We start from the raw sequence: 71,448 nt of genomic DNA, 5'->3' as shown, positions 1-71,448 counted from the left end.
GATAAAAAGTGAATTTCGGGGAGATGTGCGATTCTCCGAATTGGTGAATTGGCTTATTGAACTGGCCCAGCACCAAATGTCCCTTAACCTTCTGGTGGTGGAATCCTGATCCCACCTGATGCCCTTGGCTGCTGACTGGCTTAACTGGGGTTAATCCTGTTATCTTCTAATCAGTGAGGATTAAAAAGATAGTGCTTAAAAGAGTAAACTAGCACATAATAGGTACTAAGTGAGGCAATTGGCTATTATATTAGTATTAGTTTAAAGCCTCCTGTCTTGGCTCAGGCCAGACATCTCTGATTGCCTCCCAGGTGTCATCCTCAACTACCTGTCAAGAGCTAGATTGAGCTCATAGGTGTGTGTTATGTTCACAGGCAAGTGTGTAAAGAATTCACGGACCTTCTCAACCAAGACCGAACACCCAACGGGAACAACCGGCCGGCCCCGGTCTTAGAGGCGAACATTCAGAACTGCCTGTCTCACTTCAGCCTGATTACCCACGGGTTTGGCAGCCAGGCCATCTGTGCCGCCGTGTCTGCTATGCAGAACTACATAAAAGAGGCTTTGGTCATCATAGAGAAATCCTACATGAATCCTGGGGACCAGAGTCCAGCCGATTCCAGCAAGACCTTGGAGAAGATGGAGAAGCATCGGAAATGAAACGGGTGGAAACAAAGGGAAGAAGAGTCTGCAAGCGGAACAAATCTCCAAAACCACTCTCACCGGCACAGATGGGGGAACTCCTCGGCCTGGGGGGACAAGCTGAGCTTTTACTTGCCTTCCCATTGAAAGGCCTGTTGGCCTCCGGAGTTGGACCTGCCCTCTGAGAGTCCTTAGTATTTCTCTGGCGCTGAAGCGTCTCCTTAACTCTGGACAAGTGATCAGAAGGCGACAAGTACTGGTTCTCTATTAAGCTTATGTTTTATTTTGAACCCCATTCTTCCTGTTTCTGAAAGTGGTGCTACAAGTTTTCAAACCTTTAAAATCCATCCCCTGGGCTAACAACCCCCCCCCCCCCCACACACACACACATGCTTAGCTGTTGAAATGTCAAATCTAAGTGATTCAAATCAATAATAACTTTCAGTGTTAAAGTCATTGCTGGCTTCCTGCCCACTAAATATTTATCCTTAGAAAAAAGTGTTTATCTAGCATCTTCAGATATCAAATCCTGCAGGGTTCAGTAGGAGGCAGACTCTCCACTTAGCAACTAATTAATAGGTGGTATAGAACACACTTAAAAATCCCCTTGTTCAAAAGGGGCTTTTGGGTTTTACAAAACACGTAGAAACAAAGCCTGCTGATTTTATGTTGTTCGTTTTTTTTTTTAACTGAAAATGAACTCTTCAAATGGGAGATTCTTTGAAATGACATGTTTCTTTAAGGTACTGAAGCTTTATTTGCATATTTATTTCACATCTTGGTGATTCGAGTAAACTTGAAAAGGGCAGGCATGAAGCGTTTCTTTGCTGCCTGTCACCCCCAGGTCCCAGAGGAGGCGCTGTTATTTTGAGAAACAATGTGTCTCATGTACAGATTTTATTTATGCATAATTTAATCGGGTCTGTAAATACGGGTGCACTTCTTAGTGACTTTTTGAGAAATGGGGTTCCATTTTAATAACTTTTAAAGGTGATGGGGTCATCTAAAACACATCTTTAGGTTTTATGCATATGTACACAGGGTGTTACGAATTAGGATCCTGGGCTCTGTTCTATTTAATTGAAGCTCTCTGTTCACAAAGCGATAACTTTGTGTCTCATTCCTGTTGGGCTAATCCCAAACAGGAGTGCGCGGTGCAGTGTATGGGGTGCCATGGAGATTTGGAATTGAACTCCATGCCTGTAAATGTTCACACATTAAATTGTGTATATGATACCTGTACAATAAAAAGTATTCTCTATAGAAGCTGTGACAGTCTGGTGATGACTTGATTGTTTAAAGTCTCTAAGATGAGTGGAATAGTGGCCGAGCTATTTATGGTTTGACTGGCTTAGTTCAGAGGACTGAGTAGGAAGATTGCAAGCCAAGGAAATGGAAATTTTCATTTTTCTCTGTCCTGCAAGACTGCTCAGCTGCCCCAGGTTCTGTGCTCACCAGCGGCCCTCAGCTGCGTATAGTGCCATCTCACCGCAAGGGGTGTTGGGAAGTGTGTGAGGGACAGTTTATTGACAATAGTGAGAGGTGCCAACAGTTTGGGAATAGCGTCTCTTGTGTAAGGCTGCCCTGTTGAGAAACACTAGTCTACCGGCCAAGTTGCCACCTCAAAATATACTGAGAATGGAAACGATTGTAGGCGCTCCTCGGGCAGACATTCCTTAGGAGGACTTGGCGTTCAATCAAATGCAAGCCATGGGGGTATAGGCTCATTGTTTTCAATCAACCGAAGTTCACGTTTGGGGACGCAATAATGCGAATCTCTCCATGGCATGCTGACCATTTAGTCTGCCGGGAAAATCAGAGGTCGGTTCTCTTGCCCTCCGCTCCCAGAGCAGAGGACTCTGGCAGGGCCTGCGAACTTGCTGGATGTCTTGAGGATCTTGGATGCGCACCATCGGGACTTGGTTTCAAGTTGAAGTGGCCTGGCATGTCCTCCAGGAAGTGATGTGTTTATAGTTTGGCACGAGTGGCTGGGCTTCAAAGGGAAGTGGGAGCAGAGGGTTTCCACAGTGGATAAGGCCTTTGCTTCAACTCCAATCTCATAATCCTTAATGCATAACTACCAAATGCCCAGCAATTCCTGACTTAATGTTGGCATTGGATGTTAAGTAACTTAAACTCTGCCAACCTAATACTTTGCTCTTGGCAGCCTGTACTTGGCCCTGAACGTTCTCATTTAGTTCGATTTATCTGGTTGACATGTCAAAAATCACAATTGCTTTGCTTCAGAGCAGCTAAAAGGTCTTCTGTTGGCAGTTATTTCTCAATCAAGGCGTGAGATATTAGGTGTTAAAAGGAAGTTATGGGGGCAAAGGGCCGAAGGTAAGAGGACTATTTTGTTATCAGCATCTTAACCTGCTTCTGGCTTTTAGGAGCTGTGCCGAATTGCAATGCAGACAATGTTCTGGAAACGCCCCAAAGTCCACCAAGCACTGAAGTGAGTCATAAGCAGGGCTTTTCCTGGCTCCGTGCTCAGTTCTCCTTTCTCCTCCTTCCCTCTGCAATTCCACAGACAGCTACTGACTCCTCTGGGCCCTGTGCACAATAACTACAGGTTTTTCTTCCCAACACCTGAGCTGATACCATGCCCAACAACCAAGTCCCCTCAAAAGGTCCCTCCTAAACCGCCGACAGCCTCTTGCTGATTGAGGGCTCCTGGCCCTTGGAGCACTTCCAGCTCCTGTGGTCGACACGTGACGGGATTGGTGGGCCGTTGCTTCCCATTGGCCTGGGTGATTTTTGTTTCAAGCCCTGTGTTAGTGAGATGGCACTTCTTGCTGTTGTTCAACTCTGGCTGTTTGACAAATTGGGCTTTGTATTAAGGCACCTGCACCGCTGAAGGCTGCCCTTTGGGAGAAGGCCTGACGATTCTCCCTTTTCTGCCCTGGTTGCACTGAAGGGAAACCCATCATTGTCTGAAGGCACGCTTCTAGAATTCCACTAATGACAGAGATGTCTGAGCAGGACTGCATCTGTTGACTGGAGACTTGCCCATCCAGGCACCTGGCACCTCCAAGATGCCCCTGCCCCGCAGACAGCCGCGTTCAGGTTCTCTGGGAGGTCAGAGGGTGTTTGCAATAGCACTTCACGGTGGTTTTATCTTCCATGTGCGCACAGTTTACGATGAGGGTTAGGAAAGGGGTGATGAGTCTGTTTCTCATTTTCAACGATTCCATAACAATGGCCATCATTCTTTCTTTTGGGGGGTCTGGTGTCAGGGTAAGCCCTGAGACCTGAAGTTCCTGTGTTTCAATGTTACAAAACAGAACAGGATAGGGTCATGGGTGGGTGAAAGACAGAAACTACTCACGCTCAAGGTTTGGTGGTTGGGGGCTTCTGGGACCCGTTGCCTAGTTTCCTGGGGGGAAACATTGGATACCAGGTGTTGGCAATTCCCCAAGAGGTTGCTGTCATTTCTGATGACTTCTGAGCATTTCTCCAGCTTTTCCCTTGTGCTGGGTAGAGTGGTGTCATAAGGTGGCCGTTTAATTTGTCTCTATAAGTGGGTGGAGAACCTGGAGAGTAGCCACCAGTGGTCCCAGAGGCAAGAACTGCCTGAGGCTCCTGTAAGTGTGCTTTCCAGGTGAGGAGCACTCAGCTATCCTGGCAAGGCAGCGACCCTTAGCAAATGCCTTCTCCAGTGCCTGCGCTCAGCGGGTGGTGAGGGCTTTCCCTGGAGAGAGTGGGACATAAGGTTTGCTCTGGAAATGTTGATGCTGCAATGCGTGAGTGTGCTCTTCCCAGGGGTGCTCTTGCATCCTCGATGATAAGAGAATGGTTGACTTCCCTTTCCCAGGTAGCACTATACCTTGGATTTCTCTTCTCGTGCACAGTCTGCATTTGCTTCTCTGAAACTCAAAGGCCACTGTGCTGGGAGGCTTGGTGACACTTGGAACCTTCAAAATCTAGCCCCTTCCTGGTTTTGCCAACCCAGGCTGGCATCATGCCAAGGTCCACTAATGCAAAGCCTAAGCGCCTTGAAAAGTCTTTGTCCACCAGTAACATGGAACAAGCTTGCAGATGCAAACTTGACTTCTCGACTTAAAAAAATTACTCTTACATTGGCGTTCATAGTCTCATGAAACGCTATTTTTGGCACCATCAGAAGCACTGAAATTTCCTTGCCTCTTTCGGGTAACATCTTCATGGGGGAGAGGAGAAGAAGTAAAACATGGAAAGTAAGTGAATTTGATAATTCCAGGGACCTCTCCAAGGAATAGCCTTGTTAACAATGTTTACAAGGTCAAATTTCAGTGTCTTTTCATGATACATGGGGTGTTCCTTGTGACGTCTCCACATTTTCCAAGGAAAGATCTTCAATTTAAGGAATGACAGTCCCAGGTGAGAGTTGGATGGGTTGAAGAGAGCATCTTGGCACCTGGCCCTTGATGAGACTAGAAGCCTTTGGGACTTCATGGGTGTTATGGGTTGAATTGTGTCTCCAAAGAAGCTACGCCCAAGTCCTACCTTCTCAGAATGTGACCTCATTTGGAAATAGGGTTGTTGGTAATTAAACTGAGGTCAGATTTGGAGTACAGTGGGCCTTACTCCAATATCATTTGTGTCCTTCCAAGAAGAGGAGAAGAGGCAGCATAGCCACACGAGGGGAAGCCATGTGACAGCCGAGACAGATTGGAGAGTTGCAGCCACAAGCCAAGGACTGCTGACCACCGCCAGAAGCCGGAAGACGCCAGGGATTCTCCCCTACAGAGTTCAGGGGAGGCGTGGCCCTGCATTTTGGATTCTAGCCTCCAGAATTTGTTGTCCAGTTTATAGTAGTTTGTCATGGCACCACTACGAAACTAGTCCAATGGGAAAGTGTTTTTTCCCTTTGTTATTTTCTCCCCCTCGATCTCTCTGTGGACTCTTTTCTAAACGCTGGGTATCCACAGAGAATTAGAAAGCCACCTCTGTGGTCCGATTGCCAGGTCAGGCCCATCTGACATCGCAGAGGCTCTTCACTGTTAAATGAAACCGTTCCCTGCTTCTTCCTTCTTAACAACTACATGACGCCCGCTGCTGTTTCCTGGCGGCAAGGACATTCACCAATGACCTGATCTTTCAGCTTCTGGGGAAGGAGTCACCCCAACTTCTCTGTCCAAAGCAAACCCTGAACTCTTGGAGGTCTTTTTTGCTTCTCCATTCTATTTATTTACCGTATTTCACTTAACTGGGAACCTCTGGGTATCCCAACATTGATCCCTCAGAGCAGTGGCCACTAAACCTGGCAGGTCACACCAGAGGAGCTTGGAAGGATTATATATTCATGCCTCTCTGTCTTTGATCTACTGGATCAGAAATTCTGGGATGTAGGAATCACAAAGGGATTCTTTCTGGTTCAATTGTCTGGCTCCTCCAGCTGACCCTGAAGCCCACCAGGGCAGGCAGCATGTCCGTCTTGCCCCCAGGCTCTCACCATGCATTGACAAGTCAGTGCCCAGCATGGGCATCAGTAGGCATCTGTGTTGAATCACAGGCTGAGTGGGCCAAGGGTGGGGTGTCTGGGTGGTCCTTGCAAACAGCCCTTCTCTTGAGCCTCTTCAGCGCTCAGGGCCACATGGGCACCCAGAGCTGACCCACCAGATGGGAGTCCATCCCCTGTTCTCTTAGCTAAGCTGGTACACATGGTGTGCATGTGATTGTTGGACTGAGGTCTGGCTCCCTTAATAGAGTGTGGGCTCCACAAGGCAGGCTCCGGGCAGCTTTATCCCTGGCATATCTGGACACTAACATGGTGGGTGGATGGATGGACAGTTGGATGGTTAGAAGGAAGGATGGATGGATGAATGGATGCTACTTTCATCTAGTGAGTAGGGGCCAAGGAGTCTACAATGCACAGGACAGCTCTCTGCAACAAAGAATGATCTGCCCCAAAACTTAATAGTGTGGAGGTTGAGAAATGCTGCTTGAAACGTAGGACAAAGATCTGGAAGCACTACTCACACCGTTAAGAGAATTATTTCTGTGGTGGATTATCAGTTCACTTCTTACCTGGTTTGTTTCTGTATGGTATAACATTTTTAAAGACAAATATGCATTACTCTTATAAATAAAAAAGAAATGCCATAATGTATATATACATGAGTAGATGTTAAGTGAATAAATAAATCTTAACTAAATGAATAAAGGAAGTCTGTGCAAGGTTCCCCGGAGACAGGAAAAGACCTGCCCCCTTGAGCAACTGGTTCCTAGCTTTGGATTTGGTGCTAAGGTTTCTCACCAGCAACAGTTGCCTGGAGGGGAAGAGGCCGCCCCTCCCCCCACCCATCCAACAGGGGCCTCCCTTGCTTCTGGTTCTTTTCCTCTTTGGCCTGAGAATATTTATTTTCTGTGAGCGGGAGGCGTTGTTCCACCAGCCATTTAAGAAAATCTTCAGAAAGACAGAATTTTCTCAACTCTTGTTGCTGACTAGTTCTAGCTGATGACAGGATGAATTCAAGTGTCACAAACAACTTCTATTTTTTATTGTTGACAAAAGTAATAGACATTACATGCCCGTACACACTTAGAATATCTTTGGGAGGACAGATGAGACCCCGCTGAGAAGTCCCTTTGGGCAGGGGGCCGGGGGACAGAGCTTCCACTCATTTTGTCCAGTTTGAATGTTGTTTTTTACATTTTTATTTATTGATTTTAGAGAGAGAAAGGGAGGGAGGGAGAGAGAAACATTGACTTGCTGCTCCACTTATTTATGCATGCCTTGGTTGCTTCTTATATGTGCCCTGCCTGGGGATCAAACCCACAACCTTAGTGTATGAGGATGACACTCTAACCAACTGAGCTGCCCAGCCAGAGCCAGTTTGGATGCTTTAACTTGTGTGTGTTCAAAACAAACAAAACCTGCTCTCACACCTATAAAAACACTAGGTTTAGTAAAAACACACACAAAATCTGATGCTTACTGTAAAACAAGGAACCTACAGAAAGAGAGAAAATACACCTGCATTATGTTATTTTAGCCCATTTAACAGATGAGGCGCCCGCCTGGCATGGCTCAGTGGTTGAGCATCAGCCTATGATCCAGGAGGTCACGGTTCAATTTCTGGTCAAGGCACATGCCCGAGAGCTTGATACCCAGTGTGAGGCGTGCAGGAGGCAACTGATCAATGATTCTCATCATTGATGTTTCTATATCTCTCTCCCTTCCTCTCTGAAATCAATAAAAATATATTAAAAACAACCCTAGCCAGTTTTGCTCAGTGGATAGAGCATTGGCCTGAGGACTGAAGGGTCCTGGGTTCAATTCTGGTCAAGGGCACATGCCTGGGTTGCAGGCTCCATCCCCACTAGGGCGAGTGCAGGAGGCAGCTGATCAATGATTCTCTCTCATCATTGATGATTCTACTCACTTTCCCTCTCCCTTTCTCTCTGAAATCAATAAAAATATTTAAAAAATAAAAATATATTAAAAACAAACAAACAAAAAAACATGAGACACTGGAGGCTGGGGCTGAGGCAGCCTCCAGCGTTCAGAATGTCAGCCATGGTCTAAGCAGTAGACACTCCCCGGACAATTGTAGGAGGTAGGCATTATAACCCCCATCTTACAGGTGGAGAAACCACTCCAGAGTCCTGTCCTTGGGAGGCAGGCAGCAGAGGGAAGGTTATTGGGAAGGACTCTCGAGGGTTCAGTGTCCTAGCCTGCTAGGAAGGAGCTAGATATAGACATATACTGAGAGAGAAATGCTCTACCTCCTGCCAAGTGCGTGGCTCAGTGCCTGGTACAGTAAGTGCTCAATAAAAGAGAGGGAGAAGTGAGCAGGAAAGGAAGGAAGGAAGGAAGGGAGTGAAGGGAAGAGAGGGAAGGGGAGGAACCCCTGGGTGTCTCCACGGTGCACCCTGCCCCTCCCTCCTTTTGCAGAGTAGTGGGGAGGAGGGGCCTGCTGAGCTCAAGGTCCCTGCTGTCTCTAGCTCAGTCGCATTGACTCAGCCTTCAGGGCTCCTGTTGTTGTTGCCTCCCTTTCCCTGGCTTGTCTTTCTGCCTGCAAGGTTTCTTCTACCTCTTACCGCCTCACCTGCTTGCCTTGTTCTTAGCCCCATTCTCACCTTGGGCATCGCCTCCTCCTGGAGCCTTCCCAAGCCTCTCAGTTCCCGTCACACCTCCTGTCACACTGTGTGGTAACTGGCTGTGTTGCATCTGCCTCCTCCCATTTCCTGCTGTCTAGGAAGTTCCTGTGGTCTGTTCATAGCTGTACCCCATGTGCAGCTGGGAATCTGGTTCTTGTTGATGTTCAATAAATATCCATGGATGAATGAGTAAACCCATTTATACCAAAAGGACAAGAATTGTTCAAGTGAATCTCTGTCAGACAATTTAGGTATTATTCTCTCCACCCATTCATCCATCCACCCATCCATCCACCCATTCACCCATCCACCCATTCATCTATCCCCTATCCATCCATCCATCCATCCATCCATTCATCCATCCATCCACCCATCCATCCATCCATCCATCCACCCATCCACCTGTCCACACCTATCCACCCACCCACCATGCTAGCACTGAGCCTGCCTTGTGGAGCTCACAGTCTGAGGGGAGCCAGACCTCAGTCCAGCAACCACATGCATATATAACTACCATCTTGGGGGCTCTGCATAAGGAAAGGAAGGGCAACCAGTCAAAAAGTTGCTGCCCCAGTAGTTCTTGCAATAGAAAAACTTGAAAGCGTGATATTCCCAGCATTCAGCAGCAGCCGGGGAGACATTTTTTGTTTTTATTTTTGGCCTGGGGCAGTGTTTCTGGCACCCATGACATTGTGGCTCCTCAGCTTGAAGTTACATCCTCCAGAGACAGACAAGCTCTCTGCTCTCAGAAGGCACTGGAAGGAGACCTGCAGATAAACAAGCCAGATCACATCAGGGTAAGGGGCATTTATTATTATTATTGTTCTTTTGTGTAAACTGGGGACCGAGGTGGAAATGCAAACAGCACAAATGGGATGCAGAGATAAGTGTGTTCCCCTGACTCCTGTATCCCAACACCCAGTTCCCTGGCTAGAGACAAACCTCATTACCAATTAGGTGTGCATAGATATTTTAGGCACAGACACACCATTACATATATTTCTTTTTTAACCCAAATGCAGTCTGGCACCTTGCTCTTTCCCTTGATTTACCATGGGGATGGTTCCTTACCGGTTCCTATAGAGCTGCTTTGTTTTTTGAGGTGTGGGGTATACAGATAATCACCCCATCCGGATGGGTTTAGGGTGTTTCCAGCCAGCTACAGTTACAAGGCTCACAGGTCGTCCTGCGCGTCTGTGGGTGGATTCCTGGAGGCAGCATTGCATTTCCAGTTTTGATAGATTTGGCCATCCTGCCCTCATCCCGCTGTCCCTGTCCACACCCTTGCAGTCTACAGGAATGGGCTGCTTGGGGTGGTGGTGGGGTAGACGGTGCTTTGCATGGGGTGCTCAGGGAGTGTCACCTCAGAGCTAACATTTCAGCAGGTGGGTGACAAGGAGCCAGCTGTGCAGAACCAGGACAGAACTCTCCTGGCAGAAGGACAACCTGGCCAGAGGAGATGAGGCAGGGCAGCATCTGACCCCGGTCTGTGGGCCTTACAGACCTGGGGAAGGAGTTGGATTTTCTTCCTGGCACCACAGGGAGCCATTGGAGAGTTGCAAGCAGGGAGAAATTGGGATTTACAATTAAAATAATCACTTTACCTGGAGAATGGATCACAGTGGGTAGAAGTGGAAGCCAGGAGCCCAGGTAGGAGAGCACGTAGGCACTGAGTCAAAGGATGGTGGAGGCAGGATAAAGGGAGCTGGGATGATCTGGGAAACTTTTTTTATTTTAAATATATTTTATTGATTTTTTACAGAGAGGAAGGGAGAGAGATAGAGAGTTAGAAACATCGATGAGAGAGAAACATCGACCAGCTGCCTCCTGCATATCTCCCACTGGGGATGTGCCCGCAACCCAGGTACATGCCCTTGACTGGAATCGAACCTGGGACCTTTCAATCCGCAGGCCGACGCTCTATCCACTGAGCCAAACCGGTTTTTGCCGGGAAACTTTTTGAAGGTAGGGCTCACAGAACTTGTTGAGTCAGATGGAGCTAGGGCATGGAGTGAAAAATGGGGAGGGATCGTGTAAAACTCCCAGGATCGGCCCAGCCGGTGTGGTTCAGTGGTTGAGCGTCCACCTATGAACCAGGAGATCATGATTTGATCCCTGCTCAGGGCATATGCCTCGGTTGTGGGCTTGATCCCCCGTGAGGGGCGTGGAGGAGGCAGCCAATCAATGATTCTCTCTCATCATCAATAGCTCTATCTCTCTCCTCCCTTCCTCTCTGAAATCAATAAAAGTATATCTTAAAAAAGAAAATAAAACTCTCAGGATTGGACCTCACTCAGCAAAATTTACTGAGATGGGGCAGATTTCATATCCCAGCTTTGTGCAAGGAAGACCCATGAAGTCAGCTGCCGAGAAGGAAAACGCCATGGAAGCTGCTCTCAGCTGCTTTTAGCTGGTATCCAAATCACTGGGGCAGGACTCCTGTGGGAGGCCTTTCCCTCAAGGTGACCCACGTTGGAACTTCAAGGAATGTCCTGGCCTGGGATGGGCTCCATATTGGTTCTGACGCCTGACACACTAGGACAAGGAATGGCAGGAATGGGCATGCTGGGTGGGGCCCAGCATTGTTTGTTCAAAATGTAAAATTCCTGCAGTTTACAGGACCAGAGGAGGTGGGGCTAGGGTGAGCCAAGGGTGGGGCTCATTAGAACTTTATTGACTGTCAACACTCAAAGGAACCTTAGAGGTCATTGGCTAAATCACTAACTTGGAAGAAAAAAATTGTTTAAATAGGGTATTACATTTAAAGTTATTGTTAAAAATTAAAACAGTAATACACTGAGTGGCCAGATTATTATGACCAGCCAGATTATTATGACCACCCCATCAGTACTTCATTGACACTTCCAAAAATACTGAATATTGAAAACTTCCTAAGCAAGTACTCTCAAGGTTTTATTATTATTATTTGCATAAATAATTCACTTCATTGTACTGATAGGGTTGTCATAATAATCTGGTCACTCAGTGTAGATCTTGTTTATTGAACACTAATTATGCACCAGGGTCGAGGCCAGCGGTTCTCAATCTGTGGGTAGCGACCCCTTTGGGGGTCGAATGACCCTTTCACAGGGGTCGCCTAAGACCATCGGAAAACACATATATAATTACGTATTGTTTTTGTGATTAATCACTATGCTTTAATTATGTTCGATTTGTAACAATGAAAATACATCCTGCATATGAGATATTTACATTACAATTCATAACACTAGCAAAATTACAGTTATGAAGTAGCAATGAAAATAATTTTATGGTTGGGGGTCACCACATGAGGAACTGTATTAAAGGGTTGTGGCATAAGGAAGGTTGAGAACCACTGGTCTAGGCCAAATGTCCATCCATTAGTTCGTTTCAAGCTTCCCAATAGCCTTCCAGGAAGACACTATCATTATCTGTCTCAGTAATAGGCTGAGCATGCCGGCCCAAAGTCACAGCTACGGTGCAGCCTTTGCCCCTCCCTTGCCCCCCCCCCGCCCCCCCCCCCCCCACTCCAAGAAGCAAAATTGGAGCCTCCAAGGGCACTTGATTTTCCAATCTCCTCTTTATAGCTGACAAAAGCAAGGCCCAACCAGAAGGAGTTATGGTGTGACCAAGCAACAACGTTAAGAGAAAGTTCAGGATCTTGGAAGTATAATTCCTGGCCCAATAGAATGTGCACACCTCTGTGGCTCCCATGACCCCACCTGCCACATTGGCCCCCAGAGAGAATGACCCAGGAAATACTTCCACCAGCAGGATACAAGGGATGGGTGTCCAGTTGTCTGCCGAATTGAAGTACTAGGCCCTTAATCTAGTCTGACAGATAGAAAACTATCCCGTGATTACAATGAATGCATTTTAAAGAAACATACCACATGTTGGTGGGTCACAGGCATCCCCTCCCCAGTGATCCTTAATGGAGAAGCTTCAGGTTCTGGATTTCCTCTGTTCTACTTTTTAGTGAAATTCATTCATTTATTCATTCCATAGGTCTTTGAACTCAGTAGTAACTGTTGTGAACCAGACACTGTTCTAGGTGCTGGGGACACATCAGAAAGAAATCTGCCCTCAGGTGGCACACTCTGGTGGGACTCAGACCATGAACACAACAGAAATAGAAAATAGAGTGAGTGCTCAATGGTGGGGAGTGTTTTGGAGGAAAATGGAAAAGGAACAGGACATGAGCATTTCTGTGGCTGGGGAGGCGATGCCTTGAGAAGGTGAACTGTGGGGGGAATGGTGGTCTAGGAAGAGGACCCAGCTAGTGCAAAGGCCCAGAGCGGGTATTGTGCCTGGCATGTCGAAGGGACAACTGGGAAGGCTGGGCCTACAGTGCAGTGATGGGAGGGCTATAGAATCTTGTGCCTTTTTAAAATATATTTTTATTGATTTCAGAGAGGAAGGGAGAGGGAGAGAAAGAAACATCAGTGATGAGTGAGAATCATTGATCATCTGCCTCCTGCATGCCCCCTATTGGAGATCCAGTTGGCAACCCGGGCATAGGCCCTGACCACAAATCAAACCATGACCTGGTTTGATTTGACCTGGAAATTCCATGACCTGGTTCATAGGTCTATGCTCAACCACAGAACTACACTGGCTGGGCTCTTGTTCTTTTTACTTTATTTTTTTAATTAAAAAATATTTTTTTTATTGATTTTAGAGAGAGAGGAAGGGAGGGGAAGATAGAAACACCAGTGAGAGGCTGCCTCCTGCATGCCCCCTCCTAGGGATGGAGCCCACAACCTGGGTATGTACCCTGACCAAAAATTGAACTGGCAACCTTCTGGTGCACATACTGATGCTCCAACCAACTGAGCCACAGTGGCCAGGGCTCTGTTCATGTGAAAAAGAATTGTACCTTCTGGCTGAGGTGGGGCCTTTGGGTATTTACATAGAAGACTGATGGAGCATGACTTATTTTCAGCAATATTGCTTTGACTGCTGCATTGTAAATAGGTGGTAGGAAGTCAAGTTCAGAAACTCAGACATAGTTTGGAGATTACAGCAATCATCAAATAAGAAATAGGGATTTGGTATAATGAGTTGCATAGTGCCCCCCCCCCCCCCCAAATTTTTGTCCACCTGGAACCTTAGAATGTGACCTTATATGGACATATAGTCTTTGTAGATGTATTTGGTCAAGGATCTTGAGATAAAGCCATTTTAGATTTAGGGTGGGTCCCCCATCCAATGACTGATGTCTTTAATAAAAAGGAGACACAGCCCTGACTGGTTTGGCTCAGGGGATAGAGCGTCAGCCTGTGGACTGAAGGGTCCTAGGTTCGATTCCGGTCAAGGGCATGTACTCTAGGAGAGTCTTTAAAAAAGAAAAAAAAAAAGATACCCTCAGGGAAGGTGATATGAAGATTGAGGCAGAGATTACTGTAGGGTTGACACAAGCCAAGGAACCCAGGAGCCACCAGAAGCTGGAAGAGACAAAGATTCTTTCCTAGACTTTTCAGAGGAAACATGCCCCTGCTGACACCTTAATTTCACATTTCTAGTCTCCAGAACCCTAAAAAAAAAAAAAAAATCTGTTGTTTTGGCCACCAAGTTTGAGGCCACTTGTTAAAGCAGCCGATGAAATTAAATACACTTGTGCTTGAAAATTGATCAGAGTTGAGATATAGTTTGAAGGTAGAACCAAGAGGATTTGTTGATGGATAGGATGTGATGTGTGACAGAATGAGAAGAGTCCAGGCTGGCCCAAGGTTTTGTTCATTGTATCCTGGAGGATGACTGGGAATCAGGAGGACTGTGGGGAGGAGGGGGTTTAGGAAAGATCATATGTTCCACTTGGATATACTGAATCTAGGACAGGGGTGGGCAACCCCGGGCACATGTGTCAAACATGGCACGCCTGTAACTTTTGCTGGCATGCGAAACCCTCTCTTATAATCTTCCATTTACAATTTTTTTCTTAATATCGACTTTTTAATTTTTCAGATAAATTCAGTGTAGGTGCATCTTAGATAAATAACAAATTTTACATAACAAGTTATCTTAAAGACCATAGACATGGATTGACGAGAGAGGTGAAGAGCAATTTCTATGCCTCTGCCTTAACTCTCCCTGCCTTCCTAGATCCGACCAGTGTTTTGGTTTCATCCACATACGCTTGTGAATCTTTGTTCTCAGTGATGAATTTTGTTAAGTCTCATAGTAGGAGTAGCCTGACGGATGAAAGTAGTAGCTCGTGCATATCTCTGAAGGTCACGAAATATAAACCTGATGTAAAATCTCTGTCATCAGTGATGCAGCAGCAAAAGTCCCACTGATAATATCAAACGGAGTCATAAAGTTTTCTGTCAGACCATCCGTGTACATGTATACATCAAAAAATAAATGTATTTTTCATCATCATATACTGTGTTTTTGTCGCTCGAATGAATTTTATTATTCCTTCAAGGTTCTTCACATACATACACCTTAAGAGATATCAACTAGGTGTAACATGTTCTCAAAAAATTAGGGTTGGCACGCAGAAGAATTTTGAGTCAGAGATTTTACTGGTTTTGGCACGCACTCACAAAAAGATTGCCTACCCCTGGTCTAGGATGTCTATCAGAAATCTACAGCCGAAACCGGTTTGGCTCAGGTGATAGAGCGTCGGCCTGTGGACTGAAGGGTCCCAGGTTCGATTCCGGTCAAGGGCATGTACCTGGGTTGCGGGCACATCCCCGGTGGGGGATGTGCAGGAGGCGGCTGATCGATGTTTCTCTCTCATCGATGTTTCTGACTCTCTATCTCTCTCCCTTCCTCTCTGTAAAAAATCAATTATATATATATATATAAAAGAAATCTACATGGAGGCCAACTGGAGATGCATACATTCTCATCTGCCCTTTATCGTGACCCTCCCTCCCTCCCTTCCTCTTTCTCCTTCCTTTCTTTCTTTCTTTCTTTCTTTCTTTCTTTCTTTCTTTCTTTCTTTCTTTCTTTCTTCCTTCCTTTCTTTCTTTCTTTCTTTCTTTCTTTCTTTCTTTCTTTCTCTCTCTCTCTCTCTCTCTCTCTCTCTTTCTTTCTTTCTTTCTTTCTTTCTTTCCTCCTTCCTTCTTCCTTCCTTCTTCCTTCCTTCCTCCCTCCCTCCCTCCCTCCCTCCCTCCCTCCCTCCCTCCCTCCCTTCCTTTCTTTCTTTCTTTCTTTCTTTCTTTCTTTCTTTCTTTCTTTCTTTCTTTCTTTCTTTCTTTCTTCTCATTTTCTTTGCTAAAGGATGTTTCTTGAAGATCTTTCCATGTCAATGTATAAAGAAATGCCTCACTTTTTGGAGCTGTATAGTATTCTGTTATACAGATGCACCATCTTATTTAACAAGAATTGGTCACATTTTCAAATGATTAAATGAATGAAATGATGTACAGTCTATTCTTTCATGACAAATATTGTTTTGTGCTTACTGTGTGTCTGCCCTGGAAGGTATCGCTTCACCTGGAGGTCATGGGGGAGGGGCTGCAGGTTCAGATCCATTGCCCTCTGTGAAGTGGGGTTGTTGTGTTATCTAAAGACATAACCCCCACAAAACCCCACCTACAATATTTTGAAGCAGGTACCCAACACACGACATCGTCTGCCACCATTACTCATATAACCATGCTCCAGAAGCCTGAGTCCATAAGAGGGGTCTTGTTTATCTCTGCAAATTATACTCCGGGGTTTTCTTTGGACAGAGTGTGTGATCCACCAGAGTGGGGCTGGAGAGATAGTCTTGGACTTTGTCCTGCAAATGGATAAATTCACGGTCTAGGTGGTGGGAGCTTCTGCCTACACAGAGTGGACCAGATCAGATGTCCACCCCACAAAGGGCATAACCCCCAGGCAGCCAGAAGCGCTATCCCCTGCTACTGGCTCTGTGATTTGTGGTTGACTCTGCTTAGTGGTGGTTTCTGAGGAAGGACAATTACATTAATTGAGCCTTTCAGGAAATGGTCCCTGAAGAGAGGTAAGAAGACTTTAATTATGGGCCTGCCTGCCAATTAGAGGGATATCCCAAAATTATGAACCTGAGAGCATTTCACCAGATGTCTGCTGTCCTTACTCTTAGCCCCAGAACACAGACAAGGTAAGCTGAGCTCCAGAATTTATGGTGGAGGCTCCCCACTATGTCTAAAATTTATTTTGAAGCCATTTAACTGCTTTTCCTTAAAAATTACTGACTATGATATAAGAGAGTCTCCAGTTTATGATCTTCTGAAGGAACCCAAATTCTCCCTTTCTCTCTTATGAATGAATTCAACTAGCTTCTTGGAGCACCTACTGTGTTTTAGGCCCAGTGTACCTTGGGAACCAGACAGGTTCTTTCTTGCCTTCATGGAGTTTATAGCCCACACCAGCCCCTGTCCTCCGACTGTCCCTTTGCAGAGCACTTGAGGACAAGGCCTTCACCACACCCTACTCATGGCAAAGCACTCACAGCCATCCTGACTGAACCTGGAATTTTGAAACTACCTTTTAGTAAGTCTCTATGGACTCTGTACGATCAGTTCTTTTTCTTTTTCTTTTTAATTTCTTTATTGTTTAATGAACTTAAGTCTCCTTTTCCCCCCATTGACCTCTCCCGGCCTCTCCCAACCCCCAGCACATGCCCTCATCACCCTCCACCCGCTGTCTGTGTTCATTGGTTATGCACATATGCATACATACAAGTCCTTTGGTTGATCTCTTACCCCCTCACCCCCCAACTTCCCTCATAGGTTGGACAGTCTATTCGATGCTTCTGTTTTTATTCATCAGTTTATGTTGTTCATTATATTCCACAAATGAGTGAGATCATGTGATATTTATCTTTATATGACTGGCTTATTTCCCTTAGCATAATGCTCTCCAGTTCCATCCATGCTATTGCAAATGGTAAGAATTCCTTCTTTTTTACAGCAGCGTAGTATTCCATTGTGTAGATGTACCACAGTTTTCTAATCCACTCAGTTCTTCATTGATAAGGTATTTATTGAGCACCTATTATGTGCCAGCTCATTTATAGCATATGGGAATGTATCAAATAGACCTGGTCTACACCACAGAGATGCTGGCCTAGCGATGATCATCATCACCAGTGCCCTTTGTCCCCATGGAATCCTAGCAGTGACTCCTCTCTAAAGTAGGCACTGTCTTATTCCCATTTTGCAGATGGGATCATCAATGGTGTGTGGGAGCTGGGGCCCACCCCGCCCCACCTTACTTCCATTCAAATGGCATCACTATTCTGAACAGATACATTTGCATAAGAAGTGAAAATCAGGTTGATTTGAGCTCTGCCCTGCCTAGTAGTTTACAATTCCCCAAACAGGGCAGTCCCGCTTTCTAGTTTGAGCATCACACCCCATGCCCAGTTCCCATTTATTTCTATGGACTTCCCACTCTTCAAAAGCAGAGGGCTTAAAAAAAAAAGTCACAAAAAAAGGAAAAAACATGGTAGCTTCTAAAAGTTTACATTGAACAGACAGACTTAAAACAACAACAACAAATGCAAACACAACATGTTTGTAGTGTTCAAAAAAGTATGGATTGCCCTGGCTGGGTAGCTCGCTGGTGAGAGTGTTGTCCTGATAAGCCAAGATTGTGGGCTCGATCCCCAGCCAAGGCACATACAAGAATCAACCAATGAATGCATAAGTGGAACCACAAATCGATGTCTCTCTCTCTCTGTTTGTCTCTGTCCCTCTCTCCCTTCTCCTCTCTCTCTAAAATCAATTTTAAAAAATTATGGATTACCTAAAAATAGAGATGTTAAAGAAGGGGTCTGGAGCCAAGGTTGTCCTGGGCTCAGTCCCTGCTTCTGTCACTTGATAACTGTGTGACTTTGGGTAAATAAATGAACCTGTCAGCCTCAGTTTCCCTCTGGATCCCATGGATTCCCTAGGCAATGTATGTCCATTGCTGTGGGTGGTGCCCGCTCAATAAAGGGCTCTGTCTATGGGTTTTATTTAAGGCAGTATCAGCAGGCAGCCCCAGGTGGGACCAAGTGTGAAGCTGCAGATGGTGTTTCCGTGTGTCTTGGTGACAGTCAGGGTGCGCACACTTGGAAAGGTCCAGACTCAGGTTTGAGGCTAGTGGTGAACGTGCAGCCTCATGCGTGGACTCAGCTCTGCCATCCTTCTTGAAGAAGTCCTCTGGGATCCTTGCAGATTCCTTTGTCCCAACTGAAGCAGAGGCACCAGCAGGACACTTAAAAAAAAAATATATATATATTTTATTGATTTCAGAGAGGAAGAGAGAGGGAGAGAGAAATAGTAACATCAATGATGAGGATCACTGATTGGCTGTCTCCCGCACGCCCCCTACTGGGGATCGAGCCTGAAACCTAGGCATGTACCCTTGACTGGAATTGAACCCGGGACCCCTCAGTAGCAGGCTGACACTCTATCCACTGAACCAAACCAGTTAGGGCAGCAGGACACTTTTAATGAAATTGATTGCATGCTTATCTTGGCAATGGGCCAGTGAGCTCCAGGAGGTCAGACCCACATTTTATCTAGCTTTGTGTCTCTCCAGTCCACCTCAGTGCTCAGCATGTAGAGTGATTGGAGGGTCAGACTGACAGCTGTGTGTCTTGGGGCAAGTTGCTTAACCTCTCTGTGCTTCCTTGGGGATAATATAGTAATCCCCAAATGAGAGGATTGTTTTGAGGAATAAGAAACATTATCTATGTCAAGTACCTTTCACGTTCCTGGCACAGTAGGTGTTCATTTCCGTCAGGGATTCATTCAGCACATGCTCATTCAATGACATTTATGCACCAGATCTTCTAAATGACAGGGAGTCACAGAGGATAAAATAGACAAGGGTCCTTGCCCTCCCGGAACTTCCATTCTAGTGAGGCAGTGAACACATAAACAAGCGAACTAGATAGTGTGGTAGATACTGATAAACACTTGGGAGCAAAAAGTGGGAGGGGGTGTCATTATGGTCACGATTAGATGTATAATAAGCATTTGTGCAATGATGGAGAAGGGGTGAATCTGGGCTGGCCATGCCTGTCTCAATAAAATGGCACAAAGTGGGTGAGTGGGGGAGTAAATTAAAAAAATATTTTCCCCAAATGATATAGTGAAGTTATATATATGACAGACATATACAATGGTTTTCTGCCTCTGAGTCATTGGGCCACATGGAGGAGACGATACCAGAGGAGAGTTAAGCCTTTTACACACACTTTTATTTAATGTCTCCCCTATCCCCACCAGACCGGAAGCTACTGAGCACCGAGCCCCCACCAGACCGGAAGCTCCTGAGCTCAGACCCCGCCCCCCCACTAGACCGGAAGCGCCTGAGCTCAGAGCCCCCCCACCAGACCGGAAGCCGCTGATCTCGGAGCCCCCACCAGACCGGAAGCTGCTGAGCATCGAGACATTTCTTGGACAACTTACTGCCTGTGCCCAGAGCAGAACTTGGTGTGTAATAGGTGCCCAACACGAATTTGGAGGAGTGAATTATACTCACTAAGTACTTGTCAATCAGGCCCGGCAGTGGCAGAGGTAAGCTCAGCGATTGGGTCTCCTCAGATTCACTGTGGAGCCTGTGCCAGTCTTTTCTGGGCGTCGTGGGCGGCGTGGAGCAGGCGGGCAGGGAGCAGGCAGAAGCTCCCCCAGTGCGGGCGGAAGGGCGGTTGGTGCCAGCACTTGGTTATAAGGATTTATGGCCACTGGCTTCAAATCCCGGACATGCGGAGCTCTGGGCCCGCGGGAAGCAGCGGCAGGGGTTGTCTGAGAGGCGAGCTCCCCGCGGAACCGCACGCACTGTGAGCCTCACAAGCCCAAAAATGAGTCAGAAATGTTTCCGACTTTGAGGGGTTAGGGGACTCCATAGTGGATTTTAATTTTTAAAATTTCTAGATTAAAAAATTAGCATGGTAAAAAAGTTCCAATAGTTGTGCAAAGCTTTGTTGTCCTCCCCGATCCCCATTCCTCTCTCTGGGCCTGCCACTGTTACCTGTCAGCTCTTTCCTTCCAGAAAGTCTGTGAAAATGTAAGGGTGTGGTATGGACCCTTCTACCCTTTATACCTTTACGCCTTGCACACTCCTTTGCACCTTGTCTTTCCCCCCCTTAAAATAATACTTACAGATCTATGTTATCATTTTTCATGACTGTATGCTATTCCATTGGGCGCATGGACCATAGTGCATTGACCGTTTAACAATGGTGGTGTTTTGTTTTCTTTGCTAACAAAAATTATGCTGGAAAGAACCTACTTGAATAGTCATCTTTAAAATGTATGTACATTCACACAACCGGCATGGCTCAGTGGTTGAGCGTTGACCTAAGAACCAAGAAGTCATAGTTTGATTCCTGGTTAGGGCGTATTTCCAGGTTGTGGGCTCGATCTCCAGTAGGGGGTGCTGGGCAGGAGGCAGCTGATCAATGATTCTCTGTCATCATTGATGTTTTTATCTCTCCCTCTCTGAAAAAAAAAAAGTATGTCTATTCTATTCTATTCTATTCTATTCTATATTCACATATATTATATGAATTAGAATTTCTAGCCCTAGCCAGATTGGCTCAGTGAATAGAGCATCGCTCTGCAGACTGAAGGGTCCTGGGTTCAATTCTGGTCAAGGGCATGTACCTGGGTTGCAGGATCCTCCCACGTGGCTTGTGCAGGAGGCAACCAGTTGATATGTTTCTCTCACATTGATATTTCTCTCTGTCTTTCCCTCTCTCTTCCACTCTCTCTAAAATCAATAGAATTAGAATTTTTGGAGTAAAGGCATGATCATTTAAAACTATTATGGCTATTGCCAAATTACCCCCATAAGATATTGTATCAATGTTTATTGTCACAAGTTTTATGATTCTTTCCCCATATACTTATAAACACTGTGTAAATCTGATAGATAAAATGGCATCTCCTTGTTTATAATGCTATTTCTTTATGGGGTTGAGAATTTTTTCACATTTTTTTATTTTTTATTTTTAATATATTTTATTGATTTTTTACAGAGAGGAGTGGAGAGGGATAGACAGTTAGAAACACTGATGAGAGAGAAACATCGAACAGCTGCCTCATGCACACTCCCTACTGGGGATGTGCCCGCAACCAAGGTACATGCCCTTGACCGGAATCGAACCTGGGACCCTTCAGTCCGCAGGCTGACTCTCTATCCACTGAGCCAAACCGGTTAGGGCTGTTTTTATTTTTTATTTTTTGTTTTTATTTTTATATGAGCTTCCTGTTCAGGGTTTTTGCTCCCCCCTGCCACTGGGTTGTCTTCCTAAAAGATTTTTGTAGATTAAAGAGCTTAATGGTTTGTCTGTCCTATCACTCTGGATTAAGCAAGTGTGGCTCAGGGGGTCTTAGTGTAGTGTTAGGGATAAGCTCTATGAGAGCAGAGACAAGGTCCCATGATGCTGGTGAGTTTGTATAAGTCAGGGGCGACTTTTGGGAGGAGGTGATACAGAGATGAGTCTTCAAGGATGAGATCAAGGAAGAGGATGTTTCAGTGGAGTGGATTACACAAGCAGAATGTCATGACAGCAAATGATGTGTGTTCTGGTGGGAAATTGGGGGAATTATGTAAGTAATTCTGTCTTCTGAAGGTAGAGTGCTAGGAGGGGGTGGCGTAGCAAGAAATGACAGTGGAGGCCAGTTATGGAGTTAGTACACTTTCCTGTAGGCAGCAGGAAGACACAGAGAGGGTTTTAAGCACATGATCAGGTTTGTGTTTCAATACCACTTCTCTAGCTGCTCTGTTGCATGGGGTGCAGGAGAAGGAAAAGCAGTTAGGAGGTGATTGCAGCAATCTGGAAGAGGATGGTGGCCCGGATAGGACACTGCGCATGGAACAGGGAGATGTGGACACTCTTGAAAACTATTCATGTTTGGGAGAAGGACAGCAGAAATGTGATTGCGGAGCTCTGGAACATAGTGCTTCAGTTACAGTTTCTCCACGGGTCATGGGGGTTTAGAAAAGGTGGATATGGTGGGGATAAGGAAAGGTGAGAATGGGGCTGAGGTGTGGACAGAGGATGTTCTAGTTTTGAGTTAGATGTTGTTTGGGGGTGTCTGCCTAGCCACACCCCCTGCTCTGAGACTTCCACAGGTGTGGGCTCTTACTGCCAGGTGACCCTGCCGCTCCATAGCTACCTGGGTCAGGGCAGACACCTGACGCAGAGAACACCCATCAGAGCCTCTTTCTCTGGAATTTGGAATTTGACTCGGGAAAGACACCGGGTCAGTTAGCTCACCTTTCTTGTCCGTTGCACTCTGGGGTGGCCATGTCTATGTCATGTGTGACTGAAGCAGGGGAAGGGGACTCTCAGAGAGGGGTCAAATAAAGTTCCCAAAAGGAGAGAAGTGGGGACCTCCAGCTCAGCAAGGCAGATTGAACCCCTACATCACCTCTCCCTCCCCAGAGCTCGCTAACAAGGCGATTAAAGGACACAGAGTTGGGAGAGGAGTGCACATGAGATGCCAGAACAACTGGAACCAGAAAAACCTGTGGGCGAATGGTAACTGGCCTAGCATTCCAGAGAATTCCACCAAGTTTTAAGTCTTTTAAAGAACCCCTGGGGCACTTAAGCTGCTGGGAATGTGTTTCTTTCTCTTTTGACCAAAGGGTTCTCCTCCCAAGAAGCAATCATTCCTCTCCAGGATGCTCCTCCTGCCCTGGCCCCTCATCCTGCCGACCCAGGCAGCGCGGAGGAAGAGGCCTCCCCTGGGCCAGCAGTCAAGCCAGGGTCTTTGCCCAGTGACCCTGGCAGCTGCCACCTCCTCATGCCCCAGAAGCCAGGCCATGTTCAGAGGCTCCATCTGAGGTTGGCCCAGGTCCCAGCTGTTCTCTTGATTGGCAGGGGATGGAGCCCATTGGTTCTGCTTCTGAAGCGGGAGCCACAAGCCCACACTTGGTTTGTGCCCCTCACGTTGCCCTGGCTTCTTTGCTTTGCTGAACGAGGCAGGGTTCATGCTCCTTTTCATCTGCTCTCCTCCCGTGTCCAGAAGCTCTGGGAGGGGCAGTGGTCTTGATGGAGATGACTGTCCCCAAATTAATATAAGTCTGTGACTCTCTGAAAAGTAGTCGCGAACGTTCACTCAGTTGCCCACCTTTATGAGGCATTTCCTCTCTGCACACTTTCATCCTTTTCTCTCTTTTTTTTTGTAATTAGCATAGATTTACTTCCTAGGTTCCAATTGCTATATTGATAATTTAATTAATTGGTCAAAAGGAATGAGGTCATTTTGGTTACACAAACATTTGAAATCGGGGTTTGGAGACAGGGTGATCAACTAGTTATCAACATGTTAACGTGATCAACGCCAGGGCATTTTTTGAGAGCGAAACTGGGCCATGCTGGGACGGTAGGTGTAAACAGGGGCTGTCCTGTGCACACTCGGTGTGCAGTCACCCTGTTGATAGCTGACTTGCTTAAGCCTTGGCAGCCCATTTATTTCGAATTGGTTTTGATGGTGAGAACCAGCGAGGAAATCTAATTCACACAGTGAGGGTTTTGGGGGTTTGTTTTGTGTGTTTTCAGCTTGCTTTACAGCAGTAGTTCTCAATGTGTGTGGCAGCAGGTGGCTGAGTGTGAAGGGCCCCAGGTGAGCTGGGACCTTATCAGGCTTCGAGTGCAGCCCCATACCCACAGTCACACACACATATGGACACGTGCATATGCACATGTACATATTTCCTTTGACACATTTGCATGGACACACACTCCCCCTAAGCCTGTATAGGTACATGCAAATGTGTGCAAATGCACTTACTCACATACACATGCTTTTGCACATGCCCCCTCACACAAGTTTGCATCCCCAAGTGTTTGCAAACACTCACGCACTCACACACTCACAGGCCAGACAGGAGTAGAGTCATCTGAGGGCCCTGCTCCTCTCCCAGCTGCTGACCCCATTGTGGAGAGCTGAGGATCAGGGCTGCCAAGCAGCTCAGACTGGGGGCCATGTGCGTAGAGGTCAGGCTGGCAGAGACCACGTGCTGGGCTAAGGAGTCCAAGCCAATGTAAACGGGCCTCTTCGGGAACAGGGCTCATCTGCAAAGCAAACAACTACAAACAACTAAGCCAGCAAACCCAGCTTAGCTTTTCATTTACTGAGTTGTCACAGAAAACTCTGAAATGCTCCAAAAAGTTAATGGTGTTCAGCACGGATCAGTGACTTTGAGGGGAGTTCTATTGCCATCCCTCTGTTTTCCCTAATTTTTCTATGGTCAGCACACATTAGTTTTAAATAATAGGATCATAAATGCAGTTGGTTGAAGACATGTGTTGACGATACTTGTCCAGCATCCCTTCCTTGGCCCCGGTCCCTAACTTGCTCTCCTGTGCTCCATGTGACTCTGGTGGAGCTGACAATTGTCGAAGCTGGGACTCCATGCTTTTGGGTGTGTGGGCTTGCCCGGGCTTGGCTTCCCAACAGCAAGTCACATGACCCCTGCTGGGCCAGTCAGAATCCTTGTCATTTTCTACACAGACCTGGAGGAGATCAACGCTCTCTTTCCTGTGGGACGTTAGAGCTGTCTCTGGCCATGCTCCCTCTCCCCCCACTACATGGGAGAAACCCCTCTCCATTGGGCTGGGCTGACAGAGAAGCTAGCCATGGAAAAGAAATCCCTTTGATTTTAAGACAAATTTACTATTTTATGTACAACTAAGAAAGAGAAAAAGTCTGCCAGTAAGTATGACATGCCTTTGGCTATAACTCACCTTCTGATTTCAGAGATATGTGAAAAACTGAGAATCAATGAAACGTGTATGTAGATGGATGGATTGATGGATGGATGGATAGACAGATGCAGTAAGAGGGTATGAGCAAGGGAATGAGAGTCCATGAGAGACCAAGTGTGTGTGTGTGTGTGTGTGTGTGTGTGTGTGTGTGTAAGGGTTGGGGAGATTCCTGAAAACATTTGATCACCTGGATTCAGCCTTTCCTGAAGTTGACATCGTTGTTGTATGAACCAATAAAAACCCATTGTTTCTTAAGCACACATGAATCAGATTTCTGTGATTCACAATGGAAAGAAACGGGACTGATTCATCTGCTTCTGATCTCATTTATTGCCCAGACACAGGTAACAGAAAAGGGTTTTCTTTCCTGTTATCTCCTCATGGCTAAGGACCTGTAGTTGACTTCACTTTAAGGATCTGTAGTGGATGGGGTAGACTGAGCCTGATCAGTCCCATAGTAGATAGTGCAGAATTGAATTGGGATCTTGTGGACACTCCTTGGTGGCAAGTATCAGAGACCTCATTTCAAAGTAACTTAAGCAAAAAGTGTTTTTTTTGTGTGTGGAAAGTCCAAAAGTATGCAAGCTTTAGGCACAGATGGCTCTAGGGGCCCACATGACTTTTCGGGACATGGCCTCTACTTTCTTCTCTGTTGGCTCTACTGTCAGACTGGCTGTCCTTGTGAGGTGACTCTGGTCAGACATAGACCTTCTAAGTTAGCAGTCTCAATGGAAAGATATTTTTGTTCCAAAAAATTCTGAGTGCCTGGGATTGCACATCAGTGGGCCAATTGTGTGGGAACTGTCACCTTAGAAATTCCTGGCCCTGAATGGGAACATGCTGATTGGCCATGTTAGGTCATGTGACATGAAATGGGTGGGGCTTCAGGCGATACAGGCTGAAAATGATAGAGAGGTGATTCCCTCAAAGGAAAATTGAGGTTCTGTTACCATTAGAAGGGAGGATGGTTGCCCCGTAGGTTCCTGCAACAATTCTACCCCACTCTTCTGGGTTAACACCTCCCAGGGAAGGCCCCCAAATGTTAGTTACCTGGTCCTCAGGGTCTGACCTCTCCCAGAGATGCTCTTCCCAGTCTGGCATCCAGGGACAGCCCAGCATTTGGTAGGTGCTGGGGCCTGACTTTCCTCTTGCAGAAATGAAGCAGGATGCTGGGGAGAGGCGTCCCTTGGGAGGCTACCCCGGCCTACCACAAGGAACCAGGAGTCCTTTCTGGGCGCCATTATGTGATCTCCCTCCTTTTAGCCTGCAGAAAATATGGTCTTAATACAGCATGTTTGACAGTGTAGGCAGGATTAAAGGGCAGTCCTAATTGACAAGGGGGTTGGCTTCCACATGTTTACTCTCCAGAATAATTCCACACGGCAGGCATGATTAGTCATGTCATTCTCATGCCACTTGTGAGGGAGATGATAACCACACATTTTGTGTCTGGGAGACATGACACTGAACAGGCACTGGCCCCTTAGGTCCACAGGAAGGATGGAGCAAGTGTCCCTGAGGTGTGGCTCTGCCAGTTGGAAGGCTGTCCCTGCTCATGCCAGGCGGAAGTAGCTGCCTGTCTAAAGATGCATCAGAGGGTCCTGGAGCCCAGTCCACCACTTTGCAGCTGGTGAACTTAGATGAGTGCTTTGCCCTCCCTGGCACGTTCATCTGTGTAATGGGGCTCCTGTGGGATTGAGTGAGATGATGCCCATAAAGTGCTTGGCATGCTATCTAGATGCAGTAGGTGCTCAATAAAGAGGCAGCAACAGCTGTTATTGTTATCACTATTAGACCATTCCATTTTTCACACAGTCGTCAGAGGAAGTTTTCAAAATGTCACTCTGGTTGCTTCACCCTCTTATAATGCCTTCTGCTTATCACCCCCCAAAGGCCTTATTTCTCAAAGCTGGGTTTCTCAGTCTCGGCACTATTAACATTTTGGGGTTGATAATCTCTATTGTGGGGGCATCCTGCACACTGTAGGAGGTTTAGCAAGCTGGCCCCCACCCCCTATATGCCAGTAGCACCCTGCGTGTCCCCACTAAGTTGGGACAACCAAAAATGTTTGCAGACATTGCGAAATGGCCCCTGGAAGGGTCATCTCTCCTCCACACTATCCCCTTCCCAGTTGAGAACCACTGCCTCAAACCAAACCCAGAGCATTGTCACGGTCTCCCAGGCCAGTGTGGTCTGGTTGCCTAGTTGCCACAGACCCCTCTGGTTTCACCCAGTACTGGGCTTCCCCTGATCTCTGATTCAGCCACTCTGGGCTCTGCCACGGACTTTGCACCTGCCACTCTCTCTGTGAGAAGCCCATCCTGGCCTCCCTTGCCTCTCACCTCCAGTTCATCCTTCAGACCTCAGCTTGGCTGTGACTTTCTCAAGGAAACTTCCTGATTTGCCCAAATAAGTTGCATTCTCCTCCGTCTCGGCTGTCAGTGCAACAGCTCCTTTTGCAGCACGTGTCATAGTTGTAATCATATATTTATGTGTGTGATTTTGTTGTTGTTGTTGTTAATCCTCACCGGGAGGATATTTTTCTCCCCATTGATTTTCAGGGAGAGAGGGAAAGACAGAGAGAAACATCAATGTGAGAGAAACACATCGATTGGTTGTCTCTTGCACGAGCCCTGATCAGGGCCTGGGCCAGGGAGGAGTCTGCAACCAAGGTACATGCCCTTGACCGAATCGAACCTGGGACCCTTTGATCCTCAGGCTGACACTCTGTTTACTGAGCCAAACTGGTTAGGGCATGTGTGTGATTCTTTAATTAAAAGAATCTTCCAGTGGAGTGCAACTCCTGAGAATTAGGAATGAGTTCCCTGTGTCCAGTGGTTAGCACTCAGTAGAGTCTTGCTGAATGTTTGTTGGATGAGTAAATGAGTTCTGAGCAATGCAGCTTCAACTCATAGGCTAGTGGCTGGCCATCTCCCAGTCAATGCCATGGACTCCAATGACAATGTTTTTATTCTGTTTACATCTTTTGTGAAGATAATCTTTTGTGACGACAACACCCAGGTCAAGATATAGAACGTTGCCAGCATCTCAGAAGCTCCTTCATCTCCCTCTGACTCAATATCCACCCAAAGGTGACCACTGACGTTATCCCTGTCATCATAGATGAACCTTGCTGGTTGTGGATGTTGTATTAATCAGACTTCTCAAGAGAAACAGAACCAATAGGATGTTTATACAGAGAAAGATTTATTGTAAGGAATTGGCTCACACATTATGGAGGCTGGCAAGTCCAAAATCTGCAGGATGGGCTGGCAGGCTGGAAACCCAAGGAAGAGCTTATGTTGTAGTTCAAGTATGAATGTCGTCTGCTGACAGAATTCCTCCTTGCTCTGGAAGGTTAATCTTTTGCTCTATTAAGGCCTTCAACTGATTAAATGAGGCCCGCCCACATTATAGAGAGTAATCTGCTTTACTCAAAATTTCACTGGTTAAAATGTTAATATCATCCAAAAACACTGTCACAGACACATCCAGAATAGTGAGACCACATTTCTGGGCACCATGGTTCAGTCAAATTGACATAAAATTAACCACCACAGATGTCATATAACTGGAATTACATAGTATGTCCTCTTTTGTGTCTGACTTCTTTTGCCTAATATTATGTCTGTGAGTTTCATCCCTGTGGTTCAGCAGCAGTAGTTCATTCTTTTTCTTTGCAGTGTAATACTCTGTTGTATTAGTGTATTACCATTTATTTTCATCATTGATAGACATTTGATTTGTTACTATGAATATTTTTTGATAGCCATAAATGCTCATTTCTGGAATTGTGGAATTGCTGGGTTTCCGGACACACATATAGTTTACTCAGTGGATACTGACAAACATTTCCATGGTGGATGAATCTGTCCACATCCCCCCTCAGGGCATGCGCATTCTAATTCCTTTACATCCTTGTGGACACTGCATGTTGTCAGTATTTTCAATTTTAGCCATCCTGGTAGGAGTGGATTGGTATCTCACTGTGGTTTTCATTAAGCCTTTCTTTAAAAAATTCTCTGTTGGGGGAGACCACATCTAGCCTTCTACACAGTTTGAGAAGTTGCTTTTATTAAGATCATCCTGTGCACCAGTTTCTGAGAGAAGGAAACTAGTATTTACCTTATACTGCCTGTCTGTCAGGCACGGTGCTGGGGGCTTTCCAGATTTTACCTCTTGTCTTCCTCAAGACAGCTCTTAAAAGATGTGGACAACACTGTAGATAGACTAGGACAGGCGACACTGCCAATCCCCCAGGACCTGAGCATGCAAATGAGACGTCAGGTTCTCACTCCCTGGGGAACTGATTCAGCAGTTGCTTCTGTGACAGGCACTTGTGAATGTGACAGATGTTCCTGCAGAGAGAGCTGCGTTTGATGGGAGCCACTGCCGGAATCAGATGGGTCTTGAGTACACACGTTTTATTTCCCCTTAGTCCCTGCATGGGGACCACAGGTGGCAGGTCGGGAAGTGGAGGCTGTGCCTGCCCTTTTCCATGAAGACCTGTGTCCTAGCGGCATCAGCCCCGTGGACTCTGGGTCAGTAGCATTTTCTCACTAATTTTTGGTAAAGGCTATAGGTGAAGGCTATTTTGCTGTGCGAAGGCATTTTCAGAGAGTCCTTGTCATTGCCTTTTTTTCAAGAGGGCATTTGAACACTAGGAAGCAGGTAGACAATCAGAATAAAAGTGAATCTTCAGGTTTAATACATTGTCTCTATTGAAAAAGCCAACTTTTCTCATTATGCTGTGGACCAGTGGAAAATTCACTGCAGGCTGGATTTTGCCAACCTCTGGGGTGATAGAAAAGTGCAGACTTTAGCGCCAAACCTAGGTTTGGATCCCAAGCCTGGTACTTAAGGCTGTGTGACCTTGGCAAAGTCACTCATCTTTCTATGATGCAGCTCAGAAGGTTACCGGTGTAGTCAGTCCCTTAGCCACAAATGCAAACCTCAACCGCTATCACAACAGGAAGTGCTTTTCTTATGTTTGGTGCAACTCATTTGGCAGCAAAATCTGACACGAGGCTGTATTACAGTCTTCCTTGATCCCAGCTGCAGTGAGTCTGCATGTTTTGCTCTGGAAATATTAACATTTGTTACCGAGATATTCTCCCAGACCTCACAGGGAGTGTCGCATTGTATAGCACATGCAATGTATTACCTTCCTGCAATCTGGAACAGCCTGAATTCTGATGTACATCTGGGTTTCAGATGTTGGAAACTAAATTTGGATTTACTTTTTAAAAAGTTTATGTATCATCTCATGGACCTAAAAGAGGCCGGGGATATTTCTGCTTTCAGGTGCAGTTGAATCCAGGGGCTCAGATGAGATCTGTCTCCTCATTCAGCTCTGACTCTCTCTCTGCTTTTCCTGGAGTGCTGGCTCCATTCCCATTCTTGCCTCACATAGTGGCGGGGACAAGGCACCGAAACAGGCTTAGTTTGGGTCACGCTGCAGCCCTTCTTGGTGAGGGAGGGTGGTAGCTCCTCCAGAAGAGTAGGGGCACACCACACCCGCAGATGCCACCGCGTCAGTTGTGAACTAGTTCTGGACAACCAGCCTTCACCTGGCATATCCAGCACCAGGGAAAACCCAGTCCAAGCAAAGAATACCTTGGAGGAGTGCAGACTCTTGCCTTTGAGCCTCTCATTTGGACTCTGAGTCCCCCTGTCTGTGACATGCTGAGTGTCTTGTGGTAGACTTACCTCTTGCTTTCCCCGTCAGAACTCCAGTCCTTAAATCTAGTGTTTCTGTTGCTGACAGTGACTGGAGGAGCTGCTGTACATGCTGTTCCCTCTGCTGGAATGTTCTTCCCGCCTTTCACCCAGAAGACCAGCTCTGCTCGTGTTTCTGAGTTTAAAGGCCAAAACTTCTCTGACCTTCTAAGGTTCTCCCTTGAAATTCCCACCCAGTCCCTGCCTTTCTTTTCTTTCCAGTATCAGTTTCACTGTGTAATGATACATCAACAACCCCCTCCCGGGCTAGACTGGCACAGCTTGACGGCAGGGCCTAACTTCTCAGTGTTGGACACACACGAGTGATCAATAAATATATATATATACTAGAGGCCCAATGCATGAAATTCGTGTAAGGGGCTCGGCCCTCACAGCCGGCTTTGTCCAGAAGGTTGTCTGGAAGGATGTCCAGAAGGTCATTCAGCTGTCTGGTCTAATTAGTATATTGCACTTTTATTATTATAGATATTTAAAAATATATTTTTCTTGATTTCAGAGAGGAAGGAGGAGGGAGAGAGAAATGGAAACAGTGATGAGAGAGAATAATTAATTGGCTGCCTCCTCATACCCCCTACTGAGGCTCAAGCCCTCAACCCTGGCATGTGCCCTGACCAGGAATCGAATCCTGACCTCCTGGTTCATAGGTCAATGCTCAATCACTGAGCCATACTGGCTGAGCTCGATAAATATATTTTTGAATGAATGAATGAAGGGCAGAACTTGGATTCAAATTCTGGCCTCCCTGACCCAGGGGCTCACACTGCTAATCATTGCACATCTCTCAGTGTCTTCAGATCTAAATCAGCGGTCACAACCTTTCAGACCTCATGGACCACCAGCGGTCCATAGCGACCACTGATCTAAATGAGAGGACCTGCGTCCATCTTATTCTAGAACAGTGGTTCTCAATCTTCCTAATGCCTCAACCCTTTAATACAGTTCCTCATGTTGTGGTGACCTCCAATTTCATTGTTACAAATTGAACATAATTAAAGCATAGTGATTAATCACAAAAACAATCTGTAATTATATATGTGTTTTCCGATGGTCTTAGGGGACCCCTGTGAAAGGGTCGCTCGACCCGCAGAGGGTTGAGAACCACTGTTGCGACCCACAGGTTGAGAACCACTGTTCTAGAGTGTTCTAGAGCACACGGTGATAGCTTTCCTTTTACTGCATATATTTCATAACTCCCCTGGAAGGGCCGGACTCCTAATTCTTAGCCATCTCAGAGGCTCCCATCTGACTCTAGACACCCTCTTCCCAGCTTGCCTCTGCTCAGAGTGCAGTGCCACGTGGATGATTAAGATGCTGGCAGTGTCCTGGCAGACGTGGAGCCCCATGTATGTCTCTGGTCTTTTCCCAACATTCTCTGATGAAGCTCTGTCTCAATCCCCGGCCACTGGAAAGTTCTTGCCCATGAAGTGCCACATGGGAGTGTGTAAGGGACATATTTTACCATGTCTCCTCTGACTCTCACTACCATCCTTTTGGGAAACTGATCTATGTGATTTTTTTTTTAATCCTCACCAAAGGAAGACATGCTTAGAGAGAGGGAGAGAGGGAAGTGGGAGGAAAGAAAAGGAGGGAGGAAGTAAGGGGGGAGAGAGAGAGAGAGAGAGAGAGAGAGAGAGGTGTGAGAGAGAAACATTAATCAGTTGCCTTCTGTATATGCCCTGACTGAGGATTGAATCTGCAGCTAGGTATGTGCCCTGACCCGGAATTAAACTGGCAACCTTTTGGTGCACAGGGTGATGTTCAGCCAACTGAGCCATTCCGGTGAGGCTAATCTATGTGATTCTGATAGGAACGGCTGGTTTCAGTATTCTCTTCTGGAATCTAGTTATGGTCAGATGACTGAACCACACCAATTGCCATGGCCAGGGTGGTTGGTCCAGGCACAAGACCCAAGCTAAGCCAATCAGGGTCCTTCCCTGGGATTTCTCTACTCTCTGCTTGTGGTATCAGATGGCTGTGAAACTGGATCCAGAGTGGCCACAGTTCTAGCTTCAGGGAATAGCCATTCTGATAGAATAAAGCTGGCTCACCAAGAGAAGCAAAGATAATAGAATAGACGGCCCTTAGACTAGCAGTGACCCCATTTATTGGATGCCCCAATATGCCAGGCGTCCCCTGCCTGTGACATGCACACCTTTTTCCTAAAGCATCTTGCATTATGACAGGCAGGAGTGAAGCAGATGGTGAGGTTCCTGGATGCTCAGGTGCTTGCATAAGATTTGTACAAGGCTCCGGCACAGGGGGGTCTGCCCGGAGGCCTGAGGCCTCTGCACTGGCCCTTGAGACTCCTGCCAGCCTTCCTTCTTGGGGAGTCCCTGCCTTGGAGCTCATCTTATCCCAGGAGAGAGAGGGCATCCTTTGTGCAGCTCTGCTACACAGTGGGCGAGGATGGGCACATGCCTGGCTGGCTGGGTGTAGGGCAAGCAGAGAACCCAGTGCCAAGGTCTGGTATGCCTTCCTTCCTCCCCCGCCTCCCTCAGGGCACATGCATTTGGGGCCACAGTGGAAGCTACTCTTATGAATGAATACCTGGGAAACAAAGGGCTGCCTTCATGAAAGAGAAAGTCCTCTCGCCCAACACCAAGCCAAACGCCCAGTTAAGCAAACAGCTGCAAAGCACACCCAATCCAAAGAAGCAGTTAGGAAAAAGTCTTACATCTCTCACTTGGGCAGCCATAGCCCCAGAGGCCAGGCAGCGGGAAAGGCCCCCGGCGGCCTCGCTAAAGGCCAGAGGACTCGCTGGCATGCTTTCGAGTTGGAGCGTACCAGCTCCTGGCTCCTCCGGCCAGAGCAAAGGAGGGAATGCACTCCTGAGCTGGGCTCTCTGACTCAGGAGCAGGGCTGGGGGCGCTCCTGAGGACAGGAAGGCCCCTCTGCGCCAGATTTTCAGCAACATCAGGATGTGGAGAAAGCCTAGCTCACCACATCCCTTTGGCGAACTTGGACAAGAAACGCACCAGCTTTCAACACCACTCTTGTTCTCCATCAATGGCTTCCATTGTAGGCACAGACTCCCCAGCTCCAGAGTTGGTTCTGTGCCCTGGCTAGTCTCAAACCAGGGGACCTGGGCTCATCCACCCCTTCCTCTGCATTGGGAAGCATCCCCAGTCTTGCCCAATAGCCCCAGCAAGAAGTTTCCTTCTGCTCCCTGCCCATGGAGGGACAGAGAGCTGGAGAAAATGCTCTGCCACCCTCCCTCAAGGCCTCTGAATCTTTGAGGCCCCTGCTGTGGTCCCTTTCTCACTGCCTTCCACTGATGTTCCCCACTGAAGCCCAGGACAGAGCTCAGCAAACTGCCATCTGGGGCCCAAATCCAGCCCACTGCCTGTCTTTAAAGATAAAGTGTTATTGGAACAACCATACCCGTTCATTTACATATTGTTTATAGCTGCTTTTTCCTTAGGATGGCAGAGTTGAGTAGTGGCAACAGGGACTGCATGGCCCACAAATCCTCCAATTTTTACTACCTGATCCTTTCAAGGAAAACTTTGCCCACTCATGATCTAGGTCCAAGGGGAGTTGTACAGAATTTAATGTTTGCATTTTCCATCTCTGGCTCAATTGACTGATTCACTCATTCAACAAATACTACCTGAGCCCTAGCTGGCTTGGCTCAGTGGATAGAGCGTCAGCCTTCAGACTGAAGGGTCCTGGGTTTGATTCTGGTCAAGGGCACATGCCTGGGTTTCGGGCTTTATCCTCAGTAGGAAATCAATGATTCTTATCATTGATGTTTCTATCTCTCTCTTCCACTCTGAAATCAATAAAAATATATTAAAAACAAACTAACAAACCCCATCAAAAAAACAAAACAAAACAAATGCTACCTGAGTGTCTACTGTACACCGAGCTCTGAGCTGATTGCTATGGATACAGTGATGGACAAGGCAGACATGCTGCAGTCCTCAAGGGAAGCAGAGGACAGGCTGCCCAGCAGCGCACACACACTTCGCTACGACTGTGCCAAGTGTTATAAAGGAAAGGGTGGGGAGCTATGTGGGCCCAGTGCAAGGCTCAAGGACGGCTGCCTGGTGGAAATAATATGTCAGCTGAGACCTCCATGGTGAGTAGGACTTAGTGAGGCCAATGGGATGGGGAGGGGAGAGGACAGAGAATTCTCTAGAGTACAGCCTGGCTGAGGCAGGACAGAGCACGCCCCCACCAGGAATGAAGAGAGGTCCTAGGAGGAGACACGAGGATGAGCTTCAGGAATGGGCAGCCTGGGACAGGACCATCGGTCCACCAGGTGAGAAATTGGGATGTGTCCCTCCTTCTTTGAGACACTAAGGTTTCTCTTCTGCCTCGTACAAAGCTCAATCTAAATTCAGATCCACAAACTGGTTCTAAAGGAGTACTGTCTTGTCCCACTGGTGTGGCTTAGTGGTTAAGCATCAACCCATGAACCAAGAGGTTACCAGTTTGAATCCTGGTCAGGGCAGATGTCCTAGTTTTGGGCTCAGTCCCCACTGGGGGGCATGCAGGAGGCAGCCAATCGATGTTTCTCTCTCATCGATATTTCTATCTCTCTGTCCCTCTCCCTTTCTCTCTAAAAATCAATAAAAGTATATATATTTATAATACTTGCTTTTTAATTTTTAAAATTTTATTGATTTCAGAGAGGAAGGGAGAGGGAGAGATAGAAACAACAATGATGAAAGAGAATCATTGACTGGCTGCCTCCTGCATGACCCCTACTGGGGATGGAGCCTGAAACCCCGGCATGTGTCCTTGACTGGAATCGAACCCAGGACCCTTCAGTTCGCAGGCTGATGCTCTATCCACTGAGCCAAACCAGCTAGGTCAGTGGTCGGCAAACTCATTAGTCAACAGAGCCAAATATCAACAGTACTTCTTCAAAATAGACTTGCCCAGGCCGAAAACCGACTTCTGCGCATGGGCCACGAAGTTTCAATCGCATTGTATGCGAGCCCGCACGTGGTATTTTGTGGAAGAGCCACACTCAAGGGGCCAAAGAGCTGCATGTGGCTCTCGAGCCGCAGTTTGCCGACCACTAGGGCAATAAAAGCATATATATATATTTTTAAAGAAGTGCCGTCTGATTTGGAACCACTGGCTATGTGTGCGAATGTAAATATAAGTTAAATTAATTACAATAAAATGTAAGATGTTCAAATTGTGCTGGACAGCCTCATGTGGCCGCCCTGTTGCATAGTGCAGACAAGGAGCACCCCATCATCACAGGGTTCCCCCAGGCAACTCTGGCTGAAGGGAGAATCTGGCTCAAACCTCCATTGAGTCTCAACTGGGATTCAGGCTTTTCCGTTCACAAGCTGTGAGAGCTTGAGCAAGCTATTGGATTTTTATGAATCTCCATTTTGCCATCTGCAAGATAGGCCCAGACAGTGTTGGCATACTGGAGAGGTGCTCCCTCTACATGGCAACGGTAATAATTTCACTGTGCAGTAGAGTACAAAATCTAAAACCACCCTGAGAATCCCTATCAGGGAGGAAACTGAAAACAAAGTGCTAAGTTGCTGTGGGGGAAGGGAGGCTTGAATCTGCACCGGAGGGAGCAGGCACCTGTGCATGGGAAGAGCAGGAAGGAGGCAGAGAATTTGCACGAGGCTGCGAACTACTCGAGATGGAGCAGTTGGCTGGTGTGGCTGAAGGTCTTTCCAGAACAAGGAGTCTAAAGATCCGTTAGAAGCTCTTTGCAGGCTGAGCTGTAGGCCCACATCCCGAGTCCAGCAATGCCTGTCCCTGAGAAGTCTCAGGAGATTGGAGAGGGGGATGGGGTGGGAGTCCAGGCTGAATTCCCTAAGTGACTGTTCATGGCGTGGAAGAGAGGGCTCACTGAGGCAGTGGGAGGATCCATCGCCATGTTAATTCAGTGAAGAGGACTCAGAATCTCAGGATCCGAGGGGCCCTCGAGAAGACCAGAGCAGTTGGAATTCACAGAAATCTTGGGGAAACTTTGGACTTTCACAGGACAGAGAATGGGGGGATTGGGGTCATCTCAGGGCCTGGAGTCCTCTTAGGCATCTGGGTCACACTCTGAACTCTGAGGGCAGGGTCCGAACCTACCCCAGCTTTGTGCAGAGGCTGTGTTACCATAGATGGCTATGTGTTCGAATGTAAATATAAGTTAAATTAATTTCAGTAAAATGTAAGATGTTCACATTGTGCTGGACAGCCTCATGTGGCCGCCCTGTGGGCCTACAGCTCGGCCTGCAAAGAGCTTCTAACGGATCTTTAGACTCCTTGTTCTGGAAAGACCTTCTGCCAAACTCAAAATACCCATTGGCTTGAACTGGAGGTGAGTTCTTCATTCCTTCACTCAAATAATTGGACAGGCCTATTATGGTTGCATATGTTCGAAAACCCAATTCAAACTAATTCAAGGGGGTAAAAAAGAATGAATGACTTAGAGAACAATAATCCAGGGACTGAATCAAATCTGGCTTTCGGGCAAGCTGGGTCAGAGCTCTTGGAACAGAGAAAGGACCAAGTTCTCCCCTCATTGGTCCCACTTTTCAGTTCAATGAGATGGCTGCCAGCAGTTCCAGGCCAACACAAGCTTCCGGATTCCAGAACTAGGGGGCAGGGAGCGCTTTTAGAAGCCCCAGAGACAATCACCTTGTGAGTTGTTGGCTCTGATTGGGTCCCATGCTTATCCCTGAACCATGGGACAAAATGGTCTGACCAGCTTGGGTTCTTACATGCTCCCCATGGGCTGAGCCAGAGAAATTGAGGACCAGGGTCAGTCAAGGGAACTGAGGAACGTAGAGAGAGCTGAGTGGATGCTGGGCATGGAACAGGGGACATCTTTCATAATGAGCTTACTGAACACCCTGGGCTGGCTGGGGCGCAGCAGAGGGAGGCCGGGCCCACATGAGGCTTACCCTCTAGCAGGAGGATTGACCCCACCTTGATGGCCCTTTGCCTCCCATCCCTGCTGGCTTGGGTCCAGCCCAGAGAGAGGAGTGAAGTTAACTGTCCATTGTTACCGTGACATTTCCTGAGAGCAACAAAGGGCCTTTCACAGTGCGAAAGCAAAACCATGGATGTGCGAGGACCTGGAAGTCACAGAATGTGGTTGTTGAGGTGCCAGATGGAAGATACCCAACGGGTCATGTTCAGAGTTTTGAGCTAAAACAGACACGCTCTTAAAAAATCCATATAAGGCCAGCATTGCAGGTAAACCTTTCGGAGTGAAGGGCTCTGGGCTGGAACTCAGAAACTGAAAACACATGGAATGTTCTGGAAAAATTAGTGAGCAATGGGGCCAAGTTCTCTTCCAGGTTTCCCTGTCACTCTGGCTGATGCAGTCCCCAGGGGAACTGAGCCTCAGGGTCCCATCCCTCTCCCTGTCACCAAGACCCCTTTTAAGGGAGAGTGGAGGGAGAGAACATAGAAAAACCAAGATACTTCACAGATCTAGAACGAACTCTCCAAAAATTCATCTGGAATAAAAAAAGACCCCGAATAGCTGCAGCAATCCTGAGAAAGAACAAAGTAGGTAGGATCTCAATACCAGATATCAAGCTGTATTACAAAGCCACTGTTCTCAAAACTGCCTGGTACTGGCACAAGAACAGACATATAGATCAATGGAACAGAATAGAGACCCCAGAAATTGGCCTGAACCAATATGCTCAATTAATATTTGACAAAGGAGGCAAGAATATACAATGGAGCCAAGATAGTCTCTTCAATAAATGGTGTTGGGAAAATTGGACAGATATATGCAAGAAAATGAAACTAGACCACCAACTTACACCATACACAAAAATAAACTCAAAATGGATAAAGGACTTAAATATACGACAGGAAACCATAAAAATACTAGAGGAATCCAAAGGCAACAAAATCTCAGACATATGCTGAAGCAATTTCTTCACTGATACAGCTCCTAGGGCAGTTGAAACTAAAGAGAAAATGAACAAATGGGACTACATCAAAATAAAAAGCTTCTGCACAGCAAAAGAAACCATCAACAAAACAACAAGAAAACCCACTGCGTGGGAAAACATATTTGCCAACGTCATATCTGATAAGGGCCTAATCTCCAAAATTTATAGGGAACTCATACAACTTAACAAAAAGAAGATAAACAATCCAATCAAAAAATGGGCAAAAGATCTAAATAGACACCTTTCAAAAGAAGACATTCAGAAAGCCAAGAGACATATGAAAACATGCTCAAAGTCACTAATCATCTGAGAGATGCAAATCAAAACAACAATGAGGTACCACCTCACACCTGTCAGACTGGCTATCATCAACAAATCAACAAACGACAAGTGCTGGAGAGGATGTGGAGAAAAAGGAACACTTGTGCACTGCTGGTGGGAATGCAGACTGGTGGAGCCACTATGGAAGACAGTATGGAGTTTCCTCAAAAAACTGGAAATGGAACTCCCATTTGACCCTGTGATCCCACTTCTAGGAATATATCCCAAGAAACCAGAAACACCAATCAGAAAGGATATATGCACCCATATGTTCATAGCAGCACAATTCATCATAGCTAAGATCTGGAAACAGCCTAAGTGCCCATCAGTAGATGAATGGATTAGAAAACTGTGGTACATCTACACGATGGAATACTATGCTGCTGTAAAAAAGAAGGAACTCTTACCATTTGCAACAGCATGGATGGAGCTGGAGAGCATTATGCTAAGTGAAATAAGCCAGTCAATGAAGGAAAAATACTACATGATCTCACTCATTCATGGATAATAGAGACCATTATAAACTTTTGAACAATAATAGATACAGAGGCAGAGCTGCCTCACACAGATTGTCAAACTGCAGCGGGAAGGCCGGGGAGGGTTGGGGGGCAGGAGGGAGGGGAGTAAGAGATCAACCGAAGGACTTGTATGCTTGCATATGAGCATAACCAATGGACATAAGACACTGGGGGGGGCGGGTAGGGGAAGCCGGGGTATTGTCAAGGGTGGGGGAAAAAAAGGACACATATGTAATACCCTTTGTAATGCTTTAAGCAATAAAATAAAAAAAGAAAAAAAAGAAAAACCAAGGAACAAAAAGAAGGCTGGAGCACAGAGAGATGGGGTGGGAGATGAGGATGGGGTGTGGGCTTGGCCAACCTTGAAGGAGCCTGAAAACCAAGATGAGCGTCCTCTTTCTCCTGAGAGCCCAGGATGCCCTTGATGGGGTGAAGCCCCGGGGGGCAGGGGTGGGTGCTGTGTGAATTTCCTGGGGCTTCTGTTAAAAATGACCACAAACTGGGCAACTCTGAACAACAGAAATGTATTCTCATTGTTTTGGAGGCTAGAAGTCCAAAATCCAGGTGTCAGCAGGGACGTGCTCCCTCTGATGGCTCCAGGGAAGACTCCCTCCTGGCCTCTCCCAGCTCTGGTGGCTCCCGAAGGCCTTGCTTTTTATATGTTTCCCCCATATTTTTGCTGTCTTGTTCCTTGCTATATACTTAGTGCTGAGAATAGTGCCTGACTCATGGTAAACATTCAAGACATCTTGTTGAACGAATGAGTGAATGAATGAATGAAAGATGAAACAAAAGAATGAATAAAAGGAAGGAAAGAAGGAAGAAAGAAAGAAACTAACTCACCTTATCATGAGAAAAACTGTGCTGGTACACAGCACCTGGCAGGTAGCAATTCTCCAGACCAGCCATTTTAAGCTGGTGTGCCGCGGGAATTTTTAAAACATACAATACCTGACTACTTAGTCAGTGGCACTGACCTCTTTTCCCTTAGATAGTCGAATAAAAAAATGGCAGCCAAAAGGTTTTTTTGGTGTGTCTCAGAATTTTAGTAATTAGTTTATGTGTGTCATGAGATGAAAAGATTGAAAATCACTGCTCTACAGTGATGAGTAATAGGGAGTGGTGAGGTCTGGGGTAAACTGATGTGTTGCCATCTAGAGGGGTACCCACTGTCCCTCTCCCGCCCACTATTGCCTGCTGTTTAGTTTTTCAGGATTGAATGGGAAAAAGTCTCGTGAGCTGAGAACTCTAGGGCGCTGGTTTAAAGCTCTAGACAGGTGCACAGCAACGAGCCAGTTGCCACCCACCGAAGCACAGAGGCAGCTCTGCTGGGTCCATGGGACCAGGCACTTGTTTACTAGTAGCAGAGGGGCCGGGTTTACAGAAACTGAGAGGTGGGGTTGAAACATGTGGGCTGAAGCCCTTTGCCCACATACCCGCTGCAGACCCGGTGGGAAGCCCCTTCTCCGCGGGGGTCTCCAGGGCTGCAGGAGGCTTCACCTTTGCCAGGCCCAGCCGGAGCCCGTTCTCACTCCCGGGGTGTGATTTCGTCAGGTGGCAGAAGCTTGTCAGCGCCGGCCGCACGTAATCAGATGCACAGATGTTCAAAACTCAGAAAGGTGCTAAAGAGGCTTCTGGGCATTTGAGTGAGGTGGGGGGAAAGAAGCTTCTGGAAATAAAACAAGCCAATCCCCAGGACAGTGTGAGGGGCCTTGCTGGGATTGACAGGGGTCCTGCCATGGGAAGGGTTAGGTCAGGCATGGCTCTCCCAGCATAGCATCGTGAAGGGGCCATACCAGCCAGCGCCCAGCATGGGGGTTCAACCTGTCCTTCACGTATAAGTCAGGGGGCTTCCCCTCCCCACCCTGCCCAATGCTCCAGGTGCTGGTAGTTCATCCCCCCTTCACTCACTCACTGCCTCATTCATTTCTCAGCACGCATGCGCTTCCATGTACCACGGTTCTGGTGCTGCGGGGATGGCAGGGAGAAAGAGGCACAGGTCTGCCCTCCGGCTCTGTCATCGAGCGGCTCAGATGGAAAATATGTGAGTGTGCAATGCAAGGTCGGGAACTGGGGGAGCCCCTTGCCCCAGTTCAGCACCCGCCTGCCTCAGTCCTCTCAGCTCTCCACAAACACTACTGTCTCTTCTCTTTCGCCATAGACCTCGAAGGTCCATACCAACAAAGCCAAGTTGTTCACCACCAAACCTGGGCGCCCCTTCCTAGATACTGGAGAGGGGGTGCGCTGTTCCAGTGAGGGAACGGGTTGCCTTCCTAGGGGGGCTGTGGGTGTGAGGGCTAGCTGGTGTTGCCTCCTCTTAAAAACACATAAAAGGAATAAAAGCAAAGAAAAGGCAAGGATTGCATATCAGGGGTTGTATCAAGCAGGAGGGAGGGTTCTATCCTGCCATACATTTATGACTGTTTTGGAATCATACATCTTGTTAACATCCATCTTCTCCACTTGCTTGAAATGATCACACTAACATGTATTAGGTGCTTCTATGTGCTGGACATTCTTCTAAATACTTTATATTTTATTTATTCATTTAAGTCTAATAAGACCCTATGAGGAAGGGACTATCATGATCTCCTGTTTATAGTAAAGGAAATTCAGACACAGAGAGGCTAAGTAAGGTGCCCAAAGGCACACAGCTGGAAAGAGGAGGAGTCTGGGATGTGAACACAGGCCCCAGGTCCTACGTTCTTAATCACTAGACTACATTGCTCTTTGGAGAAGTGAGGGCAGGGACCATGCCTGCTTGCTCAGCATAGGGTTCCTAGCTTCTGGCTTGTTGTACCTATTTGTGAAATGAATGAATGAAGTCACTTTTACCAGGGGGGCTGCTGCCTACTTCTGTGAGGGGCCACTAGGCTGCCTGGGCTGTTTTTGTTTTAATTTGTGTTTGGCACGTGCTTAGCTCTTGGCATATGGAAGTTAACTCAGAAAATGTCCAGTGAATGAATGATTGAATGAGTAAAAAGGGCACAAGGGAGAGAGTGAGTGATTCTGAAACTGCACGGGCCTAAGAGGCAAAGAGAGAGAGGGACTGAGCCCCGAGGACCTCACTACATCCCAGCAGCTCCGAAGAGCAGCAGCGGTGAAGTCCTAGGCTTGAGGCCGGATCCATGGGACATGGTGAGCACCCGGGAGGCCCCTGTTTATTCTCTGTGTTTCCAGAACGTGGTGTGCCGTGGGCATTCAGCAGGTGGCAGCTCTGTGTGGTCCTGTGTTCCTGCACACACATGCATGCGGTAGTTGCTGCAGTCAGCCAGATTACTGGTTCTGAGAGCACTGGTCCTGAGCCCTCCCAGTACCTTGTCAAGTTTGCACCAAAGTGCTGTGAGCTCAGTGTCCTCATCATCTTTCTGCAGGTGCTGGGCTAAACGAGATAAAGCAACAAAGCTGCCAGCGCAGGGCGAGGCCTGCAGGGGACCCTTCCTATAAGTGGGAAGACACTGGTCTCTGTAGGTATCTGGGTATCAATTTACACACAGACGAGGCCAGTGGTGTCCTCAGGAGCCATGCAACGGAAAAGAGAAAAGGAACTTTTCCACCTTCATCTTTATGTTTGTTTTAATTTCTAAAGAAATGTGCTGAGGATGGGATGACATGGTGTTAATTCTGGAGGTTTCTTTTTCACTTTAGGCTCTTTCCTGCAAAACCCCACAAGCCAGAGCAGTGGTAGCCAGAGCCGGCAGGGCTGTTGGGAGAGTCCTGCCTTTGGAAGGACGTGGGACCCAGCATCGTGTCTGGACCCGTGATGTTTGACTCTGGTAAGTGCACAGACCGTTCTAGGGTCGGCTTGGGTGGGTTCTGGTCTTTTCCAACAGGAAGAGGATTTTTGCTTTCTTTTGGGTGTGGTTGAGTGGCCTGAAGGGGCCAGGTCTGGAGTTGCCCCTCCCCCCATAGAACCATTTCTACTTGCTTGTTTTTGTAAACATTGGCAAAACCACTGGGCTGGAGTCAGGAAACCAATGACAGTGCCATTCATTCATCTAGCCCTTCATTCGTTTCTGATGTTTACTATCGGATACATGGGAAGGAAGATCACAAAAGGTGCCTGGAAACAAAGAAAACCCTCATGGTTATGCCACTGAGTTTAAATGAGCAAAATGCTTGCATTTTCAGAAATGGTATAGCTGGAGGCATTAGGTCGTTAGCAAGGACATGGACAACAGAAGCCTTGTATCACCAGGGGGTGTTTGATGGGGCCATTAGCTCATAAGACAGCAGGTAAGGATCCTCAGCCTTTACCTCCTGGCCGGCCAGAGCATGCTGTGACCCCGCCCCACTGCTCCAAGACAGGGAAGGGGATGTGCTGGTAGCCAGTGCAGGATGGGACCAGAGGGCAGGTGAGGAAGTTACCGTCAGCAGTGACTGAGGGACACTGACCCTTTGTGCTTTGGACATGAAGGGAGGTGAAGGTCTGCTGGGGTGGCCCACAAGGGCACGTCCCCTCGCCCTGCCCATGCCAGCACACACCAGCCAACCGGCTCCCACCTGCCAGGGTGGCATGTCTTTGTCCAAGGCCTTTTTGTGTCAGATTTGGCATACTTGGGCAGGGAAGCTGAAGTGCTGGGGATCAAGGCCCTCCCTCTCTCCCCCCCGCCCCCCCCCCCATCAGGAATAGTCCTCTGCTACAGACAGGACTGGTGCCTGAACCTGCCTGGGACAACTCCCAATGTCCCAGCTTCATTAAGTTTGGTCACTAGGGTGGTAGCTGGTTCAAGGTGCCCTGCATTCAAATTCTTGCCTCTAGGTCTTCTTCTAGAAGCTCACTATCTGCCCACATGACTTTTCTTAAAAATTTTGTTTTATTGCTTAAAATATTACAAAGAGTAGTACATAAGTCTCCTTTCCACGTGACTCTTAAACAAGGAAGACAGACCATAAGCTAATGGGGGAGCCAGGGCTCGGCCTAGAAAGAGCAAGCACCTTTATTTGGGATTATTTGCCTGTAAGGGACTCTGCAATGCAGGAAACTTTGGGATGAATTCAGAAATATTGATTGAGTGCTTCTTCTGTGAGTGTCGGGAAGGGGAGGCAAGAGATGGCCCCTTAGTCATGGGGCCGGGGATGGCTTCACTGAATGGAGCTGCAAAGCACAGGGAGGGAACAGTGTTCCAGGCAGAGGGCCCAGCATGGGCTCAAGCACTGAGGGAGGGATGAGTGTGGAGGGCCACACAAGCTTGTGTGACCTGTGCATTGTGAGCGAGGTGGGGCGGTGGGAGATGAGATGCTGGGAGGGGAGGTCCCGGGGATCTGATTGAGAAACACTGTGTGCGGCGTTGCTGGTGATGGGCTTTAGCAGGCCCCCTGCCATGGCCAGATTACGTGCTGGAGAGATCACTCAGGCTACTGTGTGTGATCCAGTCAGAGTTAATCTGAAGATCCCTTCCTGCCTCTCCCCTCCACTCCCGCCCACCGGGACCCTCCGCCTGGAGCCAGGAGCAGGAAGGCCGGGGCAGAAGTGACTGCCATTCCGTCTGAGCCAGCCACCTTGCCAGTCACCTTGCTGTTTCCAAAAGCACTTTACCTCTGGGTCAGGTCTGGGAGAATGGAAGGGGCTCCGCGAGGCCTTATATAACAGTTGGACTTCCCTCTGGGCTGGAAACGGCTCCCGTCAGCCCATCAGCCCCTGAGAGCACGCCTTGGATCTGATAAACAGACGCTGGCAAATGGGAGGTTTGAAGGTGGTGCCAAGCTCTGTGGTTTGGACGGTCCTGTGAGGGAAACAATCGAAGCAGCTAACCATCTGCAGGAGGGGGACTGGGGAACTCGCTGAGACACAAAGAGGCAGTGTGGGCACAGGCAGGCAGCGGGTGCCACCAGCCCGCCCAGCAGGCCAGCCCATTGATTCACTTCCGGTGGTGCCTCCTTCGGAGGTAAAGGGGGCTCCAGGAGTGGGTGGGAAGGAAGACTGGTGGGTGATTTCGTAGAGAGCTTTGGGGCACAGTAAGCTGTCCTTCACGTTTGATGATGTGACATAGAAGCTGTAAAGCCTTTGCTTGTGTGCCATTTGGATGGTTGTGAACTGAGTGAGGCATCTTCCCTCACCCAGACTTCCTGTGGCCCAATCTGCCGAAGCCTGGCTGAGGGTCCCCGCTTCGGCTGGTTAGGAGGTTGTGGAACCACAGAGACCCCACTCGGCATTCTTCTAGGACCAAGGACAGGGTCGCCTGCAGGTGCAGGTTGGCTGGCGCTGGGCTCTGCTCGGTTCCTTCAGAGCCCTCTTCTCTAAGGTCCCAGCACTAATGACATTTTGGGCAAATACTTCCTCACTGTGGGATGTTCAGCAGCATCTGCCCTCTACCCACTGTGGGTGGAATCGTCCGTTGAGAACCACTGCGTAGAGGACCACCTGGGACGATCTGAATGCCATCTGCTTCCCTCTCATCCCGTTTCTTCACCTGTGTCAAGGTCGTCATGCCTGAATTCTTATTCACAGCCAGGATGCTCTCGCCCAGAACTCTCCTGCGTGGGGGGTTGGGAGACCCTCTTCAGGTGGCCCCAGCAGGTTGCCGGACACACAAGAGAATTGCGAATCCCCTGGACCGAGCTGGGGCTTTGAGCAAACATTCAGATGGTTTCTTCCTATCATTCTCACGGACTGAAACGGGGCCATGGCTTGAAGCTGGTGATACCCACGGACCACGCCAAAGCCAGCACGGAGAGCAGGCTGGAAATTTCAGAAACAAGGTTTCCTTGCAATAGCACCATTGCTCGGTTTGGAGATGAGGTAGGGAAAGGACCAGAAGCCCTGCTTCTGGTGGAGTGGCATTTCCAACACCGAAACTGGTCTTGAAGATGAAGAGATAAAGTGTTGCTAAGACCTTATAGAAAGGATGCGTCCCTGAGGAGCGGTGGGCCTGCAGCCCGCCTGCCGCTCTTCCCGAGGGCGAAGTACCAGTGCCGTCTCTCCGGGGGAAGCTGGGTGTGTTGGGTTTTGTCTAACATCTTGGAATGATTCATTTATTCTTCTGCTCTCAGTAAAACCCACTGGCCTCTCAAGGACCTTCCCATCATCACAGAACTCTGTTTTGTATAAAATAAATTGGTTCCGTTGGTGTCTGATTCATCTCCACTGAATGCAGCAAAAATTGTGTTTTGTGAGAAATAGTTGCTGTCCAGTAAGCAGGGAGAGGCTTCTCTTAACAACGCCTCCTGCCCTTTGAAAACAGGAAGTGACAGCTGCCAAAAGCAAATGAGTTCCGCACAGGCCGGGTCCAGCTCCAGACCCCACCCTGGTGCCCACCTGTGGGCTGCAGGTCTGCCTGCCCAGCCTTCTCACCCACTCTTGACACCTCGGGCGATTAAGCCTCTGTCCACTCGGTCCTCCTTTTTTGGCCCAACCTTTCTGGTGCCAACAATGTCCCTGTTCTTATGCAGAGAAAACGTCTGTCTTCCCCCTCATCTCTCCTCTTGGCTCCTCTCTTAATCTTCAGATTGCAAGTGTGCACTCTGAGTGTGCTTTTTCCTCAGATAAGTTGAAAAAAGGAGGCAGGTGCCAGAGGTTTCTAGCCAGCACTGGAAATTCTTTTTTCTGGGCTTGGTGTTGAAAAGAAGCACTGTTTTATGGTTCTTTTTTTTTTTTTTTAAATTCTTTATTGTTGAAAGTTTTACATATGTCTCCTTTTTCCCCCATTGACTCTCCCTGCCCGCTCCTGTCTCCCAGCCCATGCTCCCACCTCCCTAGTGTCTGTGTCCATTGGTCATGCTCATATGCATGGGTACAAGTCCTTTGGTTGATCTCTTACTCCCCTCACCCTCCCCTGCTTTCCCTCTGAGGTTTTACAATCTGTTCGGTGCTTCTGTGTCTCTGGATCTGTTTTTGTTCATCACTTTATGTTGTTCATTATATTCCACAAATGAGTGAGATCATGTGATAGTTATCTTTCTCCAACTGGTTTATTTCACTTAGCATAATGCTCTTCAGGTCCATGCATGTTGTTGCAAATGGTAAAAACTCTTTCTTTTTTAGAGCAGCATAGTATTCCATTGTATAGATGTACCACAGTTTTTAATCCACTCATTTGCTGATGGGCACTTAGGCTGTTTTCACATCTTAGCTATGGTGAATTGTGCTGCTATGAACATAGGGGTGCATATATTCTTTCTGATTGGTATTTCTGATTTCTTGGGATATATTCCTGGAAGTGGGATTACTGGGTCAAATGGGAGTTCCATTTTTAATATTTTTTTCAATCCTCACCAGAGGATATATGTTTATTGATTTTAGAGAGAGGAAGGGAGAGAGAAAGAGAGAGAACCATCAATTGATTGCCTCCCATACTGGCCCCACTGGGGATTAAACCTGCAACCTGGGTCTGTGCCCTGACTGGAATCCAGCCTCAACCTTGGTGTATGGGGACTGCACTCTGACCAACCGAGCCACTGGCCAGCTCCAGTGAAGCTGTTGACAGTCAGCACAGCGTGTGCAGGGAGGCTCCCAATAGAGCAGACGATGACCTGCAGTGTGACCCTGGGCCATGGCCTCGGGGCCTGGGCTGTGGGAGCTCTTTAACCCATTCTTCTATAAAAATAAGACACTGGGCACTGGAGACCCAAGACCCTGGTCTGGGACTTGACTGGAGATGCCAGGTGCCAAGGAGCTGCCCAAGCTCCCAGCCTTGGAGAAGGCGCCTGAGGTATGAACCAGGGCCAGGCCCGGGAGGGAGACTGTGCTGGAAGGAGCATTTGTTTTATTGGTCATTTGTGCTTAGAAAAGTGGGGCTGGTGGAAGGTGGGCGCATGGCCCACGGCCATGGCAGAGCTATGGGGGGAGCTGCTGGTCCAATGTCCCAGGGCAGGAAGGGCAGGGGCCCCAGGCCCTCCAGAGGTGCTTAGCTGAGGGGGGCAACTCCTTGTCCTTCTGGAAATATCCCAAGACTAAGGCTGGCCCTGGCCCCTCCCTGCCCTCCTCAGGCCTGCTGCATGTCTGTGCCAGCCATGGCCCTCCTTGGGGGTCTAGTTCTCCTCTGGGCCTCACTGCCCCTGCTTCAGGGGGAGGAGCCACAGATAGAGCAGGACTCACACTGGCGAGTATCCTCCCATCCAGTCCTGGCTCTGGCGTTCTCAGGGGTGCAGTGGATAGGCAGGTGGCCCAAGGTCAAGGCAGCTCCTGGGGTTTGTGTGGCTGTGGCCGGCACAGGCTGGGTATCAGAGCACACTGCCAGGGCGCCAGGTCCACCACAGGCTTCTGGACGCCAAAGGCCGTGATGAAGATGTTGACCAGGACGATGATGAAGACGAGGCTGGTGGCCAGGCTGTTGAGGAAGTCAACTTGGTGTGCTTGGCTGGGTTGTTGAGGTTGTACCTGACCAGGAAGATGAGCAGCACGCCCACGCAGATCTGCAGTACCAGGGAGGTGGAGATGAGCACCACCAGGGGCACAAAGAAGCCAAAGCCGGGGCCCTGGTCAATGACTGCCTTCGGCTGCGAGGTGTTGGCCATCAGCAGGGTGATGTCCAGAATGCTCTCTGCGGTACTCTTCTTGTTGGTGTAATGGTTCACTTTGATGGGCCTGTTCCTGCCCCAGTGAGTCGGTGGAGCACCTGGGGCACTGGGCAAGTCCAACTGCAGGTCACTGTTAAGCTCATAGCCCTCGGGGGCGGAGACAAATGGTACGCATGGCCGCTGCTGCCTCACTGAGTCTGAGACCACCCGCTCCCCGTTGCGGGTCCATTTTTAATTTTTTGAGGAAACTCCATACTGTTTCCCACAGTGGCTGCACCCCCAGCAGAGCACAAAGGTTCCCTTTTCTCCACATCCTCGCCAGCACTTGTCATTTGTTCGTCATGGTAGCCATTCTGACAGGTGTGAGATGGTACCTCATTGTTGTTTTGATTTGCATTTCTCGGATATTAGTGGCTTTGAGCATGTCTCCTGGCCTTCTGTATGTCCACTTCTGAAAAGTGTCTATTTAGATCCTTTGTCCATTTTTTGAGTGGATTATTTGTATTCCTTTTGTTCAGTTGTACGAGTTCCCTGTAAATTATGGAGATTAAACCCTTATCGGATGTAACATTGGCAAATATGCTCTCCCATGCAGTGAGCTTGTTTTATGATTCTTGAGCACAAGTTTCTGGCCCAAGAAGCTTCCCGAAATTTACTCTGTTGCAGGTGAACAGAAACCCTATGCAAATTGCCTCAGGAAAAGAGGGAATTTATTGGCTCATATTGGCTTGTGGCTTCAGCTGGATCCAGGAGCTCAAAGGTGCCATCAGCAATCTTTCTCTAGTTCTCAATTTTGCTTTCCCTTCTTGACTTATTCCCTTCAGCGGGTGAAATGCCACCATCAACTTCAGACTCACATCCTATCACTGTAGAAACTGCAAGCAAAATGGATATTGAGCAGGCAAAAATGACACTGCTGTTGGGCACAGAAACAACACAGGTGATAGATGTCCATAGATGCAAGCAAATGCTTATACTTACCTTTATGGTTTCCACTCCTTCCCAAACATTAAACAATGAACATGGGCTTAGTTAGGGATATGTTGGTGGCAAATAACAGACACCCTCTCAAACTAGCTTAAGAAAAAAAATATTTTTTAAAGAATGAAGGATGGGGTTGGGGATGGGAGTGCAGAGCAAGCAGTGAGGCCTGACTTTGTGAGTGTGTGACAGGGAAACTGGAATCCACTCAGAATCAGCATGGAAGCCCCTCTGCATGACGGCTGGCTGGCTGCGGGTTGACTTAGGTCTCTCTACATTGGATGCTTCCTTTTCTCTGCTCAGTGCAGGACAAGGCTACTGCAGGCAGTTCCCTAGCCTCTCAGAGTCACTGGGAGCCTGTGCTCCCCTCCAGTTCTCAGGAGAGAGAGTCCGATTGGGCCAGCTTAGGTGAGGGGCCACCCTAAGTCCAACTTTAAATTCTAGACTAGTTTTAAATTTCCAGAAAAATTGAGAATAAAGTACAGAGAGTTTCCATATATTGCACACCCAGTTTCTCCTGTTAACGTGTTAATATTGTCTAGTTATGATTAATGAACCACTGTTGATTCCTTGTTATTTACTGAAGTCCATACTTTATATAGATTTGCTTAGTTTTTCCCCAATGTCCTTTTTCTGGTCCAGTATCCCACCCAAGTCACCCATTACATTTAGACATCATGTCTCCCTAGGCTCCTTTTGGCTCTGAGTTTCTCAGACTTTCTTTGATTCTAATGACCTTGACAATTTGGAAGAGATAGAGTGTCCCTCATTTGAGATTGATCTGATGTTATTCTCACAAGTAGACTGTGGTCAAGGGCTTGGGAGGGGAAGACCCCAAGGTGATAAGCCTTCTCATCACATCATGTCAAGGGTACATGCTGTGAGCGTGACTTATCACTGTAGATGTTGACAGAGGTCGTGTTTGCCAGGTATCTCCACTTTACCTGTTAAAGTTCCCTTTCTTCCCTTCTGACTTCTTGTCAACTCTTTTCTTACGCTGTTGCTGTCAGTGACTTATAAAGTACCCATGATATCATTCTCTGCCTGAATCTGATGCAAGAGGAAGTGGAATGTCATATCAATTTGAATGCATTGGGAGCAGAGTTTCTTCGTTGTTTTTTAAAACTCTTTGAAAATATGGGGTTTCCTCAAGGGAAGTGAGCGTTCTGTCCGAAACACTGTGCCCTCCAGAATGAAATCTGGAATGAGGTTTGGCTTCTTTTCCAGGTGATACAATTCATATTTGAATGGCTTATCCAAAGAAGTAGATTTCTCTTAAATTTTGTTTTCCAAGTATTATGAACTTATGGGAGAAAAAAGAGTGACTCAGATGACTGGGGACCCCTGAGTTTTCTTGTGAACACATTATAACTAAGCCCGTGAACACATTTATATTTTTCACTATGGCAGCCAACCTTTTTTCTTTTCATTGTTAAAGCTGCCAAATATTACTTGCCTTAAAAAAGGCACTGTGAGTACTAGGAAGAGGCAAGCTAGATGAATGATGGATGACACTATTTCATGAGTGTGTTTATGAAAGAAAATACTGCGCATTGCTGGGTGGTTGAACAGCCTGTCAGGAACATGGTGCTTGCTCATGGCCATTTGCTTCTCAAGGTGCCTAGGAAGCACCTGGGTAGCTAAGCACGTCCTTCAGGCTGGAGTGTGGACAGGATGCATGTGTGCACATCACAGCTTCACATGATAATACTCTGCACGCTGTCTACACACCAGCACTCTTGTGAAAGACAGCCATGGTAAGTGACTGCAATCCAGCTCAAAATGACTTAAGCAAAAACGATCATTCATTGGCCACCCAAATCCAAGGCAGGGCAGTAACTAAGAGGTGCAGTGGCACCAGGCTTCTGAAATGGTCTCAAGTCAGGAGAAATGGGCAACCCCTTGAGCAAGGTGGACCTTGCCTGGCCAGCTCCCCTGCATGGCATGTCAGCTGGATTGCTGTGGGCAATGGGTATGCTTGTTGCCACAGAGCCCCAGGCCTCACTGTTATCTACTGAGTCATTTAGGAGGTCTTCCTGGCCCACATGTGCCATGGCCCATCTGACACTCTCATCCTCTGCTCCTCAGGTTGCTCAGCTCAGAGCATTCTGTTCCATCCAGCGAAGGGCCTATGGTCTTTCCAGCCAGTGTTGAACCCAAGTCCAGACCCGAGACCGAACCTTTTGGCACTGGAGAGCTGGAGCAATGTGAGCCTCTCAGGAGAGAAATGTTGGGTGCAGATTTTCACACTACGGTGTCGGGTGAATTTCCCGCCAAAATATAAGATGGCGCGGGCAATTATTTAGGTTTCCCGCGCAAAATCAGAGTTAGTTTAAAATGCCTATATCTTTTGAAGTATGGGTTCGAAGTATGGGTATGAAACGGTTCGCATACGCAGGTAGGTATCTTTGTGAACGGCAAACAAACAAATATTTGGTAATACGCAGTTACAATCGGCCCGAGTTTACATGTTTCCCGCACTCCAAGTGTTCACAGGGCCCAGGCAGTTTTAGAAAGAGGCTCATAGAAAATGATCTCTGTCCGGTGCTGTGGCTGCCTCCGCTCCCTTATCTTCATATTTGCTCCAGCATTTGAAACTGGAGGAGAATCTCATCACGTGTGCTCAACTTCAGCGAATTAACTGTTTCCTCCAAAGGGAAAGGAATGCCTGGTCGCATACTTTGCATATGTATGTGTATACACCCTCCATTCCCACCTGTCCACACCTCATCCACAGTGAGGGGAATCCTTTCAGCCCCACCCTCGCCTGCCTTATCCCCTGGGCTTGTATACACAAACCCTGCTTACAGTATTCTGCGCATGATTGATGGGATTTTCAAGAGCAAATCTGACCACACCCAGTTCTTTTTATTTTACTGTTATTTACTTAGCTTTTTAGAAAGTCTTTATTTGTCTGATATGAATAACTGCTTTTTGTAGTTTTTGTAGTTTTCCCAAATGATTCTATAAATTTCATAATTTTATGTGCCTGACTGGGATCCATGAGATAAAGTACAGTTCCCCATCCAAAGAAACAAAAGCATCAGGCATACAGAAAGGCTCAGATTAAACTGCTTTCCATGTTCAGGAACAAGCCTGACTTTAAATTACTCCTTTAAATTAGGTGGGAATTTGGTACAATTTTCATAGCATTTTTAATCATGATGTTTTCTTAGGCACCGTTCCACCAAGTGACAGCTTTCCAGGAGTTGTAGTATCACAACTTGAGTGTAACTGCAGTTTTGTTTAAAGCCGGAATTGTGCTGAACGTGGCTTTCTTTTTAAAGTGAAAGTACATGCTTTGTGTATAGTTGTAAAACACTGATGTCCTAGGTCCCCATTACTTTTAATCAAGAGTGATTATACTCGGGTGAGAAGTAAATTTATGTATTAAATGATGAAACTTCAGGTTGTAATAAAATAAAGAAAAGGAAAAAAGAACTTTTTAAAAAATATATATATATTTTATTGATTTTTTACAGAGAGGAAGGGAGAGGGACAGAGAGCCAGAAACATCGATGAGAGAAAAACATCGATCAGCTACCTCCTGCACACTCCCCACTGGGGATGTGCTCGCAACCAAGGTACATGCCCTTGACCGGAATCGAACCTGGGACCCTTGAGTCTGCAGGCTGACTATCTATTCACTGAGCCAAACCGTTAGGGCAAAAGGACTTTTTTTGATTGAGGCTTTATGGAATAGGATTTGTATTTAATCAGAATGACTAAGGACCCATTTCTGGTAATGAAAGTATGGTGTCTTAACCCAAAAGGAGCCAGTGGAATTGTTAAATATTTTATTTATTTTTTGTCATCTATTTACTATTGCAACCTCAACTAGGTATATATAGTACATTGATATGAAAGATTTTTAAAATGTAGTGTTTGGTTTTTTTTAAATAATGGAACCTATACAAAAAGATCACATACTACTAGACAGGATGTTGAAATGATTGGTGTGTAATGTTTTTTAAAGCTTTCGTTTTTGTTAGCATAAAGTCCCTTTAATTATTTTCCATTTCCATTAGGGTTTCATTGTGAGGTTTATTGTATCAAACCAGTATAAAGTTTTACAATTTAGTCATTCTGAATTCCAAGTCATTTAAGGTGAAAGTGGAAATGTGAATCTTCATAAATTAACTTCTTCTTCTCTTACATCTAAGTCTTCATCCTTTTCATCATCACCTTCTGCTTGTTGATCCTTTCTAAGTTGACAGGTGGGTACTTGTCCTGTTCCAGGTACACATTTAGCTGACAGTGATCTCTGAAGGGGCCACTTTGAATTCGTTCTTGCAATATCTAAACTAGATGACTTATCTGGTGGGTACGGAGATTTCAGAAAACCTCTAAGTCATCTTCTCCAATCAAGCTTTTGTATATTTTGGTAGGCAGCAGTGTAGGCCTCTAAAGGTTTACCATGAAATAACATTTCAGTAGTGATACATTCTGAAAATAGAGCCTTTATAGTCTTTCTTTTTTTCTTTTCAGAATTGTCAGTAGTTTCCTCCAGATGACAAGTTGTTCGGGTAGCACCCCAGGTAGCTCTCTGTAGTATGGTTTCTGCCTGTGAAATAACAGGCGGTCAGATGGGTTTCGCTGACATGTTTTTCTAAATTAACTATTTGGCTTCTTGATTCCTGGCTGTTAATGTTTCTTTGAGTTCATCTTCCTTCATTTTTACAATGGTTCCATAAGCTTTCTTTTTTATTTTATTTTTTTAAAGTTTATTGATTTTAGACAGACAAAGAGGAAGGGAGGGAGGGGAGAGAGAAACATCAATTTGTTGTTCCATTTATTTATGCATTCATTGTGTGATTCTTGCATATGCCCTGACCAGAGATAGAACCTACAACCTTGGTGTATGGAGACGACACTCTAACCTACTGAGTGACCCAGTCAGGGCCATAAGCTTTCAATGGTTCAACTACTTTGGCTTCAGGTCTTTCACCTGCTGCTTGTTGGTAATCCTGAAGTTTGGCAAACTCATCAGCAAAGCTTTTCAGGCCCTGCTTTAAGTTTGGGGTCTCTGTAGAGGCATACACTTTTTTTTTCATTCACCAGGAGGTCTGCTTTGTCTCGCACTCTGGGAGTTTTCTGCACATAAGTAGCAAATACTTGGCACAGCTCTCCAAAATGCTTCTCCACATTTGTGACAGCATGTTGCAGGTGTCTGGTTTGAGCATCCCAGCTTTCCAAGCTGCACCTCGACATTTTGCCTCCTATGCCACTGGGGCCCAACAACGAGGCTCTGATGGCCTGGGGCATGCACTGGGGCAGAGGTCGCTGCTGGAGCCTGAGAGCTCGCCCCCAGTTCTTTTTATATGTACTGATTTAGCATCCAAACACGGTGATTCTTGGGGAGACCAGGTGATTCCTGGGGGGGAGAACTAGGAAGAAGACAAAGTCCAGGCCTGCATGGAACTTACATTCCAGTGGGAGTTTTCAGCTTGGCATAGCCAGGATTCAAACTCGGGCTTGTCAGGCTTAGAAGGAGTTGCATCCATCCTGAACTCTGATGAACTGAGCTACTTCATAGCCACCAGGTGCCAACACCAGAGTTCCCAGGACAGCAGATGGGAAAACATGACAAATACACAGGAAACAGTAGCGGTTAATAAGACATTCCCTGCTTGTTACCCGTGTGATCTAAGGCAGGTATTTAACCTGTGATCTCAGCTTTCTCAGGCTCTATAAATGGGACCCATTATAATGGGTCCACTACATGGCGTTCATGAAGATTAGCAATAGTAATAATGCTCTCCATTTATTGAACATGCATTATGTTTCATGCATTGTACTCAACACCACTTAGTCCTTCCAACCATCCTAGGGATAGATAACCATCATATTCCCATTTTACACATAGGCACACTGAGCCTCACGGAGTTTAGTAACCATTCCAAGGTCACACAGCTTTTAAGTGGCAGAACCAGGATTCTAAAGATCTCAAGAAAACGGACCAGAACTTGGCTGGAGATCCTGGCTAGAGATCCTGGCTAGGCTGCTGATCAACTGAACGCTGTCTCCGTGTCATTCCTTCTTTGCCCACTCTGTCCACACCTTTGGGAACCCCTGAACCTGCTGGGGTTGGACCCCAACATCTGGTGCCTGAACAATTGCTGGTCAGCAGGCCACAGTCTGAGCAGAAATGGCGGCAGAGGTGGTGGGGGCAGTGGGGGCTGCTGGCAGTAGGGGCTATGGGCTGGGGCAGCGCCATCTTGTGCCCGGGCCTGGTGGGGAGGCCGGGAGGAGGGCCTCCGGGGGCGCAGAGGACTACAGGAATGGCCTGGAGTCTGAGGAACTGGAGACTGAGGAGCTGCTGCTGGAGTCTGAGTCAGAGCCTGAGCCTGAAGAGGAGCCACCCTGGCCCCGTGCCCCACTGGGCACCCCAGGCCCTGAGCCTGGCTCGGGAGTCCCAGGCAGCCAGGAGGAGGAGCAGGAGCCGGGACTGGTCGAGGGGGACCCAGGGGACGGTGCCATTGAAGACCCGGAGCTGAAAGAGATTAAAGCTCGGGTCAGGGAGATGGAGGAAGAAGCTGAGAAGCTAAAAGAGCTACAGAACGAGGTAGAGAAGCAGATGAATATGAGTCCACCTCCAGGCAATGCTGGCCGAGTGATCATGTCTATCGAAGAGAAGATGGAGGCTGATGCCCGTTCCATCTATGTTGGCAATGTGGACTATGGTGCAACAGCAGAAGAGCTGGAAGCACACTTTTATGGCTGTGGTTCAGTCAACCGTGTTACCATACTCTGTGACAAATTTAGTGGCCATCCCAAAGGGTTTGCATATATAGAGTTCTCAGACAAAGGGTCAGTGACGACTTCCCTGGCCTTAGATGAATCCCTATTTAGAGGAAGACAAATCAAGGTAATCCCAAAACGAACCAACAGACCAGGGATCAGCACAACAGACCGGGGTTTCCCACGAGCCCGATACCGTGCCAGGACCAGCAACTACAACAGTTCCCGGACCAGCAACTACAACAGTTCCCGGACCAGCAACTGCAACAGTTCCGGAGCTCGATTCTATAGTGGTTTTAACAGCAGGCCCCGGGGTTGGGGTCGTGTCTACAGGGGCCGGGCTAGAGCGACTTCATGGTATTCCCCTTACTAAAAAAAAGTGTGGCCCTAACTGGTTTGGCTCAGTGGATAGAGCGTCGGCCTGAGGACTGAAGGGTCCCAGGTTTGATTCCGGTCAAGGGCATGTACCTTGGTTGTGGGCACATCCCCAGTGGGGGGTGTGCAGGAGGCAGCTGATCAATGTCTCTCTCTCATTGATGTTTCTAACTCTCTATCCCTCTCCCTTCCTCTCTGTAAAAAATCAATAAAAATATATTTAAAAAAAAAAAAAAAAAAAAAAAAAAAAAAAAGAAAACGTGATTCTATAGATAAGGAAAAAGACCATTAGAAGGATAATTGACATGACAAAGTTTCAGATAATGTATGATGCAGTGATGACATTTCAAATTTTTTAGACCATCAGTGCACCAGGCACTGTGCTGAAGAGGTTGGTGTGGCTGATGTGGTGTGGGAGTTGCTGGCACCACGATTATCAACATTTTACACATGAGGAAGCTGCAACTCCCAGAGAAGACAGACCTGCACAGAGACACACAGCCAGGAAGTGTGGGGCCAGGTCAGAGCCACACTGTACTCCAGGCCTTGCTTTTCCACACCCATCCTACAGCCTGTGTATAAAACATTAATATAATGTGTATGGTAGCTTTCCTATTGAAGCTATTACTAAATTCCTAAAAAAAGATTAGAAAAGCAGTTCACAGGATGATCCTTATCTAATAAAGAGGTAATATGCAAATTGACCATCATGCCCTTGCACAAATGGCCACCCCCATGTGGTCAAAGATGGCTGCCAAAGATGGCTAGAAGGGGAGGGCAGTTGGGGGCCACCAGGCTTGCAGGGGAGGGCAGTTAGGGATGCCCGGGCCAGCAGGGGAGGGCAGTTAGGGGCAACCAGGCCTGCAAGGGAGGGCAGTTGGGGGGGGACCAGGCCTGCAAGAGAGGGCATTTGGGGATGACTAGGTTGGCAGGGGAGGGCAGTTAGGGGTGACCAGGCCTGCAGGGGAAGGTGGTTGGGGGCAACTAGGCCTGCAAGGGAGGGCAGTTGGAGGGGACCAGGCCTGCAAGGGAGGGCATTTGGGGATGACTAGGTTGGCAGGGGAGGGCAGTTAGGGGTGACCAGGCCTGCAGGGGAAGGTGGTTGGGGGCAACTAGGCCTGCAAGGGAGGGCAGTTGGGGGCGATCGGTCTGGCAGGGGAAGGCAGTTGGGGGCAGTCGGGCTGGCAGGGGAGCAGTTAGGCATCGATCAGGCTGGCAGGGGAGTGGTTAGGGGGTGATCAGGCTGGCAGGCAGAAGTGGTTAGGGGCAATCAGGCAGGCAGGCAGGCAGGCAGGCGAGTGATTGGGAGCCAGTAGTCCCGGATTGTGAGAGGGATGTTCGACTACTGGTTTAGGCCCGATCCTACCACAGGGATCGGGCCTAAACTGGCAGTTGGACAACCCCCAAAGGGTTCCAGATTGGAGAGGGTGCAGGCTGGTCTGAGGGACCCCCCTGCCCCCCAGTGCACGACTTCTAGCAATATATAAAAACACAGAGGAGCTCTTGCTTTATAATAATACCATCTAACACCTCTATAGTCCTCATGCCTCACGCAGACTCTAAGTCCTTTACACATGACATTTTACAGATAAGGAAATTGAGGTGCAGAGAGTTTAAGCAAATAGCCCAAGGTCCAGAGAGCAGCCAAACTGGAATTCAAACTCAGATATTCTGGCTCCCAAGGTCATACCTTCAATCCTAGACTGATGTTCTGCACTTCCTGCCTCAGGTCTTCCCCAGCCAGCTCCCCATACATTATAGGACAGTCGACATGAACAATGCCAGGGTTAGGGGCACAGGTGGCCAAGCAGTCAAAAACCCGCATATAGCGCTGTTGAGTGTGGCTCAGTTGGCTGGAGCATTGTCCCATATACCAATAGGTTGTGGGTTTGATTCTAGTCAGGGCATATACCTAGGTTGGGGCACTTGGAGTGCTTATGGAAAGGCAGCCGATTGATGTTTCTTTTTCTTCCTTTCTCTCTCTAAAATCAATAAACATGTCATTGGGTGAGGATTTAAAAAATCCACATATAACTTCTGACTTTATACCTGCCAGTAGAGAAAACAGCATTTTCAGTTGCAAATTTGCAGTTGGGACTGGGAAAATACTGTTTTTCGACCCTCCTGGGTTGAGTGAATCTGTGGATGTGAAACTGGAGGATACAAAGGGCCCCACGTGTGAGTGGGCCAGCGTGGTTCAGACCAGCGTGGTCAGGGGTCAGTGGTGTATTCTCTGGAAGGCCCAAACAAGAACAGTAAGTTCTAGCTCATCCTTTAAAAACTTGCATGTTGGAATCATAATTTATTCAACGGTGTTTGGTGGTTTTCTTCCATTTGTTACTATCGAAGATTTTGTGATGAGCTTTCCTGCAGAGACCTTCCCACCTCTGTGAATGGACATCGGAAGGGTAACTTGCGGTGCCGAGGTAGGATTTTTTACAGGAGTTTTTTGGAACCTGGGTTCCTGTAAGCGCGATGAGGATTTTATTTGGGGCTGGGCTTGACTGGGCTTGTCGGAGTCTCAGTATTTTGGGCCCAAATGGCCTGAGCTGCCTGGAAATGGCTGTGCCGGTGGCAGAGCATCTGGGCCGAGCTGCGTCATGAGTTCAGAATGGACGAGTCTCCTTTGCACGCAGTCTGGAAGAGGCGACGGCCAGCAGTGTGTGCAATAGTCAGTTCCCACCATGTCACCCTGGGGCCCTCACCCTTAGTTCTCATTTATAGCACAGGGCACATATGAGCTATGGTCACGGGCGATTCCAAGAACACACGCTCAGCACAGCTCCTGCTTCATGGCTGGCCCTACGAAGGTTGCAGCTGCTACTACTGTGATGATGGGCGTCCTTTAGCAGATTCAAGGGAAATTGGATTTACAAAGCCGAGGTCTCCCAAATACCGCTGTTAACTCTTCAGGCCATTCCGACTCCTTACCTAACATTTTGGATCTTAATGGCTCAGAAATAGAGCTAGTCAGAGGAACTTCCACCCCCTCCCCAACCCTCCCAGAGACCCAGCACACTGAGCTGAACTTGCTTTAGTGTGCAGTCCACCGGGCAGTGTTTTTGACCATTTGCCCCAGTATATGTGCACAATTTAACAATCCATGATATTTTCATTTATAATTGTATTATTTACTTGTAAGTTATAAATTATTCATAAATTACATACATGTATTAAGTCAAACCATATGCAATTGCCATTTTTGTAGGTCACAACAGCCAAACACCTATGATTTCATGTGGCAGTTTTAAAACTTAAAATATTAGGAAGTCCAAATTTATTTTTTACTTTTTAGATAACACACAAATAGAAGTGCTCATCTGTTTTGGTGACTTTGGGCAAAATAGTTGCTATTGCAAAGCCTGCTTCCTGATCTGTGGAGATAATAATGATAGCAATGTGGTGAGATTAAATATATATGTGTATATGAATTACTTATTGTAATAAGGGTGCAGTCAAAGGGAAGCCATTATTAGCTCAACACTTTAAATTACACGTATATACTTGTTTTACAAAAATGGAGCCATACTTGCCCTAGCCGGTTTGGCTCAATGGATAGAGCGTCAGCCTGCAGACCAAAGGGTCCCTGGTTTGATTCCAGCCAAGGGCATGTCCCTTGGTTGCAGGCTCCTCCCCAGCCCAGGCCCTGGTCAGGGGTGTGCAAGAGGCAACCAATCGATGTGTTTCTCTCACATTGATATTTCTCTCTGTCTTTCCCTCTCTCTTCCACTCTTCCTAAAAACCAATGGAAAAATATCCTCGGATGAGGATTAACAAAAATTTAAAAAAAAAAGAAAAAAGGAGCTATACTTGCTCTGCTGCTTGCTAACCTACCAGCACATAGGACATTACTATATATAATCCTCAGTGTCATGCATAGTGGCTACATCACACTTGCTCATATGGATTTTTAACAAGTTTTCACTGAACTCCTATTGATGGCCATTTTGGTTGTTGAGTTTTTCGCCTCTATGTAGTTTTAGCTCTGAGCAGACCCTGGACTGTGTTTTTTGGGTAAATCCCTGACCAAGGCAGCCTTTTCTTTGATCCCCACCTGCACTCTGGGAGGGGAATGTGTGTTTGAAATGGACAAAAGAAGTTGTGAGTGGGGATTTTGGGGTGTAGAGGTGGGGTGGGATTCTGTTGGCCCAGGGATAGCTGTAAAAACAGATAAAGAGTCTGATTATAACCAGCATGCTGATGGAAGCAGGGACAACCATGCACTTACAAAACCTCCCTTGCAGATAGTTTTAAAGATGCCCTTTTGTGATTTTAATATGTCCCGACTCCACCCACCAACTGAAACTATTCAGGTTTGGAGGCGGCAAAGAGCCTGAGAATCAGCAGGACACCCATGGTATGCCAAGTGGGGAACCTTGTGGAAATCATGGGCCTGGCTCAGTAGGTCTGGGCGGCATCCTGGAGCCTGTATTGCTGACCGGCTCCCAGGTGTTGCAGTGCGGTAGATAGGTGGGTCATGCTCTGAGGAGCAAGGTTCAAGAGTGTCAGTGTTTGAGCATGGACCTGTGAACCAGGAGGTTGCGGATTGATTCCCAGTCAGGGCACATGCCCTGGTTTCGGACTGGATCCCAGTGGGGAGTGTATAGGAGGCAGCTCCAGATGATTAGGGCCAGCTGTGCTCTTTCCCATGCACTTACCCTTTTAACATCTTTGTGTCTTGATTTTTCTCATCTCTGTAATGGGGATAAGATGTATCTGGAGGTTCTAGGGGCCAGTCTCTTACCAGCATATTTCTGCATTCCTTGCCTTGGGGCCCTTTATTCGTTCTTCAAAGCCAGCACTGTAGCATTTTCAAATCTCTCTCTCTGCCCCAACCCTCTTGCCTCGCTCCCTCTGATAAAGACCCTTGTGGTTACATTGAGTCTGCCTGGATAATCCAGGAAAATCTACAGCTCAAGACCCTTAACTTAATCATAGCTGCGGAGTCCCTTTTGCTGTTTGGTGACATACAGATTTTGGGGCCTTAGGGCATGGACATCCTTGGGAGCCATCATTCTGTCTCCCTCAGTGAGCATAGCAAGAAAGAGCAGGGTTCCCAGTTCCCGTGTGTGTCTTCACTTGGTTGTTTGGCCTCTTTGTGTCTCACTTTCCTCATGGGTGTCACAGGGTGAGGTATCTGTTTCTTGGGGCTGTCGGAGGAGGGAAGAAGTTGGTGATGACCAAGTGCCGACCATGTTCCCAGCACTGAGCTCCTGTGTCAGTCCTCATCCCTGCCCATAACCAGCTGTACCTTTCGGGGCAAGTCCCTAGCCCACCTGTGACCACCCCACCCTGGACTGTTCCCCTATTACTTCAATGAGGGGCTTGGCCCACGTGATTTTGAAGTTCTCTTTCAGTGTTGTTGACAATTAATCAATCTCTGGCCCTGTGTGTGTGTGCATGTGTGTGCGTGTGTGTGTGTGTGTGTGTGTGTGTGTAGTGAGGGTGGGTGGGATGGAGACGGGAGAGACACTTTGTGAAATGTTTATATTTTATGCCTTTTGATGTAATTCCAGTCAAACCAGATCTTAAATCATGCAGCAGGAAGCTCCTTTAATTTTTAATTTGTTTTTCTTAGAAATGATTATTTCCACATTGAGCTCAGAGACACTCGAGTCTCATCCTGTCTTCCCTCCTTTATTGTTCCTAAAACTCCCCAGGCCACTGTTTACCACTGCCAGTCAGGTGGGCTTTGTGCAAAGCAGACCCTTGGAGCCAGCAGTTGCCCTGAAAAGGCGATGCACAGAGAAACTCGGCTTCACCCTGCCCCTCGGGAGAACTGTCATGTCTGTAGGGGAACTCTGTGTAGCTTGTCCTGGATGGGCTGGGGTGGGGGTGTCATTGCAAAGAAACCCAACCTGCAGAATTCCTTGCTAAAACCCGCAGTGGTGTTTTACAAGACCAGTTGAGAGGGAGAGCTGGGGTGGGTGTGGGAGGCGTAGAACTGGATTTCTTGGGGGGCAGGACTTCTCCGGGTTTAAGTTTTGCTGCCAGTAAGTTAGTCCTGGTTTTGAAGAACAATAGAGTGAAGAAGAAAAAAAATATCATTAGTAAATTTCACAAGAACTGAGGCAACAGATACTTTTTATCTTTAAGAGACTTAAGCCCCAAAGAAGTCACAGGTGGCCACTGGCAGCTTCCCTGGCCCAGGCGGATGTAGGGATGGAACTGGGGGAATATTTGTGAATGGGGTTGGGTGGGGTTAATGCTTCACCTGAAAGTCAACTTCAAAGTCTTGTTCTTTACAAGCAAGTAAGGACACCAGAGAGTCCTGTGATGCCTCCAGGCTGGGTCTGCAGGAATTCTAGAGGCCCCTTAGCTGGGCAGACTTCCTAAGGGTCACGATAGCCGGCTTGGGACAAAGCATATAATTTGCTGTGCCTCAGTTTCTTCATCTGTAAAAAGAGGGTGGCTTTTAGCTCATAGTATTGCAAAGGTGAGATGAGCTAGTGGGGGCAAAATTTTCCCAGTGAAGAGCAGCTGTGGGACTTCAAAATGGAAACAGCTTCATTGTTTTCTGATTGTAACTAGAGGCTCTCAGCCTCAGCCCATTGACTCCTTGATCCAGAGACTCCTTGCTATGGGGTGTCCCCTGCGCTGTAGGGTGTTTAACATCATCGCTGGCCTCTGCCCATGAGGTGCCAGTAGCGCACCCCCTCCCCCAAGTAGGGGCAACCAAAGCTGTCTCCAGGCATTGCCAAGTGTCCCCCATATAACTAAGTTAAAACTAAAATACGTGCCTATTGTAAACACACCCCAAACTGTATCAGACAATACAGGAGAACATGAAGAAGAAAAACTAGGGAGTCTGTTCCCACTGAAATGTACATAATTACAGAGGTTTTTCTTTTTTAAAATTTAAAAAAAATGTATTTTTATTGATTTCAGAGATAAAGGGAGAGAGAGAGAGAGTTAGAAACATCAACTATGAGAGAGTATCATTGATCAGCTGCCTCCTGCATGCCCCTTACTGGGGACCGAGCCTGCAACTCAGGCCTGTGCCCTGACCTGGAATCAAACTGTGACCTCCTGGTTGATAGGTTGATGTTCAACCACAGAGCCAGGCCGGCCAGGCTACAGAGGTTTTTCTAAGCAGACACACACAGTACACACACACATACACAAATATTAAATATGAATTTAGTTTTTAATACAAATGGTCATATATATACTATTTTATTGTTATATTAAGTAATGTTTTATTTTTCTAAAAATGTCTAACAATTTCAGAAGGAGTGCACGCTTATTGTGAACAGGTGGGACAATGCAGAGATCTTAGAGAAGGAAATAACTTCCCTTCCTACTTGGAAGACTGCATGTGTATGTCACAGCATGTGCGTCTCCACACATGAAATAAAACTTTGAAAATAACAGCTTAACATAGTCAGTGCCGAGTTCTAATATAGCATTTACCCACATATAATGTCAGTGAACTTAAGCAAAAGGTTGAATATTCAAAAGTCTAATTCAAGTGAGTCACTGACATGCCCCTCTGGCAGCAGAGGAGGAGTCAGGACGCTGGTGGCCCAGTGATGAAGCTGGTTGCAGGGAGACTCATGCATCCCCAGTGGCCGGTGTGCTGGTGGCTCCTGACAGCTCATAAAGCAGGAACCCCACACTTTCCCTTTGCACTGGGCCCTGCAAACTCTGTGGCTGGACCTGGTGCAGCTCCTCCTCCAGCCGACTCTCCAGCCTCCTTGAGGTCAGGATGCCCTCCTATAGGAGGACAGGGACCTCGCAGACCTCCAGGTCTCCACACAAGTGTTCACAAACCAAATACCATTCCTTTATAGCAGGGTTTGCAAGTACCGGACATGGGCATAGAGGAGCTGGGGAAGAAAAGTGGCTGCAGAGGCAGCTGGGCTCTGTCTCATGTGGTCACCCCTCTGATCCAGCCAGGCCCTCTGGGCTTCTCACCAGCAGCAAACCTTCAGATTTTAGGATAAGTGTCAGACTTTTAAAGGGTGATGCCAATTCACATTTTGAAAAACACAAATCAAAAGAGACTTTCTACTAAAAACTAACCTGGACTCTTCAAAAATGTCCATGTCATAAAAGACTAAAAAGCAAAAACGATAGCAGAATAGTCACAGACCAAAGGGGACTAAAGAGATATGATAGCTAAGTGCAAGCCAGAGGACGACAAAGGACATTATTGGGACAGCTGGGGACATGAGGATGTAGACTGTATATTAGTAAGAGTATGTGTACCATTATGTTGGCATGTTAATCCTATGTAATAAAAGGGTAATATGCAAATGGACCTTAATGGCAGAATGACCAGAACAACCACTCGACCAGTCACTATGAAGCTCACTGACCACCTCTCGGTCCCATCCCCCGGCCGTCAGGCTCTGATCGCCCAATGGCGAACGGGGAACTGGGGGTGGATGGCAGCAGGGGGCGTGGCCGGCTGTGGGCAGCTGGGGAAGATGGCCCTGATCGCAGGCCAGGACTAGGGACCGTATCTGTGCACGAATTTTGTGCACCGGGCCTCTAGTAGTATAATAATATGCTACTGTCATGCTGATATGCATGTTTTATGTATATTATGCCAAACTAAGTATGAAAACTGAGTTGTGGTTACGTAAGAGAATGTCCTTAGGAGACATACACATATGTCAGCTGTATGTCTATAGGAAGAGAGAAATGTGAGAGAATTGTATCAAGTGGTGAGTCTAAGTGACGGTATATGAATGCTCATTGTTCATTATATTTTTTGTATTTTTTATTTTTTGGCAGTTTTCAAAATAAAAAATTGGGGGAAACATTATATGGCCTAACTCTTCCCATCTCCCCCTTAGCAACTCTGCAGGTCAGACTGGCTCATGAGCCCCTGGTTTATGACATTTGCATTAAACCATCTGACACACAGGGAATTTCCTGCCTGACTTTTACCTCTGTGAAACCTCCCTGATTTCCTGGGAGCTAACCTGGTAATTTGTTCTAGGCAGTTAATAATGGTAGGTCAGGCTACTGGTGTAGAGGTAGGTGCCTATTTGTCTTCTCTTAATTAGGCTATGAATGGAGAAGGGAATGTTTCTTACTCACTTTGGTAATCTTCTTCCCTCTCCCCCATGTTTCCATGCCTCTGGTTCTATTTTATTCATCAGTTTATTTTGTTCATTAGATTCCTTGTTTGTTTATTTTGATTTTTAGATTCAATTGTTGATAGATATGTATTTTTCGCAATTTTATTGTTAACTAGAGGCCCAGTGCATGAATTTGTGCATGGGGGTTCCTCAGCCGGGCTGGCGATCGAGGCCTATTGGGAGGCTGGCCAGCAGTGGGGGAGGGACCCCGGGGAGGTTGGCTGTGGGAGCATACTGACACCAACAGGGGGCAGCTCCTGCATTGAGCGTCTGCTTCCTGGTGGTCAGTGCGTGTCATAGTGACTGGTCGATCAGTTGTTCCAGTCGTTCTGGTCATTTGGTCGTAAGGGTTGCTTAAGCTTTTATATATATAGATATTTTTTATCTCTTCTTCCTCCCTCCCTCCTCCTCCTCCTCCTCCTCCTCCTCCTCCTCCTCCTCCTCCTCTTCCTCCTCCTTCTTTTTCTTTTTTGACCCTTCAACATTTCATGTAATACTGGTTTGGTGATGATGAACTCCTGTAGCTTTTTCTTGTCTGTGAAGCTCTTATCTGACCTTCAATTCTAAATGATAGCTTTGCACAGGTGGGGGTAATCTTGGTTGTAGGTTCTTGCTTTTCATCACTTTGAATATTTCTTGCTACTCCTTTTTGGCCTGCAAAGTTTCTATTGAGAAATTATCTGACAGTCATATGGGTGTTCCCTTGTAGGTAACTAACTGCTTTTCTCTTGCTGCTTTTAAGAGTCTGTCTTTGTCTTTAACCCTTGGCATTTTAATTATGATGTGTCTTGGTGTGGTTCTCTTTGGGTTCTTCTTGTTTGGGACTCTGCGCTTCCTGGACTTAAAAGTCTATTTCTTTCACCTGGTAGAAAAAGTTTTCTGTCATTATTTCTTCAAATAGGTTTTCAATTTCTTGCTCTCTCTCTTCTTCTGGCACCTCCATGATTGAAATGTTGGTTTGCTTGAAGTTGTCCCAGAGTTTGCTTATACTATCTTCATATTTTTGGGTTCCTTTTTCTTTTTGCTCTTCTGATTGAATATTTTTTGCTTCCTTATATTCCAAATCTCTGATTTTATTCTTGGTGTCCTCTACTGTTGATTCCCTGTAAATTATTCTTTTTAAAAAATATATATTTTATTTATTTTTTACAGAGAGGAAGGGAGAGGGTTAGAGAGTTAGAAACATCAGTGAGAGAGAAACATTGATCAGCTGCCTCCTGCACACCCCCCACTGGGGATGTGCCCACAACCAAGGTACATGCCCTTGACCGGAATCGAACCTGGGACCCTTCAGTCCGCAGGCCGACGCTCTATCCACTAAGCCAAACCGGTTAGGGCTGTAATTCATTCCTCATTTCAGTTAGTGTATCCTTCATTTCTGACTGGTCCTTTCTCATGTCTTTGATGTTCTCACTAACTTCCTTGAAATTATCATCAAGTTCTTTGACATTCTCACTAAGTTCCTTGAAGTTCTCATTAATATCTTTGAGCATCCTTGTAGCCATTATTTAGAACTCTGTATCTAGTAGTTTGCTTGCTTCCGTTTCATTTAGTTATTTTTCTGGAGATTTCTTCTGTTCTTTCATTTGTGACATGTTTTTTGTCTCCACATTTTGGCTGCTTCCCTATGTTTGTTTCTGGTGATAGATAGAGCTGCTGTATCTCCTGGAATTGGTAGAGTGGCCTTGTGTAATAGGTGTCTTGTAGGGTCCAGTGGCTCAGACTCCCCAATCACCTGAGCTGGGCACTCCAAGTGTGCCTCTGTGTGGGTTGTGTGCACTACCCTGTTGTAGTTGAGCCTTGATTGCTGTTGGCATCACTGGGAGGAATTGATCCCCAGACCAATTGGCTGTGAGGACCAGCTGCTACCACAGTGGAAGAGTTGCTGTGCAGGAGACACCCCTGTGGAGCAGGACTTGCTTCAGTGGGGTTTTGGTGCTCACTGAGTCTGCCCCTTTAATGTGTGGCCTGTGGTGTGGTCTGAAGCTGTCCCCTGGCTGCACTGGCTCTGGGGCCTTATAGAGGTGCAAAGTCAGCCACTGCCTGTGCCCTGCCTGGGGCCACCTGTCAGGAGCTACAGAGCAATCTGCAGACGGCTGCTACTTTTGTTGGGCTTAGAGGTGGCCATAAGAGGCCAAGTTGTGAACCTTGGCAAGCTGTTACTAGTGAAGGACCTAGGGCAGTGGTCAGCAAACTGCGGCTCGTGAGCCACATGTGGCTCTTTGGCCCCTTGAGTGTGGCTCTCCCACAAAATACCGACTTCTGCGCATGGGCCATGAAGTTTCAATCGCACTGTATGTGCGCGCCTGCACGTGGTATTTTGTGGTATTTTGTGGAAGAGCCACACTCAAGGGGCCAAAGAGCCACATGTGGCTCGCGAGCTGCAGTTTGCCGACCACGGGCCTAGGGCCACTTATGGAGAGGTATGGGGCATGCTGAGTTCAGCTGCTATTTGTTTGAGAGATTTTAGGAAAGTCTGAAGCCTGAGCCAGGACAGGCCATTAATATGGAAAAGCTACTGCAAACAGTTTGGGTGGAGCTGCAAATTGGGTGGGGCAGGGTCTCAGAGAGTCACAATGTGAGCCAGGTTGATGGAGACTCAGATAGCGCCTGCGTCAGCTGTGTGTGTGGGGGGGAGGGGGGGGGCGTGTCTCAGCAGAGGAACAATGACCTCTGCCAGCACTTTTGTCTGGGAGCATCAGATTCCAGACCATTTAGTTCCTCCCTGTATGTCCCTGGGTCTTTTAAAGCTGCTGCCCCAGTGCTGGAGCTCAGAGGGATTGAATCTGAGTAAGTCCTGCACCGGCCCTTTAAGAGGACCTTCCTGGGACTCCAGCAGCCCTTGTGTCACTCAGCCACAATCCCTGCTGGTTTTTACAGCCTGAAGTTATGGGGACTGGAACCCTGGGCTGATGGTTCCGGTGTGGGGCTGGGACCCCTTGCTTCTCATGAGAGGCCTCCTCAGCCAAGATATCCCTCCTGACTAAAAACATGCCACACCAGGGTGTTGGACCAGCCCGTTCCATGCCTCTGCCCCTCTTACTAGTCTCAATGTGGTTTCTTCTTTAATTCTCTAGTTGTAGGGCTTCCATTCAGCCACATTTCACATGGTTCTGAATGATGGTATTCTGTATTTTCGTTGTGATTTTGATGTGTTTTTGGGAGGGTGCAAGTACTGCATTTACTTATGCTGCCATTTTGGTTTCTCTGTCTGAGAAATGGAGTCTTTATTCTAAAAGACCGTGAGCCCCCCTGAAGTTCAGGGGTTCTGTTCCTGCAGAAGAGGAGAATGGTGACACTAAGGGGCAAATAGCAGTCTCTGCCACATCCCCAAGCCAGCAGAGGGCCTGGCAGATGCTGAATCAAGAGTCAGCGAACTGCACTCCACAGGCCAGATCTGGCCAGCTGCCTGTTTGCTTACAGTCCATGAGCTAAGAATAGGGTTTAAATTTTTTAATGATTACATTTAAAATGGTTAAATAAGAACCTACATAAAGAAGAGCCTCCGTGTTGCCTCCTAGCCAGTAAAACCTAAATTATTTACTATTTGGCCCTTTAAGAAAAAGTTTGCTAGCCTGTGCTAGATAGTTAATACATTCTTTTAAAGATTTACCTTTTCCAGTATTTGCCAGCCATTTGCCCTGTGCCAAGCCCTGGAGATGCAGCCACTTGTTGTCCTCATGGGGCTCACGGCTGGCAGGGGACAGAGATAAGACATGACTAGTGAGATGTAATTGATTATGGTCATGCTCTGTGCTGTGAAGAAGCATGGGGTGCTGGGGATGGGGAACCTAGAATGTCCTGGGCCGGCCCGCGACTGTTAGCTAAAATCTGAAGGCGTTAGCCTGGTGAGGTGTGTGTTGGGGAGGAGGAAAGCATTTTAGACACAGGGAAGAACAGGCCATGAGTGGGGAAAGATCTCAGAATTATCTAGAATGACTGGGGAGGTGGGAGGAGCAGCATGAACCAAAGGACATGCTTCTCCACCAGGACTTGCAGGTAACCTCTCAGCTGGAGTGATGCGCGTTATCTCCGGCTGTTTCTGTTTTCAGCAGCCTCTCAAATCCCATAAAAGAGCCATTGCTAAAATGTACCCACTGTCTTCCTTTCTTTTCGTCATTCCCACTGCCTTCCTTTGAATCTCTTATAGGAAAAAAAAAAAAAAGCAGGGATTCCAGAAAGACTGGTCCAGCCACATGGAAAGCGGCCCAGGAAACTGCTTGGTGATGGCTGCAGATGCCGTGAGAAGAAAATTATCCTGTAATTGAAGGGGAAATTCTTTATTAGGGTCGTTGAAGAGGTCTACAAGCTGCTTTCATCTATGGCTTGCTCCACGCTGTAATTAATTTGGATTCAGAAGGCTTCCCAAGCCTCCATTGCACCATCTCTTAGGGATCAGGACCTCTGCTGTAGGCGGAGAAACTGAGGCTGGCGAAACCCTGAGATGTGGGGCTTGGGGACAGGACCTGCAACAGAGAAGTGGTTTCTGAACACTGCAGGCCTCAGGCTTTCAGGAAAGAGCTCTCAAAGCCAGTTGCTCCAAAAAAGGAAGAGTTTCTTTCTTTTTTTAAAAAATATTTTTTTAATTGATTTCAAAGAGGAAGGGAGAGGGAGAGAGAGAAACATCAATGATGAGAGAGAATCATTGATTGGCTGCCTCCTGCACGCCCCCTACTGGGGATCAAGCCCACAACCCAAGCATGTGCCCTTGACCTGAATCAAACCTGGGACCCTTCAGTTCGAAGGCCTACGTTCTATCCACTGAGCCAAAACCGGCTAGGGTGGAAGGGTTTCTATCTTAAAAAAGAGAAAAGGTGTTTTTGTTATAAAACTGGTTAAATCATATTTTACATATAGCTAGGAAAATAATAACATCAAATAACATGCAAATTCATGTTTCTATATCACAGATGGCTAAGGAAAAT

The 71,448-nt window shown here is 47.2% G+C and overlaps 1 protein-coding gene and 3 pseudogenes across 2 annotated transcripts in view; 2 read left to right on the top strand and 2 right to left on the bottom strand.

The window, feature by feature from the left end:
- The window catches only part of TFAP2C (transcription factor AP-2 gamma), a 9,440-nt gene extending 7,532 nt beyond the window's left edge, over positions 1 to 1,908 (top strand). For both annotated transcript variants that reach the window (XM_070419720.1, XM_070419721.1), the window contains exon 7: positions 375 to 1,908. In XM_070419720.1, the coding sequence (XP_070275821.1) occupies positions 375 to 660 (286 nt within the window). In that variant the 3' untranslated portion in view covers positions 661 to 1,908. The remainder of the gene's footprint in view (positions 1 to 374) is intronic.
- Positions 1,909 to 48,987: 47,079 nt separating this feature from the next.
- LOC139014341 (ninjurin-1 pseudogene) lies at positions 48,988 to 52,071 on the bottom strand (annotated as a pseudogene).
- Positions 52,072 to 54,444: 2,373 nt separating this feature from the next.
- LOC139014340 (CBY1-interacting BAR domain-containing protein 1 pseudogene) lies at positions 54,445 to 55,526 on the bottom strand (annotated as a pseudogene).
- A 1,248-nt stretch (positions 55,527 to 56,774) lies between these two features.
- LOC139014412 (polyadenylate-binding protein 2 pseudogene) lies at positions 56,775 to 57,429 on the top strand (annotated as a pseudogene).
- The last annotated feature ends 14,019 nt before the right edge of the window (positions 57,430 to 71,448 follow it).

Source organism: Myotis yumanensis, unplaced genomic scaffold, assembly GCF_028538775.1.
Source record: "Myotis yumanensis isolate MYYU_CA2020_CCGP unplaced genomic scaffold, mMyoYum1.0.hap1 SCAF_7, whole genome shotgun sequence".
Taxonomy (NCBI): Eukaryota; Metazoa; Chordata; class Mammalia; order Chiroptera; family Vespertilionidae; genus Myotis; species Myotis yumanensis.
This window is presented reverse-complemented; position numbering and strand designations above follow the sequence as displayed.